At 46.5% G+C, this 71841-nt stretch overlaps 1 protein-coding gene across 1 annotated transcript; it reads left to right on the plus strand.

Annotated features, from left to right (window-relative positions):
- The first annotated feature begins 14115 nt into the window (after nucleotides 1-14115).
- RGS8 (regulator of G protein signaling 8) lies at nucleotides 14116-48101 on the plus strand. Its single transcript, XM_060141835.1, has 6 exons — nucleotides 14116-14230; nucleotides 23573-23645; nucleotides 28120-28221; nucleotides 29227-29291; nucleotides 46585-46751; nucleotides 47919-48101. The coding sequence occupies exons 1-6, from the start codon at nucleotides 14116-14118 to the stop codon at nucleotides 48099-48101; spliced, it is 705 nt and encodes a 234-aa protein (XP_059997818.1).
- Nucleotides 48102-71841: the final 23740 nt, after the last annotated feature.

Below are 71841 nucleotides of genomic sequence, written 5' to 3' on the forward strand. Positions count from 1 at the left end.
TGTATATATTTCTTTATATCAATTTCTAAGTACCTAAATGTGGATGCAAAGTTTCCAACTGGGCTTGCATGGGAAGAATTATCCTTCATTCTCAGATTATGTCCTTCATACTCTTCTTGACATTAAGATTATTTTATAAAATAATGGCAACAGTAGATAACCATTTTTAATGTTCTTATTTGAAAACATAAAGATTGATGATCCTGTGGTTGCTGCCTGGGAATTTTATAAATTTACCAGGGCCATGATTTACAGGTCTGGAAATCGCTGAAAGGCTGCACTAGGCACTGTGAAAGACAAAGAAGGATGACTTCTTGCTCTCCAAGAGTAAGCAATTCCTGTGGGACAATTAGACATTAGGACAAAACAGCTGGCAAAAAGTTATCTTACAAAGCTGTGTTCAATAAATGGACTGTGTCATGATAGGTGAGTAAATTAACATACCTATTATATTCAAGAAAAAAATTAACCAATCTGAGGCAAAGAAGGGTTGACGAAGGTTTCAGAAGAAACAAACACAAATCAGCTTTCTCATAAAGCCTGGATTTTATTAGTTGCCAATGTCAATTTTACTCATTGATATTAGAAATGAAGTTGGGGTGGTGGATACATTAAAAATGGCTAGTGTGCAAGGAAAGGAGCTGGAAGTACCCAGAGTGGGTTTGAAATCTGGGCTGTATGGGTTTGAAATCCAGGATGTATGAGTGAGCTTTTGCTGTGTAACAAAATATCCTAAAACCGAATAGCTTAAAACAACAACCATTTATTAGGTCATAATTATGTGAGTCAGTTGGGCAGTCCTTCTGATTTGTACTGGTTTACCTAATCTTGTTTGGGCTTGCTCATGTTTCAGTAGACAGCTGGTGGGTTGGCTGGTGGCTGGATCATCCACTATGACCTCACTCACATGTCTGGCATTAACTGGCTATTGGCTGGTTGGCTGGTACAGTAGCAGTGACTGGGTCACATGTTGCTATTCATCCAGTAAGCTGGTTCAAGCTTCTTCACATGGAGAATGTAGGACTCCAAGAGCAACAAGATAGAACAAGCCCCAATTTACAAGTGCTTTCCAAGCCTCTACTTGCACCCTATTTATTTCTGTATCTCTACATTGTTTCATTCCTTAAGCCAAAGCTTCCCAACTTGTTTGCCTAGTGTATACTGCCATGTACTCAGATATTCCTTCCCTCAGCATTTGGGCAGAGTGGCAGAGCCATGGACCTCACTTACTCCAGTGCTCCATAAATTTTTATTATTTTTATTTTTTAAAACAAAAACAAATATATGATTTATTTCAAATAACCTAGAGAAATTTACCGGTGTAACATAATCAAACCAGAAATAATCGCTTGCAGATTGGAGATAGTATTGAAACTTTTCAGAAAGGAAATCCAAGAGAAAAGGGTTGTATTTTGAATGCAAATGTGATTCATTGTTCTCATAAATTGCTACTTAATCATGCAAAATCTGAGATTCAGAAGGAAAAAAGTCTTGGGAAGGTTATGAACTCTTTTAGTGATCTTTTTGTTAAATAGATCCATCTTTAAACATTTTTATTGCAGTATATCTGACATATAACATTAGTTTCAGGTGTACAAATAATGGTTCAACATTTGTATGTATTGTGAAGTGATCACAACAATAATAGTTTAAATCCATTACCACAAATAGTTACAGTTTTTTTTTCTTGTGAGGAGAGAACTTTTAAGACTTCCCCTCTTAGCAACTTTCAAATATACAATATAGTATCATTAACTATAGTCACCATGCTGTACATTACATCACGTGACTCATTTATTTTACAACTAGAAGTTTGTGCCTTTTGACCCCCTTCACCCATTTCACTCAACCCCTACCTCCCACCTCTGGTAACCACCAATCTGTTCTCTGTATCTATGAGACTTTGTTTGTTTAGATTCCACATACAAGTAAGATCATATGGTATTTATCTTTCTCTGTCTGATTTATTTCACGTAGCATAATGCCCTCAAGGTCCATCCATGTTGTTGCAAATGGCAAGGTTTCATTCTTTTTAATGGCTGAATAGTATTCCATTGTGTGTGTGTATACACATTTCCATTCTATTATGTATATATATGTATATATATACCACATTTTCTTTGTCCATCATCCACTGATGAACATTTGTTTCCGTATCTTGGCTACTGGGTTTTTTTTTAAGTGTTTATTTTTTTAAAATTTTATTGAAGTATAGTTGATTTACAATGTTGTGTTAATTTCTGCTGTACAGCAAAGTGACTTAGTTATAGATATATATTCTTTTTAATATTCTTTCTATTATGGTTTATCACAGGATATTTAATATAATTCCCTGTGCTATACAGTAGGACCTTGTTGTTTATCCAACCTGTATATACTAGTTTGCATCTGCTAATCCCAAACTCCCAGTCCTTCCCTCCCCCATCCCCCATCCCCCTTGCCAACCACAAGTCTGTTCTCTATGTCTGTGCACATCTTAGCTATTATAAATAGTGCTGCAATGAACATGGAGGTTCAGATATCTTTTCAAGTTATTGTTTTATTTCTTTCAGATAAATATCCAGAAGTTGAATTGCTGGATCTCATGGTAGTTCTATTTTGAATTTTTTGACGAACCTCCATAAATGTTTCCCATAGCAGCTGCACCAATTTACATTCCTACCAACAATGCAGAGGTTCCCTTTTCTCCTCATCCTCACCAATACTTGGTATTTCTTGTCTTTTTGATAATAGCCATTCTAACAAGCATGAGGTGATATCTCACTGTGGTTTTGATTTGCATTTCCCTGATGATTAGTGATGTTGAGCACTTTCATGTACCTGTTGGGCATCTGTACATCTTCTTTGGAAAAATGTCTATTCAGATCCTCTGCCCATTTTCAAATTGGACTGTTTGGTTTTCTGATACTGAGTTATATGAGTTCTTTGTATAGTTTGGATATTAACCCCTTATATGATTTGCAACTATTTTCTCCCATTTGGTAGGTTGCCTTTTCACTCTGTTGATGGTTTCCTTTGCTGTCAAAAACTGTTTTCTGTGTTTGCCATGATGTGAAAATCTGGGCAGTAATACTCTAAGCCAGTGGTTGTCAGGTGTGGTCCTAGACATGCAGCATCAGCATTGCTGGGAATTTGTTAGAAATGCAAATTCTCAGGACCCACCCTAGACCTACTGAATGGGAAAATCTGGGGGTGGAGCCCGTAGTTTATTTTTTCAAACCATTTTCTCAATGGTCACCAATTCAGCCTGAAATTCAAAGTCTGCCACCATCTTCATTTCAGTTATCACTCACGTTGACTTCCCCAAGGTATTTGACACCTGCTTCTCAAAAGCTCATCTTTCCTGTCTTCTATTACATTTCATTCCTCTGGTTTCCTTATCACTCACTCTGATAATATCTGATTGACTCCTCTTTCTCTCCTCCTCTTTTAAATATAGTCACTTCTCAAGGTTCTGCCCTCAGCCCCTCTCTTGAGTGATTTCATCTACTCCCATCTCTTATCTTCAAGGAGAGAGCTCCCAGCTTTCCACGCTTTTGCTAAGATCCAGCGCTATATTTCCATCTCCTCTTCGTCTTCTTCCCTGGAATAGTAACAGGGCTCAAACAATCCCAAACCAAACACATTAGTTTTCCTGTTACCAGCCTACATCTGCTCTTTCTCTTGGGTCCCCTAGCTTTCAAAGCCTGTTTTCAAATGTAAGATTATAGATCCCATCTCCCTCCCATCCTTCCCCATTCTGAACTCTTCCATCCCTCACTTCAAATCAAGACCTGCTGATTCAGCCTTCACAGATCTCTGTACTTTGTTCATCCTCTCTCACCCAGGGATTTACAATAACTTTGATTGGCTTCATTTTCCTCCAATCTCTCTCTACTCAGTATCTCCTTAACACTCAGATCTGGAGATTGGTTCAAGATGATGGAGTAGAAGGACGTGCACCCATCCCTCTTGCAACAGCACTGGAATCACAGCTAACTGCTGAACAATCGTTGACAGGAAGACACTGGAACTCACCAAAAAAGATACCCCATGTCCAAAGACAAAGGAGAAGCTGCAATGAGACGGTAGGAGGGGTGCAATCACAATAAAATCAAATCCCATAGCCGCTGGGTGGGTAACTCACAAACTGCGGTAAACACTTATATCACAGAGGTCTGCCCACTGGAGTGAAGGTTCTGAGCCCCACATCAGGCTTCCCAACCTGGGAGTCCGGCAACGGGAGGAGGAATTCCCAGAGAGTCAGACTTTGAAGGCTAGTGGGATTTGATTGCAGACCTTCGACAGGACTGGAGGAAACAGAGACTCCACTCTTGAAGGACACACACACGGTAGCGTGTGCATTGGGACCCAGGGGGAAGGAGCAGTGACCATATAGGAGAATAAGCCAGGCCTGCCTGCTGGCGTTGGAGGGTCTCCTGCAGAGGCGGGGGGCAGCTGTGGCTCACTGCGGGGACGAGGACACTGGCAGCAGAAGTTCTGGGAAGTACTCCTTGGTATGAGCCCTCCCGGAGTCCACGATTACCCCCACCAAAGAGCCTGCAGGCTCCAGTGCTGGGTCACCTCAGGCCAAACAACCAACAGGGAGGAAACTCAGCCCCACCCATCAGCAGACAAGTGGATTAAAGTTTTACCGAGCTCTGCCCACCAGAGCAACACCCACCTTTACCCACCACCAGTCCCTCCCATCAGGAAGCTTGCACAAGCCTCTTAGATAGCCTCATCCACCAGAAGGCAGACAGTAGAAGCAAGAAGAACTAAAGTCCTGCAGCCTGTGGAATGAAAACCACATTTCACAGATAGACAAAATGAAAAGGCAGAGGACTACGTACTGGATGAAGGAACAAGATAAAACCCCAGAAAAACAAGTAAATGAAGTGGAGATAGGCAACCTTCCAAAAAAAGAATTCAGAATAATGATAGTGAAGATGATCCAGAACCTCAGAAAAAGAGTAGAGACAAAGATTGAGAAGATGCAAGAAATATTTAACAAAGACCTAGAAGAATTAAAGAACAAACACCTAGAAAAATTAAAGAACAAACAGAGGTGAACAATACAATAACTGAAATTAAAAATACACTAAAAAGAATCATTAGCAGAATAACTGAGGCAGAAGAATGGATAAGAGACCTGGAAGACAGAATGGTGTAATTCATTGCTGCAGAACAGAATAAAGAATGAAAAGAAATGAAGACAGCCTAAGAGACCTCTGGGACAACATTAAACACACCAACATTTTCATTACAGGGATCCCAGAAGGAGAAGAGAAAAAGGACCTGAGAAAATATTTGAAGAGATTATAGTTGAAAACTTCCCTAACACGGGAAAGGAAATAGCCACCCAAGTCCAGGAAGCACAGAGAGTCCCAGGCAGGATAAACCCAAGGAGGAACACGCTGAGACACATAGTAATCAAATGGATAAAAATTAAAGACAAAGAAAACTTAATAAAAGCAACAAGGGAAAAATGACAAATAACATACAAGGGAACACCCATAAAGTTAAAAGCTGATTTCTCAGCAGAAACTCTATGGGCCAGAAGGGAGTGGCACGATATATTTAAAGTGATGAAAGGGAAGAAACTACAACCAAGATTACTCTACCTGGCAATGATCTCATTCAGATTTGACGGAGAAATCAAAAGTTTACAGACAAGCAAAACCTAAGAGAATTCAGCACCACCAAACCAGCTCTAAAACAAATGCTAAAGGAACTTCTCTAAGTGGGAAACACAAGAGAAGATAAAGACCTACAAAAACAAACCCAAGACAATTAAGAAAATGGTAATAGGAACATACATATCGATAATTACCTTAAGTGTGAATGGATTAAATGCTCCAACCAAAAGACACAGGCTTGCTGAATGGATACAAAAACAAGACCCATCTATATGCTGTCTACAAGAGACCCACTTCAGACCTACAGACTGAACGTGAGGGGATGGAAAAAGATATTCCATGCAAATGGAAATCAAAAGAAAGCTGGAGTAGCAATACTCATATCAGATAAAATAGACTTTAAAATAAAGAATGTTACAAGAGACAAGGAAGGACACTACATTATGATCAAGAGATCAATCCAAGAAGAAGATATAACAATTATAAATATATATGCACACAACACAGGAGCACCTCAATACATAAGGCAAATGCTAACAGTTATAAAAAAGGAAATCAAAAGTAACACAATAATAGTGGGGAACTTTAGTCAGACTCCCTGACTTCAGACTATACTACAAAGCTACAGTAATCAAGACAATATGGTACTGGCACAAAAACAGAAATATAGATCAATGGAACAGGATAGAAAGCCCAGAGGTAAACCCATGCACCTATGGTCAACTAATTTATAACAAAGGAGGCAAGGATATACAATGGAGAAAAGACAGCCTCTTCAATAAGTGGTGCTGGGAAAACTGGACAGCTACATGTAAAAGAATGAAATTAGAACACTCCCTAACACCATACACAAAAATAAACTCAAAATGGATTAAAGACAAATGTAAGACCAGACGCTATAAAAATCTTAGAGGAAAACATAGGAAGAACACTTTTTGACATAAATCACAGCAAGATCTTTTTTGACCCACCTCCTAGAGAAATGGAAATAAAAATAAAAATAAACAAATGGGACCTAATGAAACTTAAAAGCTTTTTTTTGCACAGCAAAGGAAACTACAAACAAGACAAAAAGACAACCCTCAGAATGGGAGATAATATTTGCAAACGAATCAACAGACAAAGGATTAATCTCCAAAATATATAAACAGCTCATGCAGCTCAATATTAAAAAAACAAACAACCCAATCCAAAAATGGGCAGAAGACCTAAATAGACATTTCTCTAAAGAAGACATACAGATGGCCAAGAGGAACATGAATAGCTGCTCAACATCACTAATTATTAGAGAAGTGAAAATCAAAACTACAATGAGGTATCACCTCACACTGGTTAGAATGGGCATCATCAGAAAATCTACAAACTACAAATGCTGGAGCAGGTGTGGAGAAACGGGAACCCTCTTGCACTGTTGGTGGGAATGTAAATTGATACAGCCACTGTGGAGAATAGTATAGAGGTTGCTTAAAAAACTAAAAATAAAATTACCATATGACCCAGCAATCCTACTGCTGGGCGTATACCCATAGAAAACCACAATTCAAAAAGACACATGCACCCTAATGTTCATTGCAGCACTATTTACAATAGCCAGGTCATGGAAGCAACCTAAATGCCCATCGACAGACGAATGGATAAAGAAGATGTGGTACATATATACAATGGAATATTACTCAGCCATAAAAGGGAACGAAATTGGGTCTTTTGTAGAGATGTGGATGGACCTAGATAGAGACTGTCATAGAGTGACGTAAGTTAGAAAGAGAAAAACAAATATCGTATATTAACGCATATATGTGAACTCTAGAAAAATGGTACAGATGAACCCATTTGCAAGGCAGAAGTAGAGACACAGATGCAGAGAACAAAAGTATGGACACCAAGGGGGGAAAGCGGGGTGGGGGGTTGGGATGAACTGGGAGATTGGGATTGACATATATATACTAATATGTATAAAATAGATAACTAATAAGAACCTGCTGTATAAAAGATAAATAAAATAAAATTTTAAAAACCGCCAAAATTCAGATCTGATAATGCAAATGATTTGACCAACACTCCTTTATTTAAATTTTTTTTTTTTTTTTACCATCTGCTTGCAATGTACCCATTAATGTGCATCCTCCACTGCGGCCTCCTATCACACTTTACTTTCTTCTCCAGCCTCCCTAGGAAGAGCACTCACTGTTCCCCAAACACCTGGGGCACCTCTAGACTCTGTGCCTTTGCCCAGGCTGTTCCTCAGCCTTGAATTCTCCTCTCACTAAACTCCGCTGGTCAAAATCCACAGGTAACCTTCACCGTGCGGGTCAGATGAGGCTTCCTGTGAGAGGACAGCTCTGCTTTCTCACGTGGACCTGGTCTCTCCTCCCCCCAGTGTTTCTGTGTCACTCTTTGTGTCCTTAGTTCACTTATCTATACACTAGCATCACTTATTTAAATCTCTCTCTCCTTGGATCACCCGAGCCATGACAAGGATGTCTCAGTCATCTTTGCAACCCCACAGCACACAGTAGGCTCCAACGATTGTTTGAATTGCCCTGATTTTGTTGAATTGGGGCAGTGTTTGATGCTGCAGTGAAATGGTGATCGTGACCCTTTTCAGAGGCACTGTCCTAACTGGAGCAACCATCCCCTGAGGGTCATCCGGGGCAGCGCTCATCAGGGCATCTGAAGGCAGACCTAAAGGAAAAGAACTAGCTTGTAGCGGGGAGGACAATTCTCTGGAAGTCTGTCGCAGTTCTTGGCCCCTGCATCCCGCCCCTCCCTCCGGAGAAGGCCCTCATTTGTGAGCTGTTTCCCTTCATTAGCTGTGCTTGTTGAGTCTCCGCAGCTGCACTTCCTTTGGTCTTCTCTGGCTTCACTGTTTGCTTGTTTCCCAGTCAGCCTCTTTCTCTGGCTGTGGTTGTAAGTAGAGCCTATGACTGTCAGTTCAGGGACCTGTGCGGTGAACCGGCCGCATGTGGGCGGCAGGTAGAGTAGACTGGAGAATCCAATGCGAAGGGTTATCCCTGACGCTCAGAAGCTGCTGCAGGTGCTGGCCCGAGCTGTCCAAAAGGTTTCGCTCTTCACCATCCAAATGGAACTTTACAGACAGAAGCATCCCGTGACACGCTCTCTCCATCCCCTCCTGGGCCTCCCTCTCGCTCCTGTTTTTGCCACCTCACACCCGTCACAGGCTGGGCCATGGTAAGAGGGGACACTCGGGCTTGCCTGTGGCGTGGAGTGAAAAATAACACGAAACATTTCATGCATTGTACTCTTCTAGGCCTGATTTTTATCTCCTTGTCGAGCAGTTTGGAATTGTGCTTGGTCTACGTTGCCCAGCCATTCTGAATTCCTAAGCCAGAGTGGCCTGGCTTGTTGGCCGTGGCAGGAGAGGGACCACCCTGAAGCCAGAGCAGGAGCAGGGCCTTTGTCTCTCGTGTCCAACCTGGTCTGTTCTTGAGCCAAAGCAGGTTCTTCTCTCTCCCTGATGCCAGTTACCCTGCTTCACCCCCTTCCTCGGTGTGCGACCCAGGGGACCTCCTCCCTCCCCAACCTCCACCCTCAGACCCCTCTGGGCTCTGCCTCTCTCTGAATTCTGCAGAGTGTTGGCCCCTCAGAGGCAGCTGCCAGTGAACAAACTGTCAGCAGGAGAGCCACAGAGGCAGTGCCACCCTGCTCGAGTCTGCGGTCCTCCCCCGACTCTGCGTGGCAGTGCACATCATCTGTCAGAGTGCCCCCTCCCCTCCCGCCTCTTCCCCACCCCCTTCCCCTGGCGCTAGCTGCATTCCGGTTCATGAGCTGCAAAGCCAGGCAGGAGAGGAGCTGAGCTAGTGGGAGCCGCGTGTTGCAGCCGCTCTGCTAGGGGCCGAGGTGAGGTGGGCTGCCCCTCGGCCACCCTCTCCCATGTACCAGGAGGTGGCCGACTCTGTCACCCAGGGCTTCACTGAGCCATGCCCAGCTGGGGCTCGCGCCAGCCACACCTTCCCAGCTGCACTGCCCACCGCCAGACAGGTAAGAGAGAGCGGCTCTTCCAGCAGGGCCTGAGTGGGGCCCTGAACAGGTCGTCCTGAGCCACGAGTCTTGCTGGGAAGTGCAGAACAACCCAAGGCAGAAAAGGCTCTGTCCGCCAGTCATAATCCTCCTTCCTTCTCTAATACAGCTCCTCAGAATGGGTTAAGTCAGTCACCCTTGCCAGGAACAAGGGTGCAGGAATATGCCCATTCTTCCCAGTTAGTGGGCGCTAAGCTGTAAATTTCCTTTTTTTGTTCTTCCTCCTCCTTGATCCCAACTCCCCAGGTCCCCTGAAACCTGCCTTCTGATCCAAAGGGATGCAGTATCTTCCCTCAGATCCCTTCGGGAACTCTGCGAATATGGTAGGTTGCTGTCTGGACCATGACGCTGTCTCTGTTAGTTTCATTCATGTTTTTTTCTGCTGTTGTTTTAAGCGGATCACCTGCACAGTAGTCTGGCTGCCCACAGGATCTCTTCTGTTTCCAGACAGCATGCAGGTCTCCCGTGTTGCTGGTGACTAACACGGGTGACACATTCCAACGCAGGAGGACTCACAATCACAATGAGTTTGAGGGAGATCAAAATACACTGGAGGTCACCAATTTCTTTTTTTTTCAGCTTTATTGAGATGTAATAACAAATAAAATTATAATAGGTTTAAAGTGCACAATAGGATGATTTGATGCATGTATACATGGTGAAAGAATTCCCACCGTCGAGTTAATTAACACATCCACTGGCAGGTCACCAATTTCTACTTTAAAAATATTATTCCACCTTTTTATTATTATACATAATGCTGAAATAACATCATAGTTAAAATTTTGTTCACATTCTGGATTGTTTTCTTAGACATATTCTTAGAATGAGACTTGCTTGGACGATGTTTTTTTAAAATTGATACAAGTGACATATAACATTATTTTGGTTTTCAGGTATACAACATAACGATTTGATATATGTATATATTGTGAAAAGATCACCACAATTAAGTCCAGTTAATATCCATCACCACACATAGCTGCAGTTTTTTTTTTTTTTTTTTTTTTGGCAGGTCACCAATTTCTAAGCAGTGAGTCGAGGACACAGTTACCACCTACAGGAGGTGATGAATCTTTGGCATCAGCTAACTGGGTCCTTCTCAGAGCTGTCTAGGGGGGCCATGGAGGAGGAAGGTGGCTTTTCTCTGTGTTAGAGTCACTCGGTATCGGCCTATTGTTTCACTCCATACTCAAAACCTGCTTTTCAGGTCCTCATAGTCATTATCTTGGAAAGCATTCAATCTAATGAAATAGGAAGGAAAGCCTACCCCATCCTGCAACTTGGGTCATTTTTTTTTTTTTTTTTTTTTTTTTTTTGCGGTACGCGGGCCTCTCACTGCTGTGGCCTCTCCCGTTGCGGAGCACAGGCTCCGGATGCGCAGGCTCAGCGGCCATGGCTCACGGGCCCAGCAGCTCCGCGGCATCTGGGATCTTCCCAGACCGGGGCACGAACCCGCGTCCCCTGCATCGGCAGGCGGACTCTCAACCACTGCACCACCAGGGAAGCCCCACCTGGGTCATTTTTGAATTATTTGTTCCTACAATTTTGGAAAACTCCAGGGTTGTCTTGGAAGATGCAAGAGGTGCTGGAATGTGGGGGAGTGAGGTAACTGTTATCATGAGCACATCTAAGTGCTTGGGGAAAGTTCAAAGCTCTAAACATGAAATGTGGTATTATGCTGATGACAGCTATTATTTTTAGTTTGGGCACAATAGCTCTATGAACACTCAATCAATCTGGCAAACTAGTTTTTATTAGCCATTTGCTCTCTGCTCAATCCTTAGAGGAGGTGTCCTAGAGGAAAGTTGATGGGAGTGGGGTGAGTGGGGATTGGAGTGTGTTGGGTGACTCCTAGCCCACCATGGCCGGGCAGAGGTAAGCTGCTCCTGGGGACCAGGTCCTTCTGGCATTTTTTTTTTTTTTTGCGGTACACGAGTCTCTCACTGCCGTGGCCTCTCCCGCCGCGGAGCACAGGCTCCGGACGCGCAGGCTCAGAGGCCATGGCTCACGGGCCCAGCCGCTCCGCGGCATGTGGGATCTTCCCGGACCGGGGCACGAACCCGCGTCCCCTGCATCTGCAGGCGGACTCTCAACCACTGCGTCTCCAGGGAAGCCCTGGCATTTTTAAAAAAATTTCACACAGTGTCTTACACACGAAGGAATCTGAAAACTTCCTCATATTCTTTGTCCAGTTGAATTAGACCTGCTAACGAAGCCAAGGTGTTTCCCCTATGGGTCAGTGAGCTCTGGCCTGAAGAGCATGGTTCTTCAACCACAAGAGCCATTTCACAAATGCCAGGGACTCCTGGGGGATTGAACAAGAGTGTGGATGGACGGCACAAATCCATCGTATTTCCATTTAAAAAACCGTCCAAATGTGGGTCTCAGGGAGAGGTCAGCAGCAGCAGCATTGAAAATGATGTGACGTTGTATAGAGTGGAAGAAGCCCTGGCTGTCCTGGGTTCGAGTCTCCCTAGGGTCATTAATTGAATTACCCTGTGCCCTTCACTCAGGGCTCCTGAATAGTTTTCGTTTTGTAATTTGTAAAATGGGCACAAAAACAAGTGCCCAACTTACCTCGAAAGGTTTTTGTGAGGATCAACTGAAAAAAATAACGATAGCTCCCAATTATCAAGATTGCCGGGAAACTTTGCTAGGTACTTTCCTTACATGCTGCTGTTTAATCCTCCCGAATTCCCCAAACTGAGTCTCAAGGAGCTTAAGAAACCTGATCAGCTAAAGAAGTGAGAGCAGTCTGTAGGCTGTGACAGTGCCATACAAATGTAAGTTTTGTTGTGTATCATGATTTCATGGCTTAGAATACTTGTCCTGTTAATCCTATCCCAGGCTGTCTGTTTTGTGCTTTCTCATTTCCCCTTTGTCCAAATACCTACAGCTCCAGAGTCCCTAGAAATGCTCCTTGTGTCTCCTCTGTGCCTGGAGGATTAGAATATTTTTTGCTGTCCAAGAAGCATCAGCATTCTCATCAGAACATTTATCAGTGTTCTCTGCATGGAATTTCCACAAAGCTTTTGAATCCTTCAATAAAAGGTCCTAGAAAGAAGAGGGTCTCAGAGAAGCTGAATGGCTTAAGGTAGATTCCCACCAGGCCTTGTCTCTCAAGGAGAAGTGTCAGAATTCGCTCAGCATCTTTGTGCATCAGAACACACCCACACAACCCTGGTCCCTCCTCCCGCCCCCAGTGCAGACATTAATGTGCACCCAGCACAGGCTCGAAAGCAAGGCATCTCATTTCCCAGAGAGCTCCGTGAAGGTAGTAGCAGATCCCAGCAGAACTGTCCCCAGTCTCCACACCACTATTTCCTGCCGCTGTTGCGACCAGCCCCCGTCCCTAGGTCTGATGGCTTGTGGAGTTTCCTTTTTGCACGACTCTCGGTGGCTGGCTGGAATGTAGCTGGCAGGGAGGACATAAGAGCCATTGGCTGAAGTCATTAAAAATGGAGGATTAGAAAGAGCTTATTTTATATTCAGAGGAGGGGGAGAGTGCTGAAGCTGCTTTCTGTAGACCCTGATGGCAAATGGTAAAGCATTTGTTACTGCCTACGAAGGTGAAGAGATTGATAACCAACACCCTGGCACTGCGAGAAAGGAGGAGAGCCACATTTCAGTTGTTGCAGTGCCTCGTGCGCTGACATCTCAGCCCCAGGACTTTGAAAGCTAGGTCCTGTTGCCCTTTCCTCCGCAGCCTCCCCTCCACCCCTGTTTGGTGCTGGGCCTCTGTCTTCTATGACTCGGATGCCCTCCATGTTTTCATAAGGCTGAAGAATTTACAATCCATGTTTGCTTATATATCTATTGAATTTTTGCAGTAACACAGGAAGTTGGCGTTGCCTTAGTATTCTGATTTCAGAGATGGGAAAGCAAGGTCTTAAGCCAAGATGACCCAGCCATGAAGGGGTGGAGTTGGAGTTTGAGCCCTTGTTACCGGACGCGGGAGCCCATGCTGTGGCTGTGACTCCACGCTGCCCCTTCCAGCCAGCATCATGCTCCAAACATAGTTTCGCTCACCCACCTGACGGCTGGTTCAGTTAAGTTCAACGAACATTTACCGAGCATCTTCTTGGTGCCAAGCTCTGGGCTAGGTGTTGGTGATGTAGAGATGAAAAAAACATTTTTTACCTGTGTAGTGTACATAGGTCATGTGATGGACCTATGCTGCCTGGTACATTGTGTGACCCACAGGAGATACCTAAATGTTAGTTGAATAAATGAATGAAAGAACGAATGAGAGGATATACTTTCCTATCCTTGGTGAACTTGAGAGAGTCTGGTTAGGAGAAGAGAGTTGCAGGCACTTAATCGTGCCAGGGGCTGAGGTTAGGGAAGTATGTCTGGGAGCACAGAGTAGGGCACTTGCGGAACCTGGCTGTACAGGGGAAGCTGCCTGGAGGAAGTGGTCCTGAAGTGCAGCTTGAAGGGTGAGTAGGCAGAGCGAATGGTAGAAACGAGGCCTAGAAACTCGGAGCCGTGGTGCGTGCTCAAGACTGTGAACAGCGTGGAGTCACTGGAGCATGAAGCAAAAGCCACGGGGGTGGTGGGTGACTCTCCAGGTAGGCAGGACCCAGCTCTTGGGGAGTTTATGTGTCAGAATCTTTTTTTTTCTTTTCTTTGTTTTTGGCTGCGTTGGGTCTTCGTTGCTGCACGCAGACTTTCTCTAGTTGCAGCGATTGGGGGCTACTCTTAGTGGCGGTGCGCAGGCTTCTCCTTGCAGTAGCTTCTCTTGTTGTGGAGCACAGGCTCTAGGCACGCAGGCTTCAGTAGTTGTGGCTCACGGGCTTCAGTAGTTGTGGCACGTGGGCTTCAGTAGATGTGGCGTGCGGGCTCTAGAGCGCAGGCTCAGTAGTTGTGGCACGCGGGCTTACTTGCTCCGAGGCATGTGGGATCTTCCGGGACCAGGGCTCGAACCCGTGTCGCCTGCATTGGCAGGCGGATTCTTAACCACTGTGCCACCAGGGAAGTCTTATGTGTCAGAATCTTTATTCAAGCTCAAACTTTATCCTTAGCCTAGTGGGGCTTATAGGTTGTAAGAGGAAGGGAACATAATCACATTTGTGATTTAAACAGGAGATTATGGCTGCAGAATGGAGTTGAATTTAAGGAGGAATCCTGGATCACAGATCACGAGGACAAGAACTAGGGACCACGAGCCAGGATGTGAACCAGAGCAGTGGTAGTAAGGATGGAGTGGAGGCAGGTGTAAAAACTATGAAGGAGATTTAATCAGTATGATTTGGTAACTGGTTGACTATGAGAGATGACAGAAAAGGTGTCATCTCTAATTACTTCCCTATTTTTGGCTTGAGTTACTCAGTGGATGGTGGTGCCAGAAACTGAAACCAGGGCTTCCAGAGGAAGCCAAGATTTGTGTGTGTGGCAGGTAGGGTGGGGCATAAAATGGGTCAGGAAAAGAAAGGGATATGGTGCGCTCGATTTTTAGATACATTTGCATTTGTCGTACCTGGGGAATATCTGAGGGGTATGTTCAGCAACCCGTGGGCTATAAGAATGTTTACACCTGGCAGGGGGCCCAGAATTAGAGGAAAGTATTTAGAGATGGTCAGTATAGCCGTGTAGTTAGGACTGTGGACAAGAATGAGATTGCTGAAGAAGCATTTAAGGAGAGAAGGGCAGGGAGCCAAGGTTAGAGGGCAGGAGAGTATCAACATTTATGGGGGAGGAGGAGGCAGCAAAGGAGACCAAGGGACAGGGCAGTTAGGAGAGTGTAAGGTCGGGGAGGTGAAGAGAGTAGAGATGCTAGAAGTGAACGGTCACCGTGGTAAATGCAGTGAAGAGGTCCTTAAGGACAAAGGTCATTTGACCTCACAGGATGGGAGTCGCTCTTTCAAGGGAGTGGTAGGGATGGATGCCAACTGTGAAAGATTGAGGATGGGATAGGAAGCAGGGAAACGGGAGATTCTCTCAGACAGCTTTGCTGGCAAAGAGAGGAATACCCAAGAGAGAATGTTTTTTAAATGAAAGAGTATTTTTATTTGTAAGTCTAATGGGAGAGAGAGAGAGAGAATAAAGATAGAGGCGAGAGTTGATAAAGCAAGGTAAGTGGGGAAGGAGGGGCTCAAAGCTAAGGAGGAAGAATTTGCCCTGAATAGACACATCTGAGAGGGGTGGATGTGTGTAAATGTGGACAGACTTGTAGGGGAGGAGATGGGGAAAGAGGCTGAGGTATTTCGTTCCTGAGGCCTGGATTATCTTGATGAAACAGGAGATGAGGCTGTGGGCGTGTGAAGGATTGTGTTACATGAGCCCTCTCTGTACTGTGGCTTCCTGCCCTTCAGCTGCCTTTACAGAAGTCAGCTGGCCACTGGGAAGCTGATTTGTAAAAACTGAGTTCGCTGTTTAAGTTTGAGGTCATAATAAGGACAGAGAAGTGTTGGGGAGGTAAGCGAACAGATCATCCTTTGCATCCTCAGCTGAGATTGACTTACTGCCCTCCTGGATTCTGGGTGTGTAGGTGGGCAGGTCAGCAGCAGGAAGAAAGGAGGTAGCTGGATTCTGCCCCAGCAGCTCTGGGCTTGAGTCCTGGCTATGACTCTAAGAAACGTGACTTTGGGCAAAGTCTTTAAAGTTTAGTTTCTGTAGGTGATAGCTAAGAGTTATACCCACTCTAACCTCCATGAATTTTGGCACCTACTTCCTAGGAGTCAAATAATAGTTTTTTTTGAAAATTGATTTATTTATGGGGAAGAAAATTTACAATGGAAAATATACAGGAAGTCAATTCTCATTTAAATTGCACTTGTCTTCCGTCTTTTGATTTCCTTGCACTAATAGTTTACACATGGTATGCTCATTTTACGACAGCACATATTGTTACTGGTCACACTACTTAAAACATTTTTTATGCATAATATCAAATATACACGAGTCAAGAAAATAGGACAATGATCCCCTCTGCACCTACCACTCAGCTTCGACCCCCTTGCAGTCCCCACCCTAGATGATTTTGAGGCAGTTCCCAGATAGCATATCATTTCAATGCTAAATATTTCCAAGTGTATTTCTAAAGAAGAAGGTTGCTTAAGGAAAAAAAGTCTCAATATCAATATCACACTAATGACAATATCTAATCAGTGCTCACATTTCCATACTTGTCTCATAATATTTTTATGGTTTTAATATGAATCAGGATGCAAATTAAATTCCATATACTACATTAGGTTGATGTGCTTCTTAAGATTTTTTTTTTTTTTTACCACCGATGACCATTGTCTGAGAGATAGCCCTGTTATCCTACAACATCTCCTGATTTCATGTAATTTCCCCCGGTGTTGGTCTGCCATTTAATTTTAGATCCAAGGCACAATTGCAGTTTAGACACCAAAGCCTCCAAAGTTTCATTGTAAAGTTCCTCTAGACACACTTAGAAGGAGAAGTATAAAAATAATCAATAAAGAAAAGAGGCTAGAAAGAAGAAAAGGTGCAGGGAGCTATAAGGAGACACATGAAGGCCCAAGAGGAACAAAAGAAAAGGAAAAAAGTAATAGAGACTTATGTAACCCACGATCCACCAAGGTTGAGAATCCTTACAGATGTGTTTCATACACTTTTTGCTGTCACCTAGATTAGCGGGTGGCAAACATTAATCTTTAAATAATAACATCTATTTATTTGGTGTGTTTTCCCAAACAGCTTATCAAATAGCTGAGCAGGTATCATCGAAGTAATCCTCTTTGTAAAGTAGGGGAGCAGTAGGAATTCTAATTCCCATTTTACAGATGATGAGACAGTTGATACGGCTAATAATAGTGGCTCACAGTCATTTGCCATTTGTCAAACGTTGTGCTAAACTCGATGACATTATCTAATTTAATCCTTATAACAAGCTGATGACATTGGTATAAGCATCATTATAATCCTTATAACAAGCCGATGACATTGGTATAAGGATCGTTACAATCCTTATAACAAGCCGATGACATGATGAAAATAACATTCAAGAGAGGGAGAGTAACTTGCCCACAGTTACAGATCTGGAAAATCAAGGAGTGGGGATGGAAACTCCGGGCTGTCAAACCCACTGTTCTTTCTTTCCAGGTCAGTCTACTAAGTCATCAATCTTGTTTTGCATACACTTGCTCACTGGCAAAATTCCATTTAAAGAGAAGCTCAGAACATCACTAAATATAATAACAGGGTACAGTGTGCTGGAATTTGCAGAGCATTTTCCTTCCCACAGACTGTCTCTTTTCTTTCTTTTAACCATCTTGAAAAATAGGGCAGGTGTGTTCATTTGTGTTTTACAGATGAGGAAATGGAAATAAATGCAAAGCTTTTGATTATGTTAGTAATCAGGCAGCTAGTAAGGGCAGCTAGTATCACGGAGCTAGTTAACGGCAGAGTTAGGAGCAGAGGCCCTTTCTTCTGGCTCCACATCCCGTGCTTCTCGGGTCCTCTCTGCAAATCTCATGGGCCTACACCTTTAGCTGCTACTTTTTTCCATGTCCCCTCTGATGTTCCTTGTGCGAAGTCAAGCAGGCTTATTACAAATTAAATATCTGGATGCTTGAACTGATGAACAGGAAATGAGGCTGCTAATGCTCAGAGGAATGGAATCGAGATGCATTTTTTTAGCAGAATTTTGGGCCAAGTGGCCTCTTTCTGTCCTTCCTTTCCCTGTGTCCTTCCAGTCTCCATGGAAACCCCAAATCAATGTGGCATATGTTGATTCATGTTTCTACTGTTACTAGGAAGCTACATACTGGAAATTGCTTTTAAAAGATTTGTGGAAAAGCTTTAGCATGCTCACCAGAATTCAAATCTAATATCAAAATGACTTTTTTAAAAAGCTTTTAATGTGGTCCTATCCTAGGTGGTATGTTGATTCAATAAGCACACAGGGGGCATTTGGCAATAAACCTCCTCTTCCACTGTCGTGGCTTTTAAAAATATTGTATTGCAGGCTATAATTCCCTTTATCTTCAATGTAATTACATTTCTGTGGCCTGTGTGACAGTGGCAGGTGTCCTTTTGCTCTTGATTAATTCCACTCTGCCCTGACCAGGCTGTTGGGAACAATAGTTTGCAGATGCTGTAGGTACCTGTGCTGCTGCCCCTGGGTGTCATTAGCATTAGACTGACTTCCGTCTTGACCTGGAGACTGCAGAAGTCTGGTGTGTTTCTGCCATAAGGAATCCTTGGTGATTTTCCACATTTTCTCATGCACTCAAAATCAAATACAGCTGACATTTATTAAACACCTGCTCCATACAAGGCAATGAGAATTTATAGCAAGGGGAGTAAGTCAGAGAGCCTGTCTGTGCGGAGCACACAGTCATTTGGGAGCATCTGAAAACATAAATCACGAGGATAAACTACAGGCTGTGATGCAGGCTGTCAGAGAATCACACAGCACAGCGGTGGTGTTGGGATGGGGGGATTCCTCCTGATTGAGGAAGTTCTGGAAAAGCTTTGGAAAGGAGAAATTTTAGCTTGGAGGTATTGGGTTTTGAGAAGGAGCTAGGAGTTAAGAAGCAGACCCAGGGTGGGGACATTCGGGGCAGAGAGACCAGCAGAGGAATCAGGTGTGTGCTTGCGTGCATGCGTATGTCTGTGTGTGTGTGTGTGTGTGTGTGTGTGCACGCACACGCGCGTGTGTACAATGGGATATGAGACTGGATAGGTAAATGGGACCAAATTATTGGACCATCAGGCCGGACAGAGAGCTACAACAGAGCCCGTCAAAGACTATTATACTGATGACCTGCTTTATGGTATCTATTCAGTGGGTAACCCTCATGGAATTGGAGTGTACCAGGACGTTTGTGGGGAATGCGGGTGATGAAACGGGGGCAGGAAGATCAGTTAGTGAGGAGTGGGTGGAAGGGCATGCATTGTACTGGGTGCTGATAACCTCTGACATGGCAGTGTCAACGGATGGGAGAGGATGAAACTGAGAAATATATCAGAAATACAATGACAAGGTTTAAAAACCAATTCAGGGCTTCCCTGGTGGCGCAGTGGTTGAGAGTCCGCCTGCCGATGCAGGGGACACGGGTTCATGCCCCGGTCCGGGAAGATCCCACATGGCGCGGAGTGGCTGGGCCCGTGAGCCATGGCCGCTGAGCCTTTGAGTCCGGAGCCTGTGCTCCGCAGCGGGAGAGGCCACAACAGTGAGAGGCCCGTGTACCGCAAAAAAAAAAAAAAAAAAAATTCAGCAAGGGGAATGGAGGAAAAGAAACCCAAAATACCTGCACTTGTTACCCTGAGGGGCTAGAACAGAGTGACGTCATGAACACTTGGAGGGGAAGGTGGTTGTTTTGGGGGCAGTCGAGTCTGTGGGGTCTGAGAGGGGTGGGGCTGTCTAGAAGACCTCTGGAAAAGCAGCGTGCAGCTCAAGAGAGGCAGGACCAAAGCACTGATTCTGGAGAGAAGCCGTGGCCGGTGCCTGAGAGGACTGGGTGTCCCAGAGCAAAAGCAGAGGGGGATAAGCAACAAGGTACAGGGCAGCCCGTGATGCCAGAGCAGGGCTTATCATGACTGTTTTCCTGGGAAAAACCATGTGTCTCGAACAGCGGCAATGTTCTGCGCCCAGTCTTCAGCCAGTAACTCAGGAGCAGTAACCAGAGAAGGATCCAGAGCTCTGCATCCCTGGACCAGAGTCCAAATAGCGAGTGCCTTTCTCATTAGCCCTCCAACCTGCTTGCCTTTTCCTGTCTCTCTCCTTCAGGAAAGAAGACCATGCCAGGATGCTTACCCCTTTGGTCCTGCTTAATATCACGCCCCTCCCCGACCCCAGTTGTTCTTTATGTACCTGCCTCTATAGGAAGGAAGATTAAGTTAGAGTCCTCCCTTGAGAGGGGCCTGTACTAGGTCTGTGCTGCTCAAACTGGGTGCTGTGTGCTTACATCTTGGTGTTTAGGAGAGTTTGGGTAAAAAAAAAAAAAGTTTGGAATGCTTTTAATTTTCTTTTTACTCATGCTAGAGGCATGTCCACACACTCTCAACCCTCTGCTCTTTACATTCCTGTTCTTTCTTTTTTTTGGCTGTACACGGGCCTCTCACCGCCGTGGCCTCTCCCATTGCGGAGCACAGGCTCCGGACGCGCAGGCTCAGCGGCCATGGCTCACGGGCCCAGCCGCTCCGTGGCATGTGGGATCTTCCCGGACCGGGGCACGAATCCAGGTCCCCTGCGTTGGCAGGCGGACTCCCAACCACTGCGCCACCAGGGAAGCCCTGTTCTTTCTTTTAAAGCTTTATTCGTGATGATATCTTTCCTTAAACATTTGGGTTGGCCTATGGACTTCCTGGTTAATATTGAGCAGCTTCTGCTTGAGACTTGGGCCCATCTGCAGCCCTGCCCTGTCTCCTTGGTGCCTTTAAAATCCTGGATACAGGACTGGGCAGCTTAAGACTTGGAAGAGTCCCTCATCCTATCATTTCAGTGCCGGTAGAGGTCCCACGATGACGCTGCCTTTGTGTTAAGGCGAGAGGTGGAACAGAGGCTGGAGGTATGGAGTTTGGTATCGGACACCAGCTCTGCCACTTATAAATGACTTGTCTCTTTTCCCATCTGTAAAGTAGGGATGATAAAGATGCTGGCCTTGTAGGTTTGTTGTGCGAGTTAAATAAGATAATGAAGTGCGATGTTTAGCACAGTGTCTGGCACGTACTAAGTGCTCATTATACATTGGCCCTGGGCAGAGAATCCAGGGGGGACCCACCTTATAATAGAAGCTTATCTTGGATTAGCGAAGTGGTTACCAGTGGGCTTTTATTCTCCAGTTTATCTGTGTACCTCTTCCTTATGGTGCAGTACACCAGGAAAATGCCCAGAAGTGAAGGATTCTCTTTATGCTTCAATTCTAAACCCCAGCTAACCTCAGCGTTCAAGACAGGAATTCTGAGGAATGGAAAACATTTCTTTCGCATCTCCTTTTATAATGCTAAGCTCCTTTTGCCTAACAGAGGGGCACCGTGGACATTTTCAGAGAGAGACAATGAGTGACTGTAGAGGCAGCATCAGAATTTTTATTTCCTCCTGTCTTCAGGCAATGTGTGCTTGCAGCAGAATCAGTGCACTGTGAGAGTACAGGTCATGCACCAATAGGTCTGCCAGGAAAGACTGGGTCCAGGTGTGACATAGTAGAAAAAGCTCTGCTCTAAGTCATAAGAAAACAAATTCTGGTCCTTGAGCTGCCTCTGACGTGTTGTGTCACTTTGAAAAAGGCAGGTCACCTTTTCTACCCTCAGTTCTCTGATCTGTGACACAGGGATAATAATACTCTCTCTGACTATGGCACGGGGCTGTCCAGTGACAATACATGACAATGCTTTCTACATTGTAAAAGGTTCAACAAATGGAATCTAGTATCTTTATTAGAAAAGCATCACTTTCCATAGAGATGTCTGCTGCCTCTAGCAAATGCTGCCTTCTGGGTTTCAGAAATGATTTGCCGCAAAGTCTAGGTACCTTTGGAGCTAGGTCCTGGGCGGGAGCAAGAGGCTGTGTCTTAGAGACCTACAGCGGAATGGGGAGAAGGTAGGTAAGCTTTATCGCAGGGCAGCGGTTTGTAAACTTTAGCATGCATTGGGATCACCCGGAAGGCTGAACCCATCCCCAGAGTTTCCAATTCTGTAGGTCTGGGGGTGGGGCCTGAGACTTTACATTTCTAACACATTCCCGGGTGAGGCTGACGCTGCCAGTCCAGGGACCACACTTGGAGAACCACTGTACTAGGGCAAGCAGGAAGAGAGAGTCCTCCTTCTGGAACTGAACCGGGCAGTGTGAAGATCCATGTGGGTAAGGTGATTTGGAAGAAAAAAATGCAGAAGACAGAAAAATAGAGACAACATGCAGATTGGGCAGAACAAAGGGAAAAGTCTCATTCCGTAACAAATGCAGGTAGGGGGAAGTTGCTAGGTGATGGATGAGGGAGAGAGGTGCATTTCCATTGTAGGGAAACCCAGGTGAGAGGCAGGAGCATCGATGTGGAAATACATGTGTCTGGGGAGGTGGAGATTTCTCATTAAGAAGTGAGGAGTGGTGTGGTGGGTGCTGGGGAGCGGGCCGGGCTGGGAGAGGAGTGCCACTGCAGAGTGAGAGGGACAGCTGAGATGTGGCAGAGCGGGGTAATTTCAGGGCTGTGTGGTCTGGCTCGGTAGTGCAGCACAATAGACATGGGGAGGAAGGGGGTGGAATCTGTATGTGTGACCTGCCCCGTGGCTTTCTTGCTGTCTGCATTTATCACATCACGTCACACCCAACAAGACAGCCCCCTCCTCCTGGTTCATTAGGAGATCTGATTCGGCTTGGCTTCTGCTGTCAGCAGCTGTCTGAGGCAAGATCTTTATCCTCCCTGCTCCCTGAGCAGCAGCCAGCCTTCAGCCGGCAGCAGAGCTTATGAGAAGAGGCCCCCTGGACCCTTGATGTTCAGCGTACTGGTGGCGGGAAAGAGTTAATACCTCTGGCTTCGTTGCCCCCTGGGCAGCCTCTGGGTGCAGAGGAGGGCAGCTCTGGGCTGTGGGGACTTCCCCCTGAGCTGCTGAGCTACGGCCAGAGGAGCAGGGAAGCACTTAGTGAGGCTGAAGACGAAAGTGCGGGAGGAGTGCCAGGCGAGCTCTGCTCAGGGGCACCTCCTGTATCCTGCCAATGAGGATGGGCGTGCAGACTGTGCCTGGGAGCTGAGCCGCCGCCCGCTGGGTGTAGGCTGCTTCAGTATTTACCGAATGTGACAAGCAGAGAGAAGAGCTTTCGGTGGGGCCGCTTGCTGCCCGGCTCAAGTGGTGGGAGGTGTGCTGTGCACGTATGCAATGTGAATATGTGTGTTTGTGTGCGTGTGTGTGTGCGTGTGCAAGTGTGCCTCTGTGTTCATGCACACATGCCCTTCACCCGCCAAGGATTTGATTGCTAAGAGAAAGATCTACTCTTTCCCCAGAGCTCCTTACCCGCAACCTTTCTGACTATCCCGTTGGCAAAGACCCGCAGGCCATGAGGACTGGTCAAAGACGGTGAGTGTTGCTTTGGCTTCTCTCTTTCCTCTCCGGGTGCCCGTGTGGGCTGATTGCATTATCCATATTTAATTAACCTGTCTCTCCATGCATATTGATTGCTTTCTTCCCGCTGAGGCTCTTAGTTTCTCTTCCCCTCTTTATCAATCTTTGCTCTTTGCTTTTAACCATTTTTTTCCCTTGCGTATCCTCGCTTTCCAATATGTCCCATCCTGTCTGCCCCAGAGTCACCTGTAACTTGATGCCCACTTATTAGGGCACAGGTAGCATGGTGCCAGCATGCCCTCTGCCTTCCTGGGCTCTGAGTAACCCCGAACTCTGTCCCCTAGAAGTCGAGGGCCAAATGGGATAAGAGCCCCTAGGTGCTGGGATGAATGAGAAAGGTGGGGTCAGAGTATCTTGCAGATTCTTACTTAATCGACTCTAAGTTAATATAAGGGGTGGTGGAAGGGCTGAGGGGCATTGATGGCCAGTGCTGGGTTTGGAAGAGAGAGAGGCAGACATCTCAGCAGCTCTGGGAAGCCAGCGCGGACTAGCAGTGGGATGGGAAAAGCGACAAGGCAGTGACAGGAGACCAGGTGATAACTGCCCCAGGTGACCTTGCCTGCTGTGAATGTGGGTGGTAGCCCCTGGTTCTGCTGAGCCCCAAGGTAATAGAGGAGGCTTCCCCCTCCTCTGGGGCTATATCCCACAGGTCAGAGAAAACGAGGCTAAGGTACCCCAAACAATGATTTCTAGAGACCCTTACAGCTGTAAAGGGCTTTGATTTCCCGACTTCTGGGCAAGCAGGTGTATGCACGGTTAGGACGAAGATTGAGGAAATGTCCTTGCTGTCAGGGAACACAGCCCTGGCTCGGTCTCCCAGAGATGAGCCTTTACACGAAGTCTAACTAAATTTTTTTTCCCAGTTTTAAGAAAGCAATCTTTTAATTTGATTGATTATAGTATTATTAGAGGAGGTTTTTTTCAAAAGTATTTGTGAAATGTTCTAGGTAATATCAAAATAATGTCACCTGCATAGATCATGTGGGAACCTGATCTATCTAAATTAAGTTTCTTTTAAAATAGATTCTATGTTTGGTGTCACGGTTCCCCAGGGGAACCCTTTATTGATGGGCTGCTCTCCTCATGTGTTTCTTCCTATCAGTTTCTTCTGTGGGAACAAAGGGTTTGATGCTCTGAGAATGGGACCCTCAGGAGAGACAGATTATTAGTCTATCAGGCCTCCACCTCAAGACCCCCTGTCCCCGATGCCCTTCCTGCTTCGGGTCGGGAACAGGCCAGTCTGCAGAATGTGGAAGGTCAGGCAGCCTCCATATGGGCAGGAAAGAGTGACTTGCATATTCATTTCTTCAGCCTGTGCCTGTGATCCCCGCAAAGGAGCAAACCTGAGTGGTGACAGTGCGTGACAAGCCTCCCTTGGAGTTCTTCCAACCTTCCTCCCGCTCACGCCCTCCCCAGGCACCGGCACTCCCACCTCTGGGACACGTTCCCTTGGAGGGAGGTGAGAAGCAGCCAATCAAAGGATTCTGGAGCAAGTGCTGACCACTCCGCCCCCACCCAGGGCTGGCTGGTCACTTGGGTCCCACTCGAGTAAGACACAGAGAACTGTAATTTTTGGCTTGCCACGCCTGTGCTTTCCTCCCCGGGGGCTCGTGTCCCACTTTACGCTGATGGCCAGTGGCTGGGGAAGCAGGACCTCCTGACCAACAGGCAGCAATGTGAAGCCACCCAACAACTGGTCCTCGTTCACCCCCGGTTGGTCACCCTTGCTCAGGACCAGCAGACATTCGTGGGGAACGGGGGTGTGTGTGTGTGGGCGGGGGAGGTATTCCGTTGGCAGAAAGTCACCTGCGAGGACTTGTAGTGCAGTCAGATAAGAGAGGGGGCCCGCTCTTACAGCAGATTCTTTGATTTTAGGTGAGAGGACGTGAAAGGGTAAATCCCTGTGCCCCGCAGTCTTATCTCCCGCCCTGACGTCCCTGCACACCAGCCAGAGGGTTAACCGTAAGCGGGTGCCTGTATGGCCGCTTTACTGATGCCACGCAGGTAACTGATGCTAACCTCTCTTCTCGTCTCTGCCACTTTCCTCTTCCTCTGCCTTCCCACCTCCCCTGCTGTCTGAGCCTGCTCCAAGCCTCCTAATGCCGTGGGTGGGCCACTGGCGTCCGTCCCCCAGGCCTCCTGTGTGGACGGCGCTGTCCTTCCCCGGGTGCTCCTTGCAAAGTTGGGGCCTTGCAAGCAGCATCTGCAAGGCCCTCCCGTACTCTGCCGGGACTTATGGGGTGGGACTGTGCATGAGTGTGCATTGAGCCATTTAGGGGTCTCTGAGTTTCCGGGGTAGAGAAGAAAGATGAGGGCAAGTCTAGTCTTTTTCTTAAGTGACCTTAACCTTTGACTCTTGCTTCTACTCCTATTATTTCAGGCCTATCTAAAAGGTTAAGTCTCAGACAAGATGGAAAATAGAATTATTTTGCCCCAAAGAATATTTTGTGGAAGATTTTTGCAAACTATCTGGGAGACTTACTGCTGTCTTGGTAACAAGTAGCACACTTTACCCTGATCCCTGCTAAACCATGGCTTGCATGGATGTGCCGTGTTTTGAAATCCTCTTAGTTGATCTTTAGGGGCATCGACCTGACTCTTCAATGATTGATGTTTCTGAGGCACCAAGGGCTGAACCGACTCACTCTAAGTCGGTTCTGGCCTGTGGTGCAGCCTGGGCAGGACCTGCACTTGAATTCATGGAATGTGATGACTCAAGGGCCCTTAATCAGTTGCTCCAATAGCCTAGTGCTGGGGCCCCCCGTGATTTGTAACAGTGAGTGGACATGAGATGCTCACTGTCAAGGAAGGGAGAATGGCTGTAGCCAATATTTTGAAATGCCAGGAAGTCGATGGCTTCACAAAGCACCTGGCTGAGATGAGCGGTAGGGGCACAGATTGTGCAGAAGAGGAGATATTTCTGAAAACTTGAATGTTCTGGCCTTAAAAGACTCCTCAGAGATGGACTGTGGAGTCCAAGTGTCGTCCATCCCCGCCAAATGTAATACCATCCCCGTAGACATTTGTTGGATAAGATTTCTGTGAACAATTCCCAGGGTCAGGGATGAAAACCCATTTGAAGTAAAAGAAAGAGCTTGAATTGGATCTAACATCTCTGCTCAGGTCCAGGATTTGAGAAAATGAGGAAGGGAAAGCCAGGCTGGAAGAACTTCCTTTCAACAAAGAGAATGACATCTTCTAGGATAATTTCCATGGCAAACTGTTACCAGTGTGCATGTGGCAGGCCCCTGTTATCAGTCACTCTTAAGTCCTGATCATCCCAGACCCCTCCCTCTTAGCTTTACCCTCCATCTGAGGAGTTGCCATGGTTAAAGGCCAGGGGTCAGTAAACTTATTCTGTCAAGAGCCAGGGAGTAAATATTTTTGACTTCATGGGCCGTACAGTGTGTGTTGCAACCACCCAACTCTGCCCTTGTGTTCAAAAACAGCTTTAGACAATATATAAACAAATGGGGTGTTGCATTCCAATAAAACTTTATTTACACAAACATGTATCTTGCAGGGCTGTAGTTTGCCAATCTCGGTGAAAGGTAAAAGTGGCCTAATATTGAGAGTCAGAAAGAGACATTAGCACACTTTCTCATTGGATCTGCCACAACAAATAACTACTAAGTGTCTGGTCCTTAGGAAAATAAAAAATATGAGAAATTTAAGCATGCATGTTACAATTTTAAATATGTTGATCGAGATCAACCAAAATATAAGTAGGTGTATGAGAGCTTAGTTAGGTGAAGGTGCTGACAAGGGGCACCCTGGTTCTTAATTGCTGATTGTACCCACAGCCTCTCCCCACCCGTAGGCATCAGTCCTCACCGGTCTGTAGCCATTCCTGTATATCCTCAGGTTTGTGGGATCGGTGGGAAGGACCTGAGGTAGAACTGACCTGCCCTGAAGCCCCATACTTTGTCTGTGCTCTGAGATTCTATGACATGCATCCCTGTATCATGCAGTCATCCCTCTGCTCTCCATATGGGTACCACTGGGGCTCTGTAATCAGGATTTACTGCTGCTGCTACTGCTACTTTGCCCTCCTAGTGGGAGAGCAAAATGTGGATTGTTATTATGTCATCGCTGTATTTCCTTTCCCCACAGAGAATCCTAATTTAGAAATTCTTCCAAGCTAACGACCTTCATTGACTTACCATCAACTTGCATGTCAGCTTTAAAAAGCATTAAGCCTCCAGGGGTAGGGGACCTATTACTATTCCGGTAGTCAAGATGGGGAGTGAGTATTGCCCTTGATCCTCTAGGTGTTTCTTCTCTTGTTGATGAGATCTTCAGGGGCCACCTGGGGAAGAGGGGAGGGGGCAGTGCTGGCTCCTGCCACAGCAACCCCAGGGGCGCTTTATGGGGCTGACAGTTATTATTATGACAGTTCCCCATCCTTCTGCCCCTGTGCTTGTTGCAGGAACAAAGGGATGAGGACTCGACTGGGATGCCTGTCTCACAAGTCCGACTCGTGTAGTGATTTCACAGCTATTCTTCCCGACAAACCTAACCGTGCTCTAAAGTGAGTAATACGGCCACACAGCGTTCCCGGGGTGCCGACCATGGGATGCCCACTGTGGGACTATACAGCCTCGTCTTCTCTGGTAGATGGCTGAACAGATGAGCCGAGTGACAAGAATTTCCTGCCTCTCGGCAGCTCTTTTTATATCTCTGAACATGAATGAAAAAATGTTATATTCCTTTTCGAAGTGTATGGCTTAACGATCTCAGAATAGGGACCCTCCTTTTCCTCCTAAGAAAACCATACCATGCAGCTCCCTTATAAAGCTGCAGTGTAGGATACTTCTTGGTTCTATTGAGTTGTCAATCTGAGTTTCTCAGTTTGGAAACAAATTACTCAACTCTACTCTAACATTCTGCTTAGGTTCAGAGAATCTGGATTCAGTGCCTATACTGTGTTAAATGATGTCACAGATGGTACCTCATTTAACCCTCCCAGGGCTCTGTGATGGGTGCCGTTATTCCCATTACAGATGTGAGGAAACTAAGGTGACAGTAAGAGGTGGAGTCAGGAGGTCAGCCTAACTTTTTCTAAGTCCAGTTTCTTTCCATTGTTACTGTGACATGTTAATTAATTCATTAATTAACTAGAAGTATAGTTGGTTTACAGCGACATCTTTATTTTTATTTTTTTAGATTTTTTTTTTTTTTTTGGCTTGTGGGATCTTAGATCCCTGACCAGGAATTGAACCTGGGCCCTCAGCAGTGAAAGCGTAGATTGCCAGGGAATTCCCCATACAGTGACATCTTTAAATGATGCACTTTCTTAGTTTTGCTTTTTAGACTGAAAGCCAACATATTAAACTTACAGAATTCCAATCCTGAGATTTTTCCATCAGCTCCTTAAGAACATATACATTTATAGCGACAGAATTGTAGGAATCCAGGTATGATCTTCATTTGCCCTCCATTGTTTTGATTTATTCTCCTGAGCAAATCTCAGTGGTGGCTGAAGGAGAGGAGGTCGTTCCAGAAATATTCAAGACAGACGTTTCTTCTTTCCTAGGAGACTATCCACGGAAGAAGCTACGAGGTGGGCAGATTCCTTTGATGTGCTTCTCTCCCATAAGTGTGAGTAGAATTCAGGTTTCATCATGTCTCGGCAAATCATTCATTTTGTAAAAGAGGCACGAAATACCTGCCATGATCCAGGTACCGTGCCTGGTGTCCAAGACAGCTCCAGTCTCTGACCTCACAGGGCCTCCTGGCTAGAAGGCCCATAGACAAGAAAACATAATTTAAATGCAGTGGGAAGAGGGCCCTTATTTTGTTTTCTGAGCTGAAAGGATGGTCCCAAGGAGCCTTTACGTTCTCAGCAACTTTAACAAGAAAGAATTTGTCTTAGGGGGTTGCAGTGATGTGCTCGATGGGAATGACAGTCTAGATGCCATCCAAAGCTTGTTTTATAAACTGAGATGACCTCGCCCCAAGTCACTTGAGAGCCTCAGGTTACTCATCAGTCAAATGAATATTCTGTGCATTTTGTTATTGACTTGGGTTGGCAGAGTTTTGAGTTTTCTTGTCCCTCCTTATTTGGGGGGTTTACTACCCCAGCTGTACTATACCCCTCAACTTCCGACCGGGTACGAGTTTTATTGTACACACGTCTGCTATCCCTCCTCTTCCGTTTTCCCCTTTCCTCACCTTGTATGCCTTCTGTTTCCCACAAAGGCAAAAAGAGTTGTGCCTTATGCAGCGTGGGAAGGGCATTTTGATGGCGGCCAGACTTTTCAGCTCTTGTTTTTTTCTTATCATAAGCAAGTCCGAGTTCATTGGGCTTTACATCCTAGTGGCATGAAAAACATGGGAGTGGGAGAATAGGAGTAAGGAAGTGCGTTTTGAAGAGAAAAGAAGGTTTTACACAGACATTCAGTGTTCCCCATAAATTCATCTTGCTAATATTAGAAGTCCTGATTGATCTGGGAGCAGAAGGGCTTCTTTTAGTTTAGAGCATTGTTTCCACTTACTTGGGGGACATCATTTTGATACAACAAAGTGAAGGGCGTTGGCTGGTACTCACGCTTGTGTTCTCGATTTTGACCCAGCTCGGCTACCAGATAGTTGACGGCCTGATGGAGTCCCTCAGTCTTCAGAAAATGTCTTCAGAAGTGATTTTGCTTTCATCTGGATGAGCAGTCCCCTCTTACTATGCCCCTCATCCTAGTACTAATTAACGAATGCTTTTGACTAGATTTTAAAACGAAATGCAAAATTTAAGAATAAGCACATATTGTAGCAAGTGATTTTGTGAGACAAATAGTCATTTTCGTGTTCTGTGGATTACACTTAGGAAAGAAAATAAAGCAGAAGAGATACAGCACATATGACATATGGCTAGACCCCCAAACAGCAAACTTCTGTGGCGAATCTGCCGAGGTAATGGAATATGTACGATAGTACTTAGGATTTGATAGTTGTTTTTTATGGGGCGATTCTGACTTATTTTCTGGAATCACATTAGGCTAAATAAGTGTCATTATCAAGTTACACCTTCTTTTCTGGCTGGATTTGATTCAAGGTCATCTTGAAGTTTGATTTCTATTTCAGCCTCATGATTGACTCAGTTTAAGTCACTGAGGCCGTTTCCTCATTCTTAAATGGGGATGGAAATACCTGTGTGCTACCTGTCACCTGGGTGTGAGAATCTTCATGAGAGGACAACTTTAGATGATTTTGGGTTCTCTATGCAAAGGTGTTTTGTAAGAATATGGTGGAATTTTTCAAAAATGTTGCTTGTATTTCTCAAATGAAAAATAACTGTGACTTGAGAATAAAATTGCAAGTTTCGCTGCCAACGATTAACGTGAAGCCTCTATAGACAGAGTTTATGATGGTAAAATTAGTGGATGGAAGCTTACGGTATGTTTGGATTGCTGCAGTGGCAAGACCGGTGATTTAGAGGTTTAACTGTATTTGTTTGACTCAATGACTTTTAGAGCTAAAGACACTTGGTTCTGCTTCTATCAGGGGTGCTTTGGGTTTCCAGGAATGCAATCACAATTTTCTGAGCTGGGGATTCCACTAAGGGGTGTTACAAGCCAACACCAGATTGCTTTGCTTCTTTGTAAAAAAAAAAAAACAGTACAGAAATAAGCTTTTTGAACTTTGAAGTTCTGTGCTCCTTCTTGGAGTCTGATGTTCGTTTTTATTTCTGTTTAGTACGGAAATAAAAAGCCAACGGAGTGAATGTCTTTGAGAAGCAAGGGGCTTTTATTCAGGGGCCTCTGGCAGTATTGCAAAGTTCCCGAGAAGCTGTGGAGGGCCAGAGCCCAGCCTACCTCCAAGAGTGTTGACAACTTTCTGCAAGTCTAATTAATTTGGGTTAGTACTGTGACTCAGTTGGGGCTGATTGAGCTTTTCCAAAGGGATTACACGTGTGCTGGTCTCTTACGAGGGACAGCAGTATCAGAGGTGTGCAGGGCTTTCAATTAAAACAACAAAGTGTCCTAAAAGAAAGGAGAATGACTGAGCGACTGGGCTATGGAAAAACGTGTTAGTCTAGAGCCCACTCGCTGGTAATTCTCCAGGCAGCTGTCCTCCCTGAGTTTTCTATTTTGGAAAATTCAGATAATTGTTCTTGTTCCCATTCTCAGTTTACAGAGCATCTCTGCCATCCTGCTCTGCCTGGATGTTTAGGGCACTTATTTACTCTAAAAAAGGTGTCCTGAGTCTTCATTACGGACAAAATCTATGCTAAGCAGCTGATGGGAGAGGGGCCCCAAGATGAACCAGACAGTCCTTCCCTGGTGGAGAATGCAGGTTTCTGAGGAAACAGACATAGATACAGATAACACAAGAAATAAGGCCACGTGCTAAGACTAGGGGGCCTCAAGATTTCAAATAGAATCCTGACATTCAGTGTTCCTCTTAAATGCCACCTTGTCGACGTTAGAAGTCCTCACCGATCCTGAGCAGAAGGGCTGCTTTTGGTTTAGAGCATTGTTCCATTTAATCAGGGGGTGTACTTCTGCAGAATTAGGAATGCTGACTGGTAGTCAGACCTCTCGATTTTGACCCAGCTCTGCTGCTAAATAGCTGGGCAGCCCTGATGGAATCCTTCAGTGTCTTGGAAAATCTGTTTCCTCATCTCTACAGTGAAGGAGCTGGATCCAGGGGGCTGGATTGAGCTCTGCCCTATTGTTCTAGGATGCTATCTGTAGCAACCACCAGGATTGGCAGTCACTAGTCACCTACGGCAGGTGGTTTGAGTCCATGCTGCCTGCAGGGTTATGTAAAACTGCTTGAGAGCTGAAATGGCTTGAGCAACCAGATGAGAGGCGAAGGTACCTGTGTTATGAAGCTTTCTCCTCTCCTTGGCAGGATCCCACTGGGAAGGGATGCACCTCGCGGGTTCAAATCTCAGGGAAAAAAGAAAGCAACTTTTACTATTTTTTAGAATAAAAAAATCTGGAACGTAAATATTTGGGGAGGATTTTATTTCCAGTTACACTTGCTTACAAGTGCAGTGCAGAGCTAAAGACGCCCCGTGGAGGTCTGGGAGATAACCACTTGCTAAGTGCTCTTTTTTTTTTTTAACCAACAAATGAAATTGAAAGTGCTGATGGCTTCATTAGATAGGGAGGGATTTCTAATGTGTGTTAATTTGGCATCTTTCTCCTGTTCATCCAGTGACAATTATAGACTTGCTGTCTGTGTTTGTGCACCTAGTCTGTCCCCAAGGGCATGTGTGCGTGCGCCCACCTCTGCAGTTCATACTCGGGAGAATGAAGGCTCTCAGCTTGTGGGAAATCTTTTCTGACAGGTTGCTGGAGAGCACAGAATTTTGTGTCTTCTGCTTTTATTCCTCATGAGGTTCAGGCATGTGCTTGTTATTTGTCCAGCTTTTAGTAGGACGTTCAGTCCTTAACTCTGAATCAATTCTCCCTCCTTCCCTCTGCCCCTCCCTCCTTTTTTTTTTTTTTTTGACGTAAAAGTTGAAATTCATTCCAGTTTTCAGGTGAAGGTGTAGACAGGGTTTCTTCCCTCTTTCTTTCAGCCTGATCCCCCACCGGGATGACAGAGCCCTTCACCCTGGGCCCCCATGTGGTCCTTAGCTTTGTTTCATTGTTTGCAGCGCATGGAGGGTCCAGGCTGACCTGTCCCTGCCAGGCCAAGGGAAGGCTAGGTTCATGGAATAGTGTAATTGAAAGCTGTTTTACATTTGCAGAGTTAGTATTCATCTCTGAGCAAAAGAGAGCAGTAAAGAAGCTTTTAGTTTTAAAAAAATTAGCCCCTTTGGGAAAATGATTGAGCTATAGAAAAATAGAATGAAGTGACCTGGGCACATAGCAACCAAGCAGAAAACCCCACACAAGCCAGCACTAAAATTATCAGCTCATGAAATTCCTCACTTGTTCATGCAAATGGTCTTTAGCTCTAGAATGTACCGTTTAATAAACAGATTTCCACCTGTCACACAGCACTCCTCACATCCCTCTGCAAGCCGAAAGGTTCTAGAACAGTGTTACTCAAAGTGGGATCCAAGGAAGGCAGCACCAGGAGCTGAGGAGCCGATGGGAGCCTGTGAGAAATGGAAATTCTTGGGTCCCATCTCGTACCTACTGAATCAGAATCTCTGGGAGTGGGGACCAGCAGTCAGTTTTTGCTCAAGCCTCCCAGTAATGTTGACATGCACTGAAGCTTGAGAAACACTGCTCTAAAACACAAGTATGGGAAACTATGAACCTGGAGCCTCCTGGCGGGGCAGGTGGTCTGTGCTTTCGAAGAAACACACTCAAGACTGTACTGCCATTCTCCAAAGTTCTCAGGCAACGCATCCCTTTAACGGGACATCGTCCATATATTGCAGAGTCCACACGTAGCAGGCGTGGTGGAGAGTGTTCACAGTAATTAAACAAATATGGCAGGTGTGCTTTCTGGATAAAGTGAGGATAAAAGTTAGAAAGAGATACTCAAATTAGAGATGGGTAGAAAAGAAACTTCTCCTCCTTGCCACCCTCTCTATATTGCTATAATTTTTATTTGCACCCAGGAACATGGATGCATTTAGCCTTTATAGAAGGAGTGACAAGAATATGTAAGGCAGCTATTAAAAGCTTGTTGAAGGGCTTCCCTGGTGGCGCAGTGGTTGAGAGTCCGCCTGCCGATGCAGGGGACATGGGTTCGTGCCCCGGTCCGGGAAGATCCCACATGCCGCAGAGTGGCTAGGCCCGTGAGCCATGGACGCTGAGCCTGCGTGTCCGGAGCCTGTGCTCTGCAACGGGAGAGGCCACAACAGTGAGAAGCCCGCGTACCGCAAAAAAAAAAAAAAAAAAAAGCTTGTTGAAGAAGAAGGTTTGAATGAAAGCATTTGGACACGCATTCTCTTGCTTACCAGCTGTGACCTTTGGTAAATTATGTAAACTCTATAACCCTCACATTCCTCATCTGTAAAAGGGAATGCTTAGACTTACCTTGTAGATTTGTTGTGACCATTAAATGTGACTACGGTTGTGAAATGCTAGGCATGGTGACTGGTACATGGTGTGGGGCTCCATGAAGGATAAATATTCTTATTATTTTTATTATAACCCAACATTAAATTCATTGAGAACACATGCATTTCATGACTTCTATATGCTAGAGACGGTGTCAGCTTCTTGATCCCATAGGCAGCTTGAGGTTCAACTCTGGGGGTAGGGTGGGGTTCACGTTAGCATCACCAGTGGGCTTATTCCAATTTCATAATACCTCACCCCCTTTGCCACATGAGGTTTTGGCATCCCTTCTTCATACTGTCCCAACTTCCCCTCAATGTATGTGAGAGGATCCATCTGGGATGTAGTTTTTAAAAGCCCAGTAGGTGAATCTGATATGTTTCCTCTTTGAGAGTCCCTGCAGTGTTGTTATATCAAACCAACCAGAAAAACATTCCTAAACACTCAATCTTTGAAATCTTTTAGGCTCTGGACTGGTGTACATGGGATTTGATAATACTTCTCTTGTTTTAAAGAAGTCATTTGTGAATGCTAAACTTTCACCCTATTTGGGGCACATCTCCTTTGTCACCCCTTTAATAAAAAAATCCCTTGCCAATTTCTTATAATAGTTGCAGATACAGGCTCGACCACGTTTTTTCTGTTACTTGACTCAGTTTCTGCTTGATAAAGTAAGAAGGAACATTGGACTAGGAGTTGTAAGACCCAGGCTCTCCTTCCTCTTCTGTGACCACGTCCTAGGAAGAACAAGCCATGCCACCCCAGGGCCTCACCATTTCCTTGTGTTCCATGGAGGGCTGGATCATAGGATGTCCCATGTTTTCTGACTCAAAGAGTCTAGCAACCAAGTCCTACTACTATCATAATCTATCATCTTGCGATATATATACTAACAAAGTAGAGATCATTGAAGAAAATTACGCGAATCACAAGACTGAAGTACAATTAGCATACTAATTGCTTGCCAGTAAATGTCAGTAACTGGAAATAGTTTGTTCTCTAAATAATCTTCCTACCTAAATCTTCTTAGCCCCAGTTATTTGCTTAAAAACCTTCATTTTATAGATAACATAAAAGAAAGCCTTTGATCCTGGTGCTATTCTCATCACAAATTTCAAATTAGTGAGCTTAGTTTCGAATCAAAGATGTTTTGACTTCGTCATTAGTATATGTATCCTAGATTTCATGAATGTGTTTTCCTCTCCTCTCCTTCGTCTGAACTTGGATCCATTAACCAGCTTATTTTTTCCCAATTGATCAGGGACGCAACAAGAGGACTGTGGTCTTTGGGACTACACTTTCGCAAACAGAAAGCTAAAAAAAAAAATATATGTATATATCATTCTTGTGATCTTTTCTTTTTTTCCAAGCCTGGGAACTGAACTAGGCTCAAGCCCACCCCCAGTGCCAGCTAAATCAGGGCTCCTGGACCTTGAACTGTTACCTAAGCCACCCTCCCTGCTGCACCAGCTGCACGGCTCATTCATAGTGACCCAGTTCCTTTTCTTATGTAAGCACCCTGCATCAAAGCACTAGAGGGAGGATGCCGGCAGCAGGCAGCTTGTGCGGCCACGGGAGTGCTCTTGCAGATGCAGTGCATGCTCGGGAGGTTGCCAAAGTTCTGTCCAGTGTTCCAGGAATTCTGGACACCATCCTTTCCTTTCCTGCGACTCAATAGACACTAATCTCAAAAATGTCTGATGTCCTTAGTGTCTTGACTTAGAAGGTCACGCAGAGAAAGCCAAAGTGAAATAAAAATGAAATGAAATGAAAAAAAAAAAGGCAGATCCTCCTGTTTCTCTCTCATTCTCCTGAACGGTTTCTCACCCATCATCTTTAAGTTACCAGGGTCGTGTTTTGGTATTAGGCAGGTTATGTTCTGTCCAATGATGCCTTAAGCCAGCAAAGTACAGGAGTAATGATCACAAACACATGTGGAGCAATCCCTGTCTTAGTGTCAGGCTCTGCATGCTGTTTACGTGTATTAACTCACCTCATCCCCACGGCCCCATGGGGGAAGTACTGTTAGCATCTGCATTTCACAGAGGAGAGAACTGAGGCACAGAGAGCTTAAGCATCTTGCTCAAGGTCACACAGAGCCAGGACACAGTCCCAGGCAGAATGGCTTCAGGGGTCAGAGAGAAATCACTCTCCAGCAGCCTGAAATCTGTGGGGGTAGTGGAGGGGGGACTCTACTTCTCTGAGTACTGGGGAGGGATCTGAGTCTGGGATACCCCAGGGGGGTGAGTGGGTAAGGGAGGGGTGGATGGTGCCTGGCAGGTGTGGGCAAAGGAAGCACAGCTAACAAAGCAGCTGACTCTGAGAGATGCCAGTAAATGCTCATGAGCCTTTCAGAGATGAACCGGCATCCTGCATTGTAACCAACTGCAGTTTATGGACAAGCAGAAGGGAAGGAGAGGGTCCTGGTGGACAGAAGGGGAAAAATGGAAGGAGGAGTGAAAAGGGACGGAGGACAGAAGAAAAGGGAGAAGAGCGGGGAAAGATGCTGAGGAGATTAGGGAGAGGACCAGACAAAAGGCTTGCTGGGAGGAGGTGGGAGGTGATAGAAGGGGGCGGAAAAGATGTAGATGGGAAGAAGGAATCCTGCTGGAGCCTCATACAATTCCTTTCCTAGGTCACGTGAGCAGGAAAGTTGGGCCAGGTTGGGGACAAGTGGTCTGTACACAGAGGCCCGCCGCGGCCATCTGCTCTGGGGCAGGGGAGGGGCTCCTGCAGCCATGGGGCGGTGGAGGGGGGCTCCCACCCCATCTCACTTCCATTGTTCCGGGATGAAGTTTCTCTTTGCACAGTGACCCTCCACCCTGCGTTGCTCAGAGCCGGCCCTGGAAATATGAAAGGATGGGGGGAGGGGCTGAGAGGGGAGGGCAAGCAGAGGAGGAGGGCTGTGATCCCCATGGTCTGCGCAGGCCTCCATGAGGTTTTCAGTGTGTCTTTGCTGCGATGCTGCTTCTTAGGTCCAGACCCTCCTAGGCCTTTCTCCCCTCCTTCCTCATCTCTCCTCAAGCTCTTCTCTTGAAATCCTGGTAAATTTCAAGTGCTACATTTTGCTTTGTTTGCCCTCCCACTCCCTCTGAAACCCGCCCTGGAAATGCAGGCAAACACAGTTTGGATCAAGGCTGCCGGTGACCGGAGGCACCTTTACAAGGTCACTCAGCTGTGCTCTGTTAGAGTGTCCCCGGGCCAGGGTGGGGGAGTGTGCCTGTCTGCTCTCTGAGGTGCCCCCTGCATCCTGGGAGGGACACGTAGGGTGGGTATCAGAGCTGCGGAAAAGAAGAGAGTTCAGACAGATTCCAGGTTGAGTGGTACCTAACGGCCTCCATTGTCGCCACAGAGGAGGTGATGGCAGGTGTCGTCCTGCCGGAGAATCTCCAGCTCTGTGAGCCCAATGGTGTGTTTGCCCTGCTGTGGCGTACTTTCAGCATACTGTCTGATTTGGGGTTATTGCCCACCCCTCCTTTAGAGGAAGCGATAACGTAGGGTCTGCCAATGGTCACCAGAGGAGAGACAGGCGGAGTGGGCTCTGAAGTCGTGTAGATGTGTGTGTAAGTCCACCTCCCGCCCCTTACTGTCTAAGGGACCACAGACATTTCACTTAAACTCTCCAAGGTAAGAAAGCCTCGGGCTTGGAGATGTTAAGGTGTTTTCCCCAGGTCACACAGGATTCAAACGCAGGCTGTCTGACTCCAGAGCCTCTGCCTTGATAATAGGGTTGGTGTAAGGGTTACGTGAGTTGATATGTAGATTGGATACCATAGAACTTGGCCTGGGATAAGTCCTTGATGTATAATGTGAGGAAGAGGATGGAAAACCATCGTCTGAGAGCTGTGTGTGATGCAGACACATCAAGGTTGTGATGGGGGCACAGAGCAGAGCGCTGACCCTACCTGGGAGAGTTCGTGAGATCCACCACCCTCACTTTCCAGATGACGATGCTGAGACTCAGTGAGGTTGAATGTGATAATTATGGGCAGCCTGCCTGTGATCAGTACTGGTGCTGCTGGGTGAGACAGTGGTGCTCCCATCCCAGGCGGGATGGGCAGGGTCAGTAGGCTGCCTCAACGGAGCTGCCAGACAATTGCAATCTGAGTATGAGCTCACCACACATTTTACTCCAAATCGCCATCCCCACTGAGTCAGTCTGAGCTGCTGTAATTCAGTTGGGTGCTACTGCCCATGCCCATTCTTCTCTCTGTGTTGTTCTACTCTCCGATACTCCTCTGCCTCCCTCGGTGACTTTTTTCATTTCCTCCCCAACTCATCTGTCGCCCTCATTCCTGGAAATGTCGTCACTATTGTGTTGTTACTTGAGGCCTCCTTGTCTCGTGCTGTGCAATGGCTCTCCCTCCCCTGCTCTCCAGTCATCACCGGCGCAGGCGTCCCTCGGGCCCCACCGTTGTGCAGAGCTGGAGAGTGGACCACTGTCTCACATAAGAATGCTGGCTCTAATCCCACTACTGGGCATATACCCTGAGAAAACCATAATTCAAACAGTCATGTACCAAAATGTTCATTGCAGCTCTATTTACAATAGCCCGGAGATGGAAACAACCTAAGTGTCCGTCATCGGATGAATGGATAAAGAAGATGTGGCACATATATACAATGGAATATTACTCAGCCATAAAAAGAAATGAAATTGAGCTATTTGTAGTGAGGTGGATAATACCTAGAGTCTGTCATACAGAGTGAAGTAAGTAAGAAAGAGAAAGACAAATACCGTATGCTAACACATATATATGGAATTTAAGAAAAAAAATGTCCTGAAGAACCTGGGGTAAGACAGGAATAAAGACACAGACCTACTAGAGAATGGACTTGAGGATATGGGGAGGGGGAAGGGTAAGCTGTGACAAAGTGAGAGAGTGGCATGGACATATATACACTACCAAACGTAAAATAGATAGCTAGCGGGAAGCAGCCGCATAGCACAGGGAGATCAGCTCGGTGCTTTGTGACCACCTAGAGGGGTGGGATAGGGAGGGTGGGAGGGAGGGAGACGCAAGAGGGAAGAGATATGGGGATATATGTATATGTATATCTGATTCACTTTGTTATAAAGCAGAAACTAACACACCATTGTAAAGCAATTATACTCCAATAAAGATGTAAAAAAAAAAAAAGAATGCTGGCTCTGCAGCTTGGCATCCTTGCTACTTGCTAACTGTGTGACCATTGGCAAGCTATTTAACTTCTCTAAGTTTCATTTTTCTCTACTGCGAAATGGTGAAACTATCAGGACCTATGCTGTAGATTTGCCACGAGGTTCACAATGCATTTGGTGCTGCACCTGGCCCCAAGTGAGTGCTCAATACCTATTTGCAGTGGTTATTTTAAAAATGCCTTCTCTAACTTCAACTTTTCTTTACCTCCAGCTTGGCCTCTTCCTTTTTTAGTGTCCCAACTGCTGGTGCCTTCCTGCTCTCCAGGTTCCATTTGCCAGCCTGGAGCTGATGCTCCTGTCTTTTTTTTTTTTTAATTTAATTTATTTATTTTTGGCTGTATTGGGTCTTCATTGCTGCGCATGGGCTTTCTCTAGTTGCGGTGAGCGGGGGCTACTCTTCATTGCACTGCATGGGCTTCTCATTGCAGTGGTGTCTCTTGTTTTGGAACACAGCCTCTAGGTGCGCGGGCTTCAGTAGTTGTGGCATGCGGGCTCAGTAGTTGTGGCTCGCGGGCTCTAGAGTGCAGGCTCAATAGTTGTGGCACATGGGCTTAGTTGCTCCGCGGCATGTGGGATCTTCCTGGACCGGGGATTGAACCCGTGTCACCTGCATTGGCAGGCAGATTCTTAACCACTGTACCAGCAGGGAAGTCCCTATGCTCCTGTCTTTGAATGACGGGCACACCCCAAAGCTAAAAGGTCTTGCTCCTTTCCTGGTGCATCGTAACACTCTCCAGGAACTGAAATCTAGGTCTTCATAATGGTTTGCCTATTTCCTACCAGGGTCCTATTCTTTTTTCCGGAGTAGCTGTTCCCAGACTCTTTTCACTCTCATAGGTGTCCCCACCACAGTACATACTACATTTGTAATTATCCAATTAATTATTTTAAATGATTACTTAATGTCTGTTACACTAGACTAGCTTGCAAGTTCTGTGAGGTGGTGACTTTATATGATTTGATTCTACCGTATCTCCAACATCTGGCACGTGGAGGCAGACCACCTGCAGGGCCTTCATCCCAAATTAATAAAGAAGATCAAAGCTGTTCAACCGGGCTTCCCTGGTGGCGCAGTGGTTGAGAGTCCGCCTGCCGATGCAGGGGACCGGGTTCGTGCCCCGGTCCGGGAAGATCCCACATGCCGCGGAGCGGCTGGGCCCATGAGCCATGGCCGCTGAGCCTGCGCGTCCGGAGCTAGTGCTCCACAATGGGAGAGGCCACAACAGTGAGAGGCCCGCGTACCGCAAAAAAAAAAAAAAAAAAAAAAAAAAAAAAAGCTGTTCAACCGTGATGCATCTCAAATATGTCCCTTCCTGGACCATTTCTCTCTATCGCCATCCGCCCCCCTCTCTTTCTCTACTTTTTTTTTTTTTTTTTTTTGCGGTACGCGGGCCTCTCACTGTTGTGGCCTCTCCTGTTGTGGAGCACAGGCTCCGGACACGCAGGCTCAGTGGCCATGGCTCACGGGCCCAGCCGCTCCGTGGCATGTGGGATCCTCCTGGACCGGGGCACGAACCCGTGTCCCCTGCATCGGCAGGCGGACTGTCAACCACTGCACCACCAGGGAAGCCCTCTTTCTCTACTTTTGACTTTCAGGAAGTCAAGTTCATCCACTTCTTGGACCCTTTCCTTCTTTAGAATCTGCCTTTAACAGATACTGTTCTTTTGCCCCTTTAATTACTCTCTTCCCTTGCTCTTTCCCTTCTGCTTGCAAACACACCTGGAAAGATCTTGCTTCAGAGTCGTATGGACAGTAGGGAAACTTGGCTGTTCTTGCCAGCTGTGGACTGGAAAATTTATCTGACTTCGTAAGTTTAGTTTCTTCCTGTGGAAAATGAGAGTGGATCATTTGTGCTATCTATGGATCAGAGATGCTGTGAAAATAAATTGAGCTGCTGTTTGTAAAATCTCCAGCAAAAATCATGGCGTATAGTAAATAAATAAAACTCCCTGCCCCAGATGCTAAAGAAAGAAATAAAAACTGTATCATTTCCATTTCCTACCACTTTCTCCAGATAATATCAGATGGGAACTCCTTCAACATCCTGCACCCACACTAGAAACTTTCCTGCATCCACACGCAGCCTTTCCTCTTTTTCTCCATCACAACGCTGTTCTCAGGCCTATTTCTCCTACCTTCCTGGAGGCAACATATTATCAATGAAACTTTCTTTTCGTTAACTTCAACTCCTCCAGCTCAACAAGTCTTTTCTGGCCAGATCAACATTTAATCATACCCAAGGCTATCTTACAAAAACCCCACGACACACACACACACACAGACACACACACACACACACACACAGACACACACACACACACCCCAGACCACTTTCCTGACTTCTTGTTTCCCTCCAGCTGTGCTGTCTGATCTCTCTACTCCCCTTCTTGCAAGAGGCATCTGAATTCATTGTTTCAACATCTTCCCCCCTCATTCCCCACTATACTTACCACAATATGACTAGGGCTCTCATCACACCACGAAGACTGTTCTTGCCAGTGGTTGCGGAACCTTGTCGCCGAGTCTAAAGACCACCGCTTCTCAGACCGTATCTATCTTGTGACCTCTGGGTAGCGCTGGACACAGTGGCCACTTCCTACCTGAAATGTTCCCTTCCCTGGCCTTTTGGAATGCTGTGTTATCCCTCTGTCTCTGGCTCTTTCACAGGCCTCTTGGTGTATGTCTATCCTACAGGTAGGCTCAATAATTTTAGCATTATTATTATTATTATTAAACACTAGTCTTACTAAACTATTTCTGGTTACTCAAATAACCAGATAACCAGATAACCGTGCCTGTGGTTCCCCCTTTCTGCAAGTCTCTTCTTCCTCTTTCCCTTCCTTTTTCACTTAGCTTCCTTCTCCTCAGCTTCACATCTCAGCCTAGAAGCTTCTTCCTCCTATAAGACTTCCCTCTCCTCCTCAGCTCTGGCTCAGGCGCCCCCACCCCGGGTACTTTCACAGCCACCTACGCTTTCCCTAGCATATCACTTATCGTCTATACCATAATTACCGTAATTATGTTATCTTGGCTCAAATTGCTCTTTTAGTGAAAGTTCTGTGAGCACTTAGTTGTGCCTGTGCCTTCTGCCCAGGCTCCTAGCAGAATGCCTGGGTCACATAATGGGTGAATGAATGAATGAATGAATGAGTGGAGATGGCCTTACTGCTGTGTTGGATTGGTAGTTAGGCTATCTTTCGGGTTTTTTTGTTTGTTTGTTTGTTTGTTTTTTGCGGTACGCAGGCCTCTCACTGCTGTGGCCTCTCCCGTTGCAGAGCACAGGCTCCGGATGCGCAGGCTCAGTGGTCATGGCTCACTGGCCCAGCCGCTCCGCGGCATGTGGGATCTTCCCGGACCGGGGCACGAACCTGTGTCCCCTGCATCGGCAGGCGGACTCTCAACCACTGTGCCACCAGGGAAGCCCTATCTTACGTTTTTAAATGCTGCATATTATTACTTGCGTGAACTCAGCCAATCCACTTCTCTAAGCATGTTTTCCTCATCTATAAAGTGGGAAGAAGTAAAGCAACGTTCCTGAGGATACTCTGCAGGTGTTATCTCCTTTAATCCACACAAAGACCCAGCAAAGCTGAGATCTGATGCAAGGAGATAATGTCTGTACCTTGGGTAGGGTGAGGCCACACAGTTTCCCTAGCAGGGCGACCCTCAGTAATAGCATCAAGGAAGGCAGAGAGGTAATGTTCTCCATTTCAGCTTGCTCACAAGCACCCATTTCTGCCTGATGGAAAGCACAACAAAATCTAACACAAACAGCAAACAAAGTTTTCAATTCAAAGAATTTAGTCTCATCTGGTTTAAAAACAACAGACTCTTCAGAGTCACTCTTCTGAGTCACTTTACATTTGCCCCTTTAGATAAACGCATAGTGTTTTAGGGTTCCCCCAGCCCCGCACCTTTTCCTTCCCACACCCTGACCGCAGCGAGAAGGCAGCAGGGGAGGGCCTCTGGCCCGTGTCCTCCCTGTGTCATGGATCGTGTCCCTGGCTCTTGTCACCTGTGGATTGGTCATTGCTCCGAGGCCACCTTGCGGAAGCAGCCCCGCCCATGCCCCTTGGCTCTCCCGGGCACTGAGTCTCCTCAGAGGCTTCCGCAGCTGCAGGTGGTTTTCTCTCCCACCTCTGCCTGTAGCCTCTGACGGGAATGCTAGCTCTCAAACCCCTGTTCTTTTAGAGCCTGGGGAAACTTCTAGAGCTCCTCTATGAGAACTTGGAGGAGACAAGACATGGCAAAAAGAGCACCCACGAGGGATTTTATGGATGGCGATTTTATGATTTGTTTTCTGATGTATCCCAAGATTTTGAACAGTACTTTGTTCATGAGTAGTATTTTTTTAAAAAAATTGTTGAATTGAATGAATGCTTTTCAGAACATCTCTCTGCCTAATTAGTGTCACGCCACTGCTTCACACTCACTTTGATTCTTAATTTATCTTGGACTTCTGTGCCCTCCTCTCAGTGTTTTGAACCCAGTGCAGGAAGGAGGGGCAGTGGGGCACTGAGCAGACCTTTCGTATGAGTCTATACTGTGTCACTCTCCTCCTGCCTGGCACAGGGACAATTTTATTTCCAACCTGCCTGATGGGAAACAACCTTATATCATATTCTGCTTTCTCCAGACTCCTTGTCTTACTGTTAAGGTGACCATGTGTCCTGATTTTTGCCTATGGTGGTCATGGTTTATGTCTGTTGTCCCTGTGTAATTAACAGAAATGGCCCCCCTTGACTCCCAGAAATGTCCTGGCTGGGGTGATAAATTTCATGGCCACCCCTACTTTTGTTAAACACTTTAAGCTCAGGCCTCCAAACTTAGATTTCTTTGTGATTTAATGTTTAGCTTTGGGATTTTCATCAACACCCTTTTCCCTCCCAAGTTCCTGGCTCTTACAATTAAAAGTCTTGACTTTTATAACTATGGTTCTAGTGTGGGCATTAAGATGTCTATTTGGAAAGATAAACAATGACTTTTTAATTAGGAGAAATAAAAATGTTTCAGAAAAGTAAAAACAAACAGTTAAATATGTCAACCACGTGGCACCATCAATCCATGGAATGATGGTGGACAGTGCCCGGGCCTAGCACCTATGGATGGACCTTCAATGCTCAGGGGAGTCCATCACCCAGAATTAAGAACTGTTAACATATTGTCCTTCTAGTAAATTTTAGAAAAGAAATAAAACATTATAGCCAGAGTCTTTTTTAAAAATTAATTAATTTTATTTATTTATTATTTTTGGCTGGTTGGGTCTTCGTTGCCGTGCATGGGCTTCTCATTGTCGTGGCTTCTCTTGTTGCGGAGCACGGGCTCTAGGTGCGCGGGCTTCAGTAGCTGTGGCACGTGGGCTCAGTAGTTGTGGCTCGTGGGCTCTAGAGTGCAGGCTGAGTAGTTATGGTGCACCAGCTTAGTTGCTCCGTGGGATGTGGGATCTTCCCGGACCAGGGCTCGAACCCGTGTCCCCTGCATTGGCAGGTGGATTTTAAACTACTGCACCGCCAGGGAAGCCCCCAGCCAGAGTCATTTTTAACCAATGCAGTCACTCCTTTATTTTAGGCTGTATCTGTCCTTCCTCTGAGGACAGTTGGTAGAAAGCTAGAGCTCTTATTTGATTTGAGGAGCATGCGTTAAAGGTTAAGATAATTTATCAAAACTATTTTAAAATAAAAACATCAGCTGAATACATAGGCTATCAATGAATGTTGTTTCCCTTTCCAAATCTATGTGATAACACTGCTCATCTTATTCCGATTGGAAGCTCTGTTTGGCAGTATGCGTGACATTGATTAAGAAAAATGCAAGGCTATGTTAATCATTAACTCATTTAGTAGAAAAATTATAATTCATCTTAATTAAAATGTATAATTTGATAGGCAAGATCTTTTAAAATAAAGCATCCACGGAATTAATCATTAAACTGTGGGGCCTCAAAAGTTTTTTAAAAGAGGCTGAGAACCCCTTCCATATAACAGAATGGCTTTACAGACTGCATTTCAGTGGGTGTTTACTTTCAGACATTTTTCTGATAATAGTGAAGGATTTGCCCTGAGGCATTCACTCCCCCCCACCCCCCATCAGTTTGTCTTGTGACAGATTGTTTTTTCAGGTTGGTTGACTTGCATTGGTGCAGGGAATGGATTACGTATATTACTTAGGCCTCATTAGAAACACAGGCTCACCAGTAGACCCAGGGGACAGCCAACTCTGCATTAGGGGACAGGCAGTCACCACCGAGGGCTGATTAGAAGCGACCGGGCCTTCCCATAGTCATTATTCCTATGGCTTCCTAAACATTTCTCCAGAATATCACTATGATCCTTGAATGAGAAGCATGGCTTGCCTCTGACGGTACCTGTGTGTTTAAGAGAATGGAGTCTTCAAGAGGATGTGGAGGAGAGCAGTGAGGGCTGGACAATCAGGGCCACTCCTTTTTTTTTTTGCGGTTCGCCAGCCTCTCACTGCTGTGGCCTCTCCCATTGCGGAGCACAGGCTCCGGACGCGCAGGCTCAGCGGCGATGGCTCACGGGCCCAGCTGCTCCGCGGCATGTGGCATCCTCCCAGACCGGGGCACGAACCCGTGTCCGCTGCATCGGCAGGCGGACTCTCAACCACTGCGCCACCAGGGAAGCCCAGGGCCACTCTTGTGTTATGACTACCTTTCTTTCTTCTACAGTTCTTGGACTTAAGCCTCTTCCTATTTCCCTTCCTTTCTGCTTCCCTCCACGTCCACAGATGGGGTGGCTGCGTTCCGCGCCTTCCTGAAGACGGAGTTCAGTGAAGAGAACCTGGAGTTCTGGTTGGCCTGTGAGGAGTTCAAGAAGACCAGGTCAACTGCAAAACTTGTCTCCAAGGCCCATAGGATCTTTGAAGAGTTTGTGGATGTGCAGGCTCCGCGGGAGGTGTGTTGGCGGTGGGGTCTTGTCAGACCTCCATCCATTGCTCTCTCTCCTTGCTGGGGTTTGAGCCAGGTTTGATGGGGACTTTCTTCTGAAATGAACCTCACTGCTCTGATGGCTCTGGATACAAAAGGGATCCCTTTTAAGGTGCAGAGCCCAAGGATTCTATAAAAAGGAGCTCTATTGGGAGTATTTTAGCTGTCTGTCAGTTAAACATGTGTCAGCAGGAACTGTGTTTCTATAGGGATTCTGCAAGATAGACGCCAGTAAGTCCATGTTAGTTTTCCTAGTGGAACGCAGCATGACTCGATGGAATGAGCATGTACTTTGGAATCTTGTTCCAATATCAGCTCCACTACTTACTCGTTGTGTGATCTTGGTCAAGTTACCTGGTCTTTCTGAATCACATTTTCCCCAATGTAAAAGGCTATAATATCACCTTTCAAGACCACTCTGAGTATTAGGAGTCAAACACCTATTCAATATTTGTGACTGCTTATTAATGAGTAATTTTAGTCATTTATATTATTTTATGATCATTTATTATAATTACTTAATAATAATATGAATTTCTATGTACTGCTATTCTGAGTTATAAAACAGAGTTTTACCTGGGAGAGTTTTATAGGAGACAAATATTTGTTGTCTATGAGTTTAGGTGCATTCTACACCTAAAACTCTTCAGTTATGCTTTGACTTGGGATGCAGGAGGTCTTTGGCCAGTGGTCAGAAAGCTGCAGGCTCCTTATACATGCGGTTGGAACAGAGATGTACATTCTAAACATAGCCTTTCTCCCTGGGGTGTTTGTTTCCTTAGCAGCTGAGAAAGGACAAAAGAGCAAGCTTACTTTAGGGAACCCACATTCATGCTTGTCTCTGGTTTAACTCTGCCTGACATTGCAAAGACCCATGGATTAAGAGTTGAGTAATTTGGGGTTTTGCCTTGGCTGTTACTAACTTTCCAGAGTAAATTAGACCAGCTTTTTAGTATCCCTTTTCTTCAGTATCTTTATCTATAAATTGGGATGAAGACGATCTGGTCTTCAGCCCTCACAGGATTCTTCCTGGGATCAAAAGGGATGACCTTCAGGAAAGCAGTTTATTAATAATTATTAATATAACAATTGGCCCTTGAGGGCCCGTGACCGTGCTCTCTGTTTGTGTCTCCAGGTAAACATAGACTTCCAGACCCGAGAAGCCACAAGGAAGAACATGCAGGAACCGTCCCTGACTTGCTTTGACCAAGCCCAGGGAAAAGTACACAGTCTCATGGAGAAAGACTCTTACCCCCGGTTCCTGAGGTCCAAAATGTACTTAGATTTGCTGTCCCAGAGCCAGAGGCGGCTCAGTTAGACCTCAGATGGGGACTCTTGGAGATCACCGGCTTTCCCCTCCCCTTGCTGCCAAGACCATATTCTAATGTGAAATGTCATAGGTGTTCAAAAGCAGTGACATTTAGGTTGGGAGCCCGGGAGTGAGGAAGGGATGAAGGGCCATTCCAAAGTACGATCCAGCCACCAGAGCTCGGACTCTATTCCATTAACCCATGTTTGTGTTTTGGTTAGTGGTAGCACCTTGTCGCTGTCACCCTTCTCTGGGTCGGCGACTTGCCCTCCATAATGCCTTGGGTCATCTCCACTGAGAAGGCAGATATGCCATGCTGGGCTAATCTGTAAATAATGCAAATGCAATTTCCACCACTTCCACACCCTCCTCAGTTAGGACTCTCGACTCTCTAACTTGTCCTATACTCTTGTGAGGAAGAGCTAGAAGACTCTGGCTTACGTTTGTGATTTGCCATCACAATGTAATAGCCAGTCCCGCGTGCTGGGACCTCACGGTTTAGGAGAGAGGTCTCAGTGGAATCCCAGGTTTCTAGCACTGTCACTGATAGGTGGCCTCTGAGAGAAGGGGCACACTCCATGGAGTTGGCTGTTTCTTCCATTTGCATAAGACCAGTGTCACTGTCCATCTCAGCCTAGGAGATTCACAAGACTCCCATACCCTTGCCATTCCAGAAAGGGTCTTGGGAGATGTCCTTCACCACTTCCGATGTGGAACTGCTATTGAGAAAGAGACAGCTTGCAAGGCTTCCTCAGTTCTACCAAGAAGTTTTCCCGAAGTTGAATGAGCAGGGAATGTAGCACCAGTAGATTTTTGTGCAGTGGGCCACCATATAACCTCTCTGTTGCTTAACGTATTCTCTGCCCTCACCTCCCTGTGGTATCACACATCACTGAGCTCTTAGAACGATGGATGGCTTGGTAAAGGGAGGTGAATTCCCTTAGCATGGACAGCTCTCACAGTGCCTAATACTTCTCCTGTCTCTCCCTCTTCCCCCCTTCATGCAGGTCATGTAATTCCGATGGGGGAGAATGGGAACTTAGGCTGTAATTCTCTTTCCAGCTTGCTTCCTGGGAGCATGCTTTTTTAGAAAGGTTCCTCTCGTGAGGGCCATCTTGGCTGACCAACAGCTTCCTTCTTGACTTTTTGGGATTGAACGTGGAACAGGAGGTGAGGCTAAGAAGATCACTGTGAACATCTGGTTGTAGAGAACCTTCCTAAGACGTCTTCATGGTATCCCGGTGCTGCTTTTGGAAATACATCAGGAAACTTTTCCCTGGAGGATGAGCAAGACACAGGAAACTTACTCCAGCTGCCCGGGAAAAAGCTGACTTTGGCCCAAGACTGCAGTGCTGAGGAGATGAATCCTCAGCAGAGAGACCAGAATGTGGAAGAGGAGCCTAGGAGAGGCTGGTCCCTGGGTGGACTGAATCACAGAGAATGTGCTGGAGGTACTATTGGGGTAACTCACAGCCGATGGATCTGGATTCACTGCAGATCTCCAAAACTTTCAGCTTGACTAAATGAAACAGCACATGATTAGGTGTAAGCCCTGGAATGCAGGTGATTGAAAATTGGGCTGAAGCAGTCTCCTCGTGCATCAGGGATGAGCCGTTTTAGATGTGCGGGTGTTCCAGTGCTTGCATTTCTGTCCAGTAACTTTATGAATCTCTTCCTTCCTTGGCTGCAGCTAGACCAAGCCAAGAAGGCTCTTGAGTCCCACGGGCTGTTAGGGTCCGCTGCCCTGCCGTGTATCTGTGAGTATCTGTTAGTGAGAGCTGACATGTCTGTACGAACCATCGAGGAGAGAGAGAACACAGGCCTCCTGAAGAGACCTGTGGAATTTCACGTTCAAGAACTCTGCAGCCTCATGTGGGTGTTCCTAGTTAGATCAGGTAGTATTCCCCCGCCCCCACTGGTGAAAAACAATCCTTAGTTTAAGCTGCTAGAATTACTTTAATGATCAAATTCCGGAACAGGGTATTTTCAATGTTGTTTACATATGAAATGTACGTCTGCTGCCAACTCTACTGTCCACTAGGAGGTGCCTATAAATGGGAACAGCACAGAATTATGGAGACCTGAAACGTCCTAAGAGGGGCCTTTTTACCACTTCCACTGTCCCCAGGAGAAAAGTCTGAACAAGAGTGTTTTGCGGTCGCCTTCACTGGGGCCTAGAGTTCTTGCCAACTGTTGGTGGAACGAAGGATGCAGATGGTGGTGTCATGGCACCTGGTGACTTCCTCCCACGATGGGGAGGTGTGAAGGACCCAGCTTGGGTATCCTGAGATTTGCCGCTAAGTGAGCGTCTGTGGGCGTATGTTCGTGTGTAGAGGAACGTGATAGTTATGTTTATGGTACTCCCGTGGAGTGTGTGTGTGTGTGTGTGTGTGTGTGTGTGTGTGAGACAGAAAGAATTATGAGCACTAGACTAGTACACCACAGAGATGGTCTTCCCACGGGTGGAGCTTTTCTCACACCCTTTATGTCCTGCTTCCACCAGGAGGCACAGAGCTCTCTGCTCTGATGCTACTTTCAGGCACTTTGGTCATGCCAACCGAGATTTTGGTCTGTGACGAAACAAACAGATATGTTTACAACATCTAGAGCAATATCTAAGCATACCTCATCCCTGACCTTCCACATCGCCCTGCCCCACCCTCTCCCTCAGCCTCTCCACAAGCCGTACTCCGCCTCGTTTGGTGGGCACCCACAGTGGCCGCTTCTCCACGTCTTCCTGGGTTCCGCACGCCGGGCTTGTGCTCTGGACTGCCTTCAGGGCACAAGGCTTGCTCTGTGCTTGGGACCTTTAAAGGCTCAAGGCAAGCCATGCAGTAGGCCGGGCAGAGCTGTGACTTTTAGGATTGCTCTCCATCCCTGAGTGGCCTTCCAGCCCCACATGAGTATTAACCCGTTTGGGGGCTGGTGTGAGATTTCCTGTTGCCCTTGGCAAGCCAAATAGAACACAATCAGTAACGACCCTTCATAGCCCTGGGCACTTCTGGGGTGAGGAATGTTCCCTGAGCAGCGTTTATTATGAAAGTTGAGGATGTGCAGAGATCACCCGGAAAGCCTGTTATAAGTGCTAATTCCCAGGTTCCACACCCAGAGATGCTGATCTAATAGATCTGGGGTGGGATGCAGAAGTCTGCATTTTTAATAAGCTCCCAGGTGTGTAGTGGCCCGTGGACCAGACTTTGAAAAAAGATGGTCTAAGACTGGTCTAAGACAGAGGCTCTCACCCTTGGTTGTTCAATGGAATCACCTGGGGAGTTAAAGAAACCCGAATGTCTGGGTCCCGCCCCAGAACATCTTGGGGTTGGAGCTCAAGGCATCAGTTTTTTAACTACGCCACAGGTGGGTCCAATGTATAGATGAGGTTGGAATGCTGGGCCTGAGGAGTGAGGAACACAGCTAAGGGTAAAACCCAGCTGTGTGAGCTGAGAGGGCTGGAGCACACCCAGACACAAACAAGCACAATAACCAGGAACCTGCCAGCCCTGAATTTGACTCTTAGGGTGGTTGCCTCTATGCCCTCTCTGACTTTTGAGATGAAAATGTTTCTGCCCCAGCTGAATGCGTTGTCAGGCAGTGGGTCCGCCAACAGTGGGGGCTGAAGGGGTCCTTGGGGCTTTCCTCGCCTGCCGGGTCTTGTTCACAGGGCTTCCTCCAATCTCTCCTCCTAGGCCGCTTCGCTGTTTGTTTCCATGTGCTCTCGTGCTTGGTCATTCCGTGTTAGGCCGTGCCTCTGTACCCAAGGCCACGTGACATGGTAGCTGGACTCAGGTAGTGGGTGAGGGGTGTGTAGTAGTAATAATAGCGGTAGCACAACAACTTCAAATTTCTCAAGGGAGGGTGTTTTACCCTCAGAATAGCAAGCTCTTTGAGGCTTTCTTCTCCAGGGCCACCACGGGGTTTTGGGTGCTGCCCTAAGCCCTCACCATTCCCTTTGGTGTTAGGCTGGATGGGCAGCTAGAAGGTTCTAGTTGATTTTACGCTCTGGTGCTCTCCGCAGAACTGGCTGCTCTGGGTTAACCAAACCTGTGAAATGGCTCTCTGCTCAGGCTGCAGGCCCAGCCTCTGGGTGCAGGCCCTGGGCGCCTGTCCTCAGCAGGGCCGGGTGTCCGGGCGCTCCAGGCCCTGGGCTGTGAGGGAAAGGCATGAACTCACTGTGCGGAGAGCCGGGCTGGGAATGGGGAAGACTGAAGAGGAAGGAGCAGGGGGGAAAGACACGCAGCTCACGTGGCATCTGCTTCTCCATAAACCAGAAGGGAGAGGTGATGAGTGGTGAGTTCAGAGGCAGGATCGTCTCCCATCAACAAGAGCACCCAGAGCTCTCCTGACCCGGTCAGTGCCCACTTCCAAGCAAGGCAGACGAATTACAATTTTCCATCCGAGGCTGTCCTTCAGTCTGCCAAGTGTCAGCCCTCTTCAAATCGGCATCCTCCGTTTTAGAAGCAAAGGAGGTGGCAAAGTCCCCCCTGGCGTGGGGAGCCTGTGCCACTTGGCATGAGACTGTGAAGGAAGAAGCCAAGAGCAGAGATGTCTTCCTGTCCCTGTGACCTCTTGGGATTCACAAGATGCTGTGGACCAAGATGAGAGATGGCAGGATGGGGCCACTGGCCTTCCCTGGTGTGGGGTCCTGGTCTTCTCAATAAACCGTTCTCTTCTTGATTCTTCCTCCCTTCCGCCCCTCTGCTCCCTCCCCTCTGCCAGGTACAGAGAAGGCGGCTGGGCTGATGTGCCCTCCAGGCGTGGTAGCACTCACCGAGTCACACGTGGCGGCACAGATCTGTAGCAGCTCATCTGCTGTAGAAACGCTTGGCTGATGGAGTCCTCATTGAGTTGTTTCATTACCATGCAAAGTGGAATAATGTCACTCACCTCTACTATAAACAAGGCTGTGAGGACATAATAAACAGAACCTGAACACGCTGCCCTTTGCTCTCTGCCCACATTTCTGGCCGGCTGACTCTTTATGAGGAAACACTTCCCATAACACGTGGACTCCCCGGGAGGGGCACGCGGCCTCTCCCTTGCAGAGAATGGCACGGGGCTGGCCATCAGGAAAAGCAGCAGTGTGGGCGGAAACGGGATGGGAATGACTTGGGATGAGTTTTGGGGTGGAGGGTGACTTTGGGATGTGACAGTGGCTTTGAAACCGTAAAGTGCTATATGAACACGAGGTGGTATTTTTATTGGTGCCCCCTACTGCGTGAAAACGCAGGGAGAGAAAAGGCTGAGGGATGGTTTATATATTTGTTCAGCTGGAGCAATCTGAAGATGGAGTGGATTGACCTTGCTTATGCCCCTACCTCCCTTTGTACAATCAGCGTGCCCCTGAAAGGACTGCGTGAGTCATCGAATCTTCCAGAGTCTCTGGTGATGGGCCCCATGGAGGGGACCGCAGGAGAATGAGCTGGAGGGCCTGCTCACAAAAGCTCAGTTTTCAGTTGTGGTGATGAGACAGAGATATACAAAATATCATTCATCCGAAACAATTAAAATGTACCAGAGAAGGTCTCTCTTTAAAGGAAAGCTGATGTTTCTTCAAAGGTGAATGCTTTGGGTTAAATGAAGAAGGCTTTGCCATGCAAATGAACCCCCCTCCCCAATCCCGGTTTTGGGCACTGGTCATGGGAGTCGGCAGCAGGCGGCTGCAGACAGGAGGCCCGCCCCTGGGGAGGGGATGGCACTGGCTCCTCTCTTCCCAGCTTTGCCCTTCTACTCCTTTCTACCCCGATTGCCACCTGGACTTTCTGACCCCGCCCCCCAGGCCTGAGAAGAGCAGGGGAGGAGGTGAGGTGAGGGCGCAAGGGGCTCAGACCTGGGGCTCATGCCTCCTGCGATAGGCCGCTGGCTCTCTCTGAACCTCGGAGGACTCTGGTGGGTCGTTCCCGGGCTCATGGGAGACCCTGTCTCTGGGGGATTCCTTCCTCCCCCCAGCTCTCTCAACCAGGGTGGATGCTTTCCACCTCTGGCTGGTGGCTTGCTTCTTCCTGGGAGGTGCCCTGGCGTCTCTCTGCTGCAGTCTTGTTTGTCCCTCCAGGACGCCCTCTTGGACAGCTGCTTGGATGACCCTTTGCTAGTCTCTTTCTCTCAGAGACCCATGACTGGCCCATCCATTGGAAGCACTGGGGCCTCATTCGGCCCTAGAATTACCAGGCAGCAGCTGCTCTGCCTTTGCTCTGCAGCCAGAGCCTCCAGCCAGCCCACTGCTCATCTTTTCAGTTTTCCGGGCTGGAGTCAGATCCCCAGGCATCAGGAGGCACATGTCCGGCTCTCCAAGGGACCCACCGCCCCTGCTGTCCCTGGGGGCGAGGTAAGAGGCAGGCATTCAGCCCCACTTGCGTGGGGTGGGACTCACAGTCCTCTAACATCTCTCTCCAAAAACTTTCACAAATTCTCTAGGCCTGACCTTTTTCCCTTGGAGACAGGCTTTGAGTGCCGTCCCTGGTTCTCCACTCCCTCCCTGCAGTGTTTGCTTCATCTGGAACCCTTCAGATCTCCTATCCATCTCCTAGGCCTTGACGGAAGCCTCTTACACAGACTTAACACTATGAGGGGCGTCTCATTAACATGCAGTAAATGTGGAAGAAAACAAGCAAAGTCCTTTCTGGTCCTATTGTTTACATCAACAAAGTGAGATCCACAGCAGAGGGAGACAAAGCAGGGGACATTGAGATAAGACCTCCCGTGGATACACTTCTTGATTGGGGTCTGTCTTGGTCCCCTGCCCAGGAGCTGTGGGACAAAGCCCTCCTGAAGGCAGGAGGGAAAGAGTGGGGATCCATCATGGGAGTGCTTCCCCCTGTTCAGGCCTCATTCTACAGCATAGAGGGGAGTCCAGGTCCACCAGCCCCTGGCACAGCGGCTCGTGCCCAGCCAGGGAAACAAAGTCCCAAGCTTGGGAGAACTGTCTTTGATCAGGGTTTCATCACACACTCCTCCTCATATCTGGGGCTCTGATGCAGATTCTGAGTTTGAATCCCAGCTTTCACTCTTATAAGTTGTGTGAGCCTAGGAAAGTTACTTCGCTGTGCCTCAGTTTTCTCATCTGCAAGACTAAAAGAAGCCAACTGCTTGGGGCTGTTGTGAACATTATATAAGTCGACATAGAAGAGTGTTTATTATGATGCCTGGCAGGCGCACAGTGCGTGCTAATTGGCATCTTCTCTCACACTGGGATCACCAGGGCTCAAGCCAGCACCCCCTTCTTGATTGAAAAGGGAAACCACTCAAAGCAAATGATGACAGGTTCAATGTCTCTTCCTTCCCTGCTAAACCATAAACTCCCTGAGGGCAGAGACTGTTTGCTTTATTCCCTGCTCTAGTCCCTGAATATTTATTGAAAGAATATTGTACCTACAAATGTTTCTTGAGCACCTCTTATAAGTGAGGCCCTGGGATTGTTTGGAAGTGAAGGCAAGAAATCCACAACCTGGGCCCTCAAAGAGCTTACTTCACTGTTACAGGAGCTTAACCCTTCCCAAGGCCTGGGAGACAGATCTCAGATACCAAAGAACTTAACAAATGAGTGGTAAAGGAAGTTAAGTGGCTGCATAGTCACGGTGGCAATACTTATAGAAAACACCTCAGGGGGAGCCTAGAACTTTGCAGAGCAATTTAGATGCCTCATCTAGTTGAATCTGCACAACAATTCTATGAGGTAGTGTATTGGTTTGCTAGGGCTGCCATAACAAGGTACCACAGGCTGGGCGGTTTATAACAACAGAAATTTATTTCTCATTATTCTGGAGGCTGGAAGTCCAAGATCAAGGTGTAGTCAGGATTAATGTCTTCCAGGGCCTCTTTTCTTGGCTGGTAGAAGGGACCTCTGCACTGTGTCCTCACGTGGTCTTTCCTCGGTGCTTACACCATTGGTGTCCCTTTCTCTTCTTATAAGGACCCTAGTCAGCTTGGATTAGGTCCCACCCTAACAGCCTCATTTTGAGTTAATCACCCCTCTAACCACCTATCTCAAAATATAGTCACATTCCAAGGTACTAGGGGGTAAGGCTTTAACATATGAGGGAGGGTATAATTCATCCCATAACAGGTAGACACTGTTACCTGTTATTATCCCCATTTACAGATGAGGAAAGAGAGCTTAAGTAACACACCAAAAGTCACACAACCTGCGGGTGACAGAACAGGGATTTAGAGTCCTGTAAATTCAGAACCGATGCTCTTAACCTCTGCTATGCCAGTGGACCCGAAGGGAATGTGGGGTTGGGGGCATAGGGGTGGAGTGGGGACCTGAGGAGGTATGGGGGAGGGGAGGGAAGGCTGGAACTAAATGCTCATGGGCTCATGCATAGGCACACCAATGCAGGTGAGGCAGGGGTGAGGGTATAGGTGGAAATCTGGGCTCCTGGAGAAGCTGGAGGCCTGGTGGAAAATGACGGTGTCTGAAAGACACACCGCAGAGCCTGCTGGAAATTGGATTAGTCAATTATCTGCCTGAGCTGTCCCCTGGCCGTGGTTTGTTTTGTGGCTGCCCTGACCTTTGTACTTTCTCCCCATTCATGCGGTAAGTCCGCTGCTGTCTCACAGCACCACTCGGCCGTCACCCCTGAGCCCACCACTCTTCTGGGGGAGGCTGAGTCACGGCCCCGCCCACCGCCTGCAGAAAACCTTTGGCTCCGTCTCCTGCATCTGCCATGGGGTGAGCACATTTCTCCCAAGGAGGGAGAAATAGCCCCATCTTCTCAGGCACTGAGACCTACCTTGCAGGCACCAAAAGGGACAGGGGGCTCTTCCCCCAGCCACAGGGTGGGAAAGAATAAGAGATGTGGATGAACTAGCCCGAGACTGAATCCTGACACTGTTGCTTATTCTGTGTGTGTGACTCTGGGGAACTTAGCCTCTCCTAGCCTCTGTTTTCTTATTAGCAAAAGTGGGGGTAATAATGCCTACATTTCCAGGCAGGGTGGCTGTGAGGATTAGAGGTGATACGTGCAAAGCACCTGAGGGAGGAGCTGGTACAGATAGGGACTCAAACAATGGCAGCTCTAAGTATTAGAGATCCAGGCCCAAGGTTGCGGACATCCTGGTGCTAGGTCTCTAACTTTTTCTGGGGGCCAGAACTTGTCATGGAGCCGTTGGCCATGGAAAGTCTATCGGGTCGAATATAAGTTGTACTTGCAGGAGAACAGGTTATCTGTCAGCTAGAAACAAAACAAGGTGGCTTTCGTTCAAGAGGGCGCTCTGCCCTGGCCAAGAGATTAGGACCGATCCACGGGTGCCCTGCGAGCTAAATGTAATAGGCCTCACTCGTCACACAGGCTTTTCAAAGGGCTCTCAAAAGGCAACAAACTAATTGGACTTTGAACTGGCAGAGTTAAAAAAGAACAACCCTGTGTCTTTCAAAACCAATTTAACTGATCAGGCGCCTCCAGTACACCGTTTTCTAATTAACCCCGGGACCAGAATTATACTCTTGACTTGTAGCTTTTGCAGAAACTCAGGAAAGGAAACTGATGTGGATAATCTCATTCAAGGTGCAGAGTATGTGAGTGGCTCTGGAGTAGATTAAAATGGAGCCTACCTCGACTACAGAATAGCTGTGTGGAGGTTTGCTAGGATATTAAGGGAAATCATTTCAATCATGTGCTTTAAAAGTGAAATCGTCAGGGTTTTCCAGTAAGTGCTTTATCAGGTCAGTTGTAACCAATAGCAAGGATGATGTCAATCTACAAGCCGGCAAGGCCTAGATTGGCAGCAAGTCCCAGGAAATGGCAAGGAAGGGGTGAGGAGCTAGGAAGGGGGCTTCTAGAACCTAAGGCATCACAGTCACATTCAAATCACAGAAACCCTGGGTTTTCAGTAGCACGCTGGGTCGAGGCCAACTTCCTCTCCCTGCATCACGGGGAGAAAGGGAGTTGACTCCTGGGGAGATGAATAGGGGGCAATTACCCAAAAGTAATATCAGTCCTCACTGTGGCCTGGCCTTGGGGAAGACTGAACCCAGGCCAGAGGGCAAACAGGTTTCCTTTCCTGACTCGGGGCGGGCAAGGCAGTTGCTAAGATATGGGGACTTTGCAAGAGAAGAGGGGAGCTAGTGCTTGTGGGCAGCCAGGGGAGTCCTGGGACCCTGGCCCCTTTCACTGGCCAATGGCTCTTGGCAGGCAGCTCTGCGGAGGACTTGTCTCGGCCAGGAGGAAACATTCTCATGCAGAGGGGTGGCATCTGGGCCCGCTCTGCAGCCACAGAGACAGTCTTGCTCTGTGGAAGGAGCAGCTGTCGGCCACCTGCTCAGCAGCCTGAGTTAAGTCCTCTTTTGAGCAGGAGCGAAGGAGGCTGGCCTCTAGAATGAAGGGCGCGTTCAGTGCTGCCTGCCCCAGCCATTGGCTTCGGGAGGTGAGCCGTGAGTGGGGCACGTGGCCTATGGTTCCACCTAAGGCCCCACACAGGGCCCCCTCTGGACGCTGGCAGCTGTCTCGTCTGCGGGCCTTTTTGTCTCAGTGCCACGTGCCCCTGCTCCTCTGTCCCTGTCCCAGAGGAGGTGTCTGTCCCAGAGCCAGACAGGCTGGCAGCCGGCTGGGCAGAGAGATTCGGGGGTGCCAGCCCTTCCACTAGAATAAGTGCAGCCCCAGAGCAGGGCCAACCAACCACCTATGGGGTGTCTGAGCTTATGTAGGGAGGAGGTTTTGGAGGGTAGAGGAGCAGGGACATGCTCTATAAAGCTGTAGAAGAAAATGCCATGTGTGCATATTCACCACCAATCAAGAAAGAAAGAAATAGACCCAGAGGTGAGGAAGTAACACATCCTGTAATCCTAGAGTTCGAGCAGAGAACTAGATGTAGAAACCGTCGCTCTTCACGAAGCACTTACTATATGCCTTACAAACACGGTTTAATCCTCCCGGCAGCCCTAGGAAGCAAGCATCCTCCTCCTGTTTTTTTTGTTTTGTTTTTTTTGTTTTGTTTTTTGCGGTACGCGGGCCTCTCACTGTTGTGGTCTCTCCCGTTGCGGAGCACAGGCTCCAGACGCGCAGGCTCAGCGGCCGTGGCTCACGGGCCCAGCCGCTCCGCGGCATGTGGGATCTTCCTGGACCGGGGCACGAACCCGCGTCCCCTGCATCGGCAGGCGGACTCTCAACCACCGCGCCACCAGGGAAGCCCCATCCTCCTGTTTTATGGAGAGGGGCATGAGGCTCCGAAGGGCTGGCAGGAGGGCACTGCAGACTCTGGCCCTGTGCTCTTAGTCCTGGCCTTTCGCAACTTCCTGCGTCTGTGCTCTGCCTTCCGAGAGGCAAAACCTCTCTAGACACCTCTCCTAGGAGAGACCTAAGCCATTTATTTAACTTTTCATCTGTTGTTCATTTTCTCTCTTTTTATCCAGAATATAAGCTTTCCAAGGGCAAGAGCCAAATCTGTTACTTCTTGGCAGGCAGCTCCTCTGCCCAGGGCACTTGGATGCTACACATTGAGCGCCCAGATGCTCTCTGATGATCCAAGATCACACTGGCTGTCCTTCCCGCGTGAGATGATCGCCCTGACCCTCTCTCTATAGGGCTTCAGTATGAGATAGTTTTCCCAGTTGGGTCCCACACTCGTTCTCCTAATCACCTTCAGCAAATTCCATTATAAGGTGAAGGTCTGAGTGAGGACAGGTCTGCAGCCTTGGGAAAGAATGAGGCCTCGGCCCAGAGGAACAGGATCTGTGCCTGGGGGCCCTGTGAGGAGGGTTTTTTGTTTTTGTTTTTTTTACATCTTTATTGGAGTATAATTGCTTTACAATGGTGTGTTAGTTTCTGCTTTACAACAAAGTGAATCAGTTATACATATACATATGTTCCCATATCTCTTCCCTCTTGCGTCTCCCTCCCTCCCACCCTCCCTATCCCACCCCTCTAGGTGGTCACAAAGCACCGAGCTGATCTCCCTGTGCTATGCAGCTGCTTCCCGCTAGCTATCTACCTTACGTTTGGTAGTGTATATATGTCCATGCCACTCTCTCGCTTTGTCACAGCTTACCCTTCCCCCTCCCCATATCCTCAAGTCCATTCTCTAGAAAACCATAATTCAAAAAGAGTCACGTACCAAAATGTTCATTGCAGCTCTGTTTACAATAGCCAGCCTAAGTGTCCATCATCAGATGAATGGATAAAGAAGATGTGGCACATATATACAATGGAGTATTACTCAGCCATAAAAAGAAACGAAATTGAGCTATTTGTAGTGAGGTGGATGGACCTAGAGTCTGTCATACAGAGTGAAGTAAGTCAGAAAGAGAAAGACAAATACCGTATGCTAACACATATATATGGAATTTAAGAAAAAAAAATGTCCTGAAGAACCTAGGGGTAAGACAGGAATAAAGACACAGACCTACTAGAGAATGAAGAGGGGTTTTATGGGCCCTGGCATTACTTAAACATACACAGATCTGTGAATCCTGTAAGCCTGGAGCCAGCGAACAGCTGGCCTGCCGAGGGCATATTTGCCTGGTAATTCTAATTTTTATTTGAATGCCCATCTGCCCAATCGCTGACATCACAGGGCAGCTGCAGGTCTTGTTTTCCCTTCCTGTTGTCTGCGCCTGTGATGTGGCCTTGATCTGGGGATGATTAAATGGCTCTGTGGGTGGCCTCACCCCATAGTGTGTGAGCATGGGGTAGGGGTGGGAGAATACTCCTCATAACTCCTTTCCCCTACTTTTTCCTCACCTTCTGCTCTTCATAACAGTCCTGGATTCAAATCCTGGACCTGGTTATTTGCTAGTTGTGTGATCTTGAACAGTTTCCTTAAGCTCGCTAAGCCTCAGATTCCTTATCTGTAAAGTGGGCCCAGCATTTCCACCCCTAGGCATATAAATCTCAGAGACAGTCTTATCCGAGGACACCAGTAGACACAAGAGTGTTCTTAGCAGCACTGTTTGCAATAGCCAAAGGCTGGATACCACACACCAGGCCTTAGAAAGAAGAATGAATAAATTGTGGCACGGTCACACAGTGGAATACCATCTAGCTGTGACAGTGAACAGACAGCAGTGATATTGTAGTAACCGTATGGATGAATTTAGCAAAACAACGTTGAGCTAAAAAAGAAGGTCCTTTTATTAAAATTTAAATATAATCAAAATAAACAGTGTATTCTGAGATTTCCATATATATGTAATAAAACTAAAAACGAGCAAGGGAATGATAGGCGAGGTGGTTGACTTAGGTAAGGAGAGGTCGGAGAGGAACGGGAAGGAGCACATGAGTAAATGTAATTTAGCATCAGTGTCTTAATTCTCGACTTGGATGTGAGTTCAAGGGTGCTCATCATATCACTAAAATGAGTGATTGAAAGAATTAGAAAATAAATAAGTAGGGAACAAGCATGGATCAATAAGGATAGTATGAAATGAATCCAAAAATTGTAAAGATTAATTCAATTTTGCACACTGATTCCATTAAAAAATATGATTGCAGGATTCCGTTAAATGAGATAATATTCATAACAACCACTATCTGGCATCCAGTAGGTACTCAAGAAGTTAAGTTAATCCCTCAATTCTCCCAGCCACCCAGGGATTTTATCTTGTTCCCCATAAGTAAGGATTCTCAGTGCTTTGACCCTTTATGGCTGAATCCTACATCACTCACTAATTTTCTTCTACTTCCTTCCTCCCTCCCCCTACTCTCCTCTCCCTCCCCAGAGCAAATAAAGCTTATTTATCCTATGTCACAGGGTTATGGGGATACTATATAAGAGAAGGCTTTGAGATTGTTAAGTGTCCCCAGTAAACTGTCACTTTCCTATGTGCCCTGCATTCTATCAGTGAGAGAAAACAACAAGACAGAACTCTTGAGCTGGGCAGCTTCTGTAAATGAAGTGGACCCGTGGCCATGCAGTTGATGTTTGGGGAGGAGAGAGACTGATGTGATCTCTAATATTCTAGGGGGATGCTGCAGGAGGTGGCCAGGCGTTGTCCCTGTAATGGCATCTGTGATTGAATGGAAAGAACCCTGGACTTGGACTTGGAGCTCTAAAACCTAGGTTAGAATCCTGACCTTCCCACTCATTGGCTGTAGGTAGGCGAGTTACTCAGTATCACTGAGTCCTGCTTCCCTTATCTGTACAATGCACGTTGAATGTAAATTAAACAGACACACACACAGAATCAGTACAATGCTTGCCTGACACATAGCGGACATTCAAAAACTACTTGCTGAATCTGAATCCTATATCCTCTCCAGAGCCCAAGTTTCTTGCTGGGGCACTGGGATACTCACTTCAGCCAGAGTGAAAATGGCTTAATCCAGATCTGACAAGAAAGCATCATTTTGAGATTCAATGCTGATGAATTGGTGGGATAGATAGGTGACATTTATCATGGGGTTGGAAGCAGTTCCTTGACCCCCTTCCTTACTTCCTGAGCCCTAACCATTGGTGCAGGATGACTGGAAAAGATAAAATGAATCACATGTACGGGTGGCTCTTTTCTCAACTTTTCTGTCAGATGGAACCAAGGGAAGGAGACAACCAGAGGGAAAATAAGTTGCTGGGTATCGATTCTGGAGAACCCTAATAGAGGTGGAAGTCGGGAGGAAGATTTAAGGGTACAGGTAATTTACATCCTATAGGCCTTTTAAAAATTGTTAAGCTTGGCCTGAGAAAGCTATCTCCTTTTTCCTCAAAAAAATGACTTAGCCCAGCCCAGCCCATGATTAGTTCTAGGTCTGTGAAATAGACCGGAAGCCTGGGGTAAACTCTGAAACTTACTTTCAAAACAGAGATTATTGAACACCTATTATGTGCTAGCACTGTGCAAAGCTTTTTATGTACTTCAAAAAGCAATCTTTACGGTATCTAGCCAATACGTCTTTAAATCTTCATTTTCTAGACTTGAGATGACTTCTTAGATTAGATGGGGTTACCCAGAGATAAGTAGTGAAAATGTGAGGGCAGAAACCAGGCGTCAGGGTGGAGGTGGCTGCGACAGACAGGAAGAGAGGGCATCCTGTATCTTAGGTCACAGCTGCCCGTCTACCTCAGAGACAGGGGTGATGTCTGCGGATTCCGACCAGAGCACAGTTGTGAGACTTGGGAGGGAGGCCCTGGGAGCCCCTAGCTTCCCAGCTGGAACTATCTCCTGGCAATACTGACCTTTCCACACAGCCTATCTTGCCACACCATGTGGAGAAAGGAGATGAGTAACGTTGGCCTGTCACCCCAGCAGAATCCGCATTTAACTGGGATGAAAGACTTAGCCTGAAGGGATAGAGCTTGGTGAGATTCTGAGCATCAGTAGGAATTTGGGGGGAGGGAGGGTTTTAAAAGGACCCCTTGGGTGCCCTTCCCTTTACTCCAAAGGGCAGAATTTTGTCCTATTTGGAAATGTGGCCAGTCTCCTCACTCCCCCCACCCTCCCATAGACTTGAAACTCTAGGGTATTTGCTTGTCTTTGTGAGTAGGGACAGGCTTTTACATTTAGGAACATTTTTGGAGGGAGATAAGGTATATGAAAGGGTTTTATAAATAGTAAAAGGTTACATAAGCGTAAGGTGATGCTTTTCTTACTGCTTCCTATGGAGACTGATGCAAGCAGAGGTCTCTGATCTCCCTCCCACTGGGAGCCTTTCTCCCTCCCTTGGAGCCCGACCCAGATTTGAAGCCCAGGAATACATCTTATGTAAGACTTGGCTAAAGTGATAGAGCCCCTCTTCCCAGTTCAAATTTCGTTAGATTTATATCAATTAAAGTTTTTAAATTAAGCGTTTACAGTGTGCCCAGGCACTGTGCATAGCTGAAAACATTAAGAATAATATATGCATGATTCCTGTATTCAAGGAACTTATAGTTCAGGACTGGCTAAATAAAGGGAAGGGGGCATGGAATCTTATTGTTAAATGAAATTTTAATTAAAAACCTCAATATGTAACATGAAGAGGGGCTGGGCTGCTTTGATTGAGGTGGAGATAGAGGAAGGAAGGGGTGAAAGAGGTAGAAGGTCAGAGGTCATGTTGGCCGGACCTCACCATGTCCCCTTGAGGCCCTTCTAGGGTTTTTCAGAGGCCAGTTCAAAAGGCAATAATTTCCATAAGGCTTCTAGAAGAAAACAGAACACTTTCCTGGCTTGGAGATAGACCCCAAAGCCCTAAGTATAAAAGGAAAAAATGATAAATTAGAGAATATCAAAGTTTAAAACTTCTGCTCATGAAATGACAATCGCTAAAATAAATAGGGAAACCAGAGTGGGAGACCATATTTGCAATACTTATATCGGACAGTAAATTTGTATCCAGAAAATGTGAAGAACTCCCACAACTCAATAAGAAAACAAATAAAAAACAATATAAAACATTGGTCAAAAGACTTACACATACACTTCACAAATGAATAGTACATTACTGGCCGGTAAACCAAATTAAAAAACTAGTCAATCATTCGGGGAGTATAAATCGGTAGCTTGACAACAGTTTTCTTTTAAATAGCAGTGCTACCATTTGAAATGGCTTTGTGTGTGTCCTTAACAGTTCCACGGATTCCCAAGTGCTTTTTCTTATTTTAGTTATAAAACTTTTTCTCATATCCCTTCTCTGCCTCCAAATTATTTTTATCCATAACACTAAAGTCATGAAGATACAGCTAGATGACCCATAGATGTCAACGGTTTTGTAATCCTTCATTAATGGCCTCCGAGGCCTCTTTTCTAAGTTCAGAAATGACATATTAATATTTCTGTTTGCCAGGGAGCGATCTCCCAGTGGGCTGCAGTCACCATCCTCTGTAAACATGCAAACTCGCGTTACTACTAGTATAGCACCTTAACGATTTTCTCTTGCCTGTAAACAGCTACACTTGTGAAGTACAAGTGACACCCAAAAAGAGTGCTAAGAGACTCCTGTCCAGGGCTCTAAGAGGCTCTTCCAGGGACTAGGGAACGCTTGGAAAAATTATGGCAAAACCCACAGTGATATACGCCCACCAGACATGTAAAATGAAAATCTTGGTCACACAAGGGTTCGCAAGGATGTGGAATAACTGGAATTCTTATAAAGTGCTGGTGTGAATGCAAAATGGTACAAGGCGCTTCAGAAAGCAGTTTGTCAGTTTCTTATAAAGCTAACATATGTAACATATATATAAGTAACTTATAACTTTCTTATAAAGCTAACCCTATGGCCCAGCTACCTTACTCAAGAAGTTTTCATATCTGAAAACATATGTCCACAAAAAGACGTGCACACAAATGTACATAGCAGCTGTATTCACAATAGGCAAAAACTGGAAACAACCCAAATAAGAAGGACAATGCAGGATAAGCAAACCGTGGTGTAGTCATACATGGAAAATACTACTCAACAGTTAAAAGGAATGTACTATCGATACATGTAACAACACGGATGACTCAAAAACATACTGAGCTAAGGAAGGCAGACACACAGTACTCCATCCTGTGTGATTCTGTTTATGTGAAATTCTACAACGGGCAAGCTCATCTATGGTTTTTAAAAAATCAAAAAGAATAAGAGCCCGGTTGGGGATGGATGGAGTGGGATGGTAGCAGGAAACTGGGAAGGGCCACAAGGGAACTATCTGGGGTGACGGGAATGTTCTAGATCTTAATAGCGATGTGGGTAACATAGGTGAGTGCATTTGTCAATACTCCTTGAACTAAAACAGTTAAGATCTGTGTATTGGGTTGGCCAAGAAGTTTGTTCGTCCTTTTCCGTACCATCTTATGGAAAACCCAAACAAACTTTTTGGTCATCCCCAAATTTTGCTGTATGTAAATTACATCTCAATAAAACTGCGAGGCAAAGAAATCACTGCTTTCCAATTTCGATAAGGCAGAGTAAAGACCTTTTTGTACCCCTCTTCTCTCAAAAACAACTCACAGCTAGGAAAACAGCAAACAGCAAAATAAACTGAGGCTCAGTGAAACTAGGTAGCATCTGTAACCCACAATAATACACAGAGAGCAGAGGGGGGAATGACAAGTGATTTAGCAGAGAGGATAGAAGCCAGATCTGAGCCCTGAGGGGTAGGGGTGAAGAGCAGGATGTTGGTTGACTGACAAGGGTCAAGTTCAGTGGCCTGCAGAAATCCAGAAGGGCTCTGGTGCTAGAGGAATCAGGAGGGGTGTGTGGAATGGGGACGCTGGAGCAGGACTGTTTGAGAGACTGGTGAGAAGTGTTTGCTACAGCCTCCCCACTACTGCCCTAGGACACCATCGCTATGAACCCACAAACTCCTCCTTTTACTTTTCTGCAATCCTGAATCCTTCTCAAGGTTTAGGGTCTGGGAAATCCAAAGCCAGGAAGATCAACGGTCTATTTCTATTTTCTTGCTCTGTACAACCCTCCTCTGACAAAAGAAGGTACAAAGTAGCTTATTGGCTTGAAGAGAGGAAGCGAAAGAGGAAATTTTTATTTTTTTGTTTTTTGATAGGTAAGAAGTGGATTTATTTAGAGAGAAACACACTCCACAGAGTATGGGCCATCTCAGAAGGTGACAAAGGCCTTGGGAGAAACACACTCCTCAGACAGAATGTGGGCCATCTCAGAAGGTGACAAAGGCCGAAAGAGGAAATTTTAGGTAGGGGAAGAAAACCCCAGATTAATATTGCCAAGTATCCTTTAGCTACTTATATACATGCACTTGCACTCTCTGTTTTCGAGTACTATAACTTATATTGTATTTCCTCTATAAGAGAATCTGTGAGGTAGTGAAGACACTAGTATTCCCCATCTAACTGATAAGGGAAACTGAGGCACAGAAGAATTACATGAGCCGTCCAAGGTCACAGGACCTGTTACTGTCTACTCAGAACAACGGCCCTGGTCCCTTGGCTCCAAAACGATTATTCTCTCACTAGTCAATGATGACTGTGTGCTACTCTTCAAAAATACAGGCAAACAGGCAAAAGAAGAGAATATACTGTGATTCCCTTTATATACAATTCTAGAAAATATAAACTAATCCATAGAGCCAGAGAGCAGCTCCGTGGTTACCTGGGGAATGAGAGGGCAGCACAAAGTGAGAAGCAGAGATTCCAAGGAGATGAGAGAGACTTTGGGGGGTAATGGATGTGCTCACTGTTTGAGTGTGATGATTGCACTGGGTTTACATATGTCAAAACATCAGACTTTACACTTTAAATATGTACACTTTATTGTACGTTGATTACTCCTTAATAGAGCTGTTTACAAAAATATGGGCAGGAATGAATCAGTTGCTGGGAGGCCCTGCAATTACCATTTCTACTTTTCAAACCTCTATAAAACATCCACAAATATGCTAGACATACGGAATGATATACACCCTGACTTCATGGGGATAATTCTTAAAAGAAGAGGACTTCCAAAAAAGGAGTCCAGCGAATAAAGATTTACTGAGTATCTGTTATGAACTGCGTGTTCAAGTCTCCCCCAAACCGATATGTTGAAACTCTAACCCCCAATGGGACAGCATTAGGAGGTGGGACCATTGGGAGGTGATTAGGTAAAGATGAGGCCATGAGGGTGGAGTCCCCATGATGGGATTAGTTTCCTTAATCCCATTAAGGGATTAAGAGGGAAAGAGACTAGAGATGGCTGCTCTCTGGGCCATGTGAGGACTTAGTGAGAAGGCGGCTGTCTACTGGGTCTGCCGGTGCCTTAAACTTGGACTTCCCAGCCTCCAGAACTGTGAGAAATACACATCTGTTGTTTAAGTCACCTAGTGTATGATATCTTTGTTATAGCAGCCCAAACTGACTAAGACAAAATCTAACATGTGATCTGTAAAAGTTTTCACTAAACCCTATGTGTTGGCTATTACCATCATATCCGTCTTACTGGTAAGACGTTCTCAACGCAGCAACAGTTGGGGTTTGGGGGAGCCAATAACTAACACCCCCTTTTCCCACTCGCTTCCTGAGTTCTGAACCCTTTGTCTGACTCAGGAGTCAGACACACAATGACAAAAATATCAACTTCATTACGGATAAAAGCTGGTTTGGAAGGCTTAGCTGAGAAGTGCTGCTAAATGGTTCTGCTAATAGGTTCTTCTGACCTGACCCGAACTCTCAAATTTCAGGCTTTCCCTCAGGCCCCACTAAACTTAGCAAAGAGTAGGGAGTTCAGGCTTCCTGGGGACAGGCCACTTCAGAAGCTGCTGCTTCCATGGGTAGGACTGAATCAGGTTGGGGAGAGAGGCCACAAGTATAACTTTGAGGGAGTCCCTTAACATGAAAACACAAGGAATCAGAAATAAGTATTCCCCCCAACAGTCAGGTGGAATTCAGACACAGGTCCGCATGCCAAAGCATTTACTACATCAGTGGGCTTCATTCTAAGAGTTGTGTGCAGAAATCACTTCTGTGCACTGAGTCCTGTGTTAAAAGGACTAAGGGACCTTTGATTTAAAGAAATCCAGGGGTAAACTTTTCATTAATTGGATAACTTTCTATATTCTTTCACTCACTTAAATACTTTCTGTGCACTTAGTCTGTAGGCCTTTGAGCCCATGACTAGGCAGGCTAAGCTAAATGTCATGGTCCCTGTCCTCAGGGAGCTCAAAGATTGACCAGCCATTCCTAAGTTATAGCTCCTGCCTCAACTTTCCTTTTCAGTATATCTTCCATTGATCGATTTTGCGCCTCCTGTTAAAAACAAATAGGATTTCTACTTGGGGCTCCTATAGATGCACTCCATACCCTTCCCCATCTCTTGCCTTTACTTATGTTATTCCTTTGGCCTGGAATCCAGTTCAATTAAGCATAAAAATTGAGCATCTGCTCTTTTAGGACTGTGGGAGCTGGAGCTACAAAGAGGAACACTATCTGGCTACTGGACATTGTAAAGCTTGGCCTTTAAACGTCTAAATCCTATCCACCCTTTAAGGTCCACTTCTTCTATGAAGCCTTCCCAGGTTTCCCAACGAGCCGTGCTCTCTGATCTTTGCCTCCTTGGAAGTTTTTGAATTGTAGCTTTGAGTGGTGCGTCTACCTGCTGATTGGTGACCCTTCAGCCACACTTACCTAGGGGAACACAATGGAAACACCCCATAATTGCATGATTCATCTCCATAGCAGAGTCCCCGAAAAGCTGGTATTTCATTCTCTTGTCCCCAAATGTTGCTGCCTAGCATACAATGGGCAGGAAAAGACATAGTCAGTGATGGCAAAGGCTACTACTGGTTGACCTACCCCTGCATCTAGCGTGACCCACCTTTGCTTTGTGGCTACTGCCCCTCCTTCTTCACCGGGCTGTTGCCACGGCTGTCGGGTGTCCCTGCCTTCCCCTCACATCCTCCCACTGAAGCCTCTGCACTTCAAGTTTGAATAAACTCAGCCGCAGATGCCCTCACCTTCCTCCAGAGCCCAGGACTTCAGCCTTTTCTGTCCATCCTGAAGTCCAAGTCCTTCCCAGGAAGCCAGAGCTGCTCTGTCTTGGGCCCAGAGCCAGATTACATCTCAATGCAACCCTAGGGACTCCTTTGGGTTTTTCCAAGTTTAGACTCACCCAGTGTCTCACCAGACCAGGGAATATGATCAGATCTTCCTTTTTTTCCTGCTGTGTATACAGGAGCGAGGAAGACGGGAGGGCCGCCTCTATCACAAAAGAAATTTTGGTTGGCGACATAAATTCAACTCAAACCAGCATGAATAAATGGGGGACTTGGCCAGAGTATGGGGCATCCCATGGAATCTAGACGGGGATGCAGCCCAGCTGGCATCAGAAACAGTGAGCAGAGCTGTAGGGAGCCCGGAAGCCCTGTTTCTCCTCCCCTCTGTTTCTCTCTGTGCACCTGCCGCATCCTTTTCTCTTCTTGCAGACTGTTTTCCTCTGTTTCCCAGTTCACATGGCAAAAAATGGCTGGTAGCTCCCATGTTTATGTATCAGTCCTAACACCAAGACATGGAGAGGAGCCCATTCTGTCTCTCAGTCTCAGGTCAAAAAACCCCCAGACTGACTGGCCCAAATTGATTTGGATGTGCTCCCCTGGGCCAAGGAGGCAAGCTCGCTTTATCAGAACACAGCTTCTGCTGCAACTGTGTGGAAGCAGGAGGGGAAAGGGAAATTTTTAGAGAAGGGGTTACTGGGGCCACAATCCAGAAGGTGTCCCCCAGACCGTCTCACGGAGCACGTACTGACAGGTTCTCCCTCTAGGAAAATAGTCCCCTCCAATTCCGCATCCAGCCACCTGGACACTGGTGCTGGTAACATGCTTATTTATGGGTGCATCTTCTGGCCCACTCCCTACCCCCTCCTTAAGCTCCTGGAGGGCAGGGACAGGGTTAGTGGCAGCCCCCCCCGCCCCACTGCCTATCCAGTGCCTGCACTTGGCAGATGTCCCTAGTGGTTGCTGAGAGAATATAATACTTACATGTACCAAGAATTGCCCTGAGCCCTGTACACATTAACTTATTTAATCCTTGAAATAACCCTACGAGGTAGGAACATTTGAGGAGACCGAGGGGGTAAGTTGCCGTCCCAAATGACATAGTTAGTCGGTGGCTGAGTCAGGATTCAAACCCAGTTAGAGTGACGCTCAGGTTCGGGATCCTAACCAGCAGATCCTACCAACCTCTTCATGAGTGTTTGGTGAGTTTCTACTTTGCTTCTCAGGTTTCTCAAGTGAGCCACATCTGAATACACACACTGGCAGCAGTGACCCCGGGTAAGGGGGGCAGGAGGGTAGAAGTCAGGAATTTCTTGGCCCTCCCTTCTTAGGTAGAATTGGCTACTCTCTTTTATGCCCATGTCTTACCTGTACACACGTAGCACCTGTAACTCTTTCCTGTACTGATCTGTTTATGTGTCTGTTTCACATATATGACCAGTGGGGCACATTTTTAATATTCACTTAACATACTTTTATTTTAAATAAAAATATTGCTGGGAAATGAGTTGTAAGTTATAGATGTAGAAAAAACACAATAGGGAATTCCCTGGCGGTCCAGGGGTTAGGACTCCGTGCTCTCACTGTCAAGGGCCTGGGTTCAATCCCTGGTCAGGGAACTATAGGATCCCACAAGCCATGTGACATGGCCAAAAATAAATAAATAAATACACAAATAAATAAGTAAATAGGCAAACATCATTATAAAAAAAAAAAAAGAAAAAACACAATAAAAACTGTCTCTTATTCCCCTCCCCTCTGCCCCAGCCCCCTTTCCACAGAGAAAACCACTGTCAATGCAGCATTAAGTTCTTTATCTGGTGATTTCCTGTATACTTCTAACTCACGGCACTCCCTCTTGATTCATCAATTTTAGACGTCAGTTCTAGACTTCTCATTACGGTAGTGAGGATTCTAAACTCATGTACTTTCCCCTCTTGTCTTCTTCTAGGTCTCCCCAGTTTCTGGTTAACAATGCTTTTGTTATCATGATTGTATAGATATTGTTTACTGTTAAGACAATTAATATATTTTAATTACATATCCATTACTGCACAGTTCTTCCCCCGGGGATTAATAATTGCCTCAATTTTCATCTGTTTAGTGTTCTATCAACACCTGGTTGCATCTTCCCACGTGCTCCCACAGCTGTAAAACACTGCCCAATGACACCTCCACATTGTCCAGTCTGTCAGACAATCCCCACACCCCACTTCACCACCCTAACTGTCTCTCCTGGAGTCCTCTGACCCCCTTATTAGGGATCGGTTGCTGCCTCAGTCTGCCGTTTAGATGTTGTGGCCCTTTCCTTTGCTGACTTCCTGGGAATTCCTTTCACCTCTCTCGTCTCCTAATTCCCGTCTCCCAGCCCATCCTCTCTCTTCTTATTTTCTTATTTTTGTTTCAACAGATCACACTTTCC

The sequence above is a fragment of the Lagenorhynchus albirostris genome, chromosome 2, assembly GCF_949774975.1.
Source record: "Lagenorhynchus albirostris chromosome 2, mLagAlb1.1, whole genome shotgun sequence".
Taxonomy (NCBI): domain Eukaryota; kingdom Metazoa; phylum Chordata; class Mammalia; order Artiodactyla; family Delphinidae; genus Lagenorhynchus; species Lagenorhynchus albirostris.

Coding starts and splice junctions, on each gene's coding strand:
- RGS8 (XM_060141835.1), top strand. CDS start 14,116: ATGGTAGAAACGAGGCCTAGAAACTCGGAGCCGTGGTGCGTGCTCAAG. Junction 29,292..46,584: donor TGTGCTTCTCTCCCATAAGT/GTGAGTAGAATT, acceptor CCACGTCCACAG/ATGGGGTGGCTGCGTTCCGC. Junction 46,752..47,918: donor ATGTGCAGGCTCCGCGGGAG/GTGTGTTGGCGG, acceptor TTGTGTCTCCAG/GTAAACATAGACTTCCAGAC.